The sequence below is a fragment of the Diabrotica virgifera genome, chromosome 1 (assembly GCF_917563875.1).
Source record: "Diabrotica virgifera virgifera chromosome 1, PGI_DIABVI_V3a".
NCBI classification, from domain to species: domain Eukaryota; kingdom Metazoa; phylum Arthropoda; class Insecta; order Coleoptera; family Chrysomelidae; genus Diabrotica; species Diabrotica virgifera.
The window spans coordinates 312,238,267-312,310,355 of record NC_065443.1 but is presented as its reverse complement, the minus strand read 5'-3'; positions in this window follow the sequence as shown (position 1 = coordinate 312,310,355).

The following is a 72,089-nucleotide window of genomic DNA, read 5'->3' as shown; positions in this document are numbered from 1 at the left end:
TTCTCTCGTGGGTTCAGTATCTCTGAGTTGATCCTAATCGGGATAAAATAGGGAAAAGAAATAAAGCAAAATATTAACATAAAAATACAGAATTGTCCTTTATTTATCAAAATCAATACTCTGAAATCTATCGAATCTAAAAACCTGTGGACACAGATGTCCGAATGAAATTTTTACCACTTAAATTTATTATACTTAAAAAAAACAATTTATCGGTTTGTTCCCGATGACTTTGGTAAAACAAACTAAACAAAAAAATTTATGTATTCGCAAGATTACCTATATTTACTATTTACTTTTTGAAATATTGGAATTTTAATTCATATGCTTTCTACTCAAAAATTTAGTTTCCGAACATAAAAATCTCTCACATAAATTGACTGACCTTTTGTGTCACTCACTCTGATGTCTTCTCGTGACCCAAAACAGCTCTCCTTCGTTGACTATGTTAAAGGCTACTCATCAAAACCCTCTCCGTTCTACAGCTTCAAAACTATCAGCATACCAGCACCAATTCTCCAACAAGCCGGACCTCTTTTGGCACGTACTCGATTCAAACAAAACTCCAAAAATTCTCTGCTTTCCTTTTCACAATAATACAGAATCAAAGAGGTATTTCGTCTCAATTTGATCTGTCTTTCGTTCCACTTTTCACCACTATTCTCCACTATCAAACATCACCGGTACTTGCTAACTATCTATTCACGAAAAACGTCGAACTGCTCCTCAACGATGCCAAAAACATAATGACTTCTCTTTCAAACTGTCTCAATCATCCAATCCATTTTTCCCCTTCCACATTGCCAAGAATCAAAGACATCGGCTTTTCCATCCGACAAACAAAACAGTCACCCTCAAAATTATTCCGATCATCCTAATTACTTTCTGAGAACTATACAATATTTACTCGTGTTGAAAACAAAGATACTAAAATTCCAAACTTTCTCCATAAAACCCCTTTTCTAGAAATTGATAATTACCTCTAAACTAAACAATCTTTTTCCATTTTAAATCTAAATACATCGTTATTTTCACTTAAATTATTCACAAATAGACAAGGCGGAAACGGCGGGTTCGTTGGGAAAAATATTCCCATGAAATATTTTTGCATAATCACATTCGTGAGACATCCCAGAATAAGGTTCAAGAAGTCGCCCACGTGAAAAGTGGGCCAATTTATTTTTAACAATTTTTTTTTTAATCAAATTGCAAAAAATCAATAGTTTTGGCCCGGTCTATTTTTTTTAGGTTTTTTGGACCATTCTGGACAAAAAAGCTTTCTTATAAATTTTCTCTAAAGTTGATCTTTTTCGAGTTATAAGCAATTTAAAATTTGAAAAACGCGAAAATGGCCATTTTTAAGACTTAATAACTCGGTTAAAAATTATTATTATGAAAGTCAGAAAGTGACTAAATCAAAGTTTAAAGTCGCCGCTACATGATCCTGAAGAAATCTGTGTCATTAATTTACTACTAACCTGTTATTTTTAATTAATAACAATGAGCTGTTAGATCGTATTGACTCCGCTGTAAATGTGAGTGCGAGTAAGATGCACAATTGGACTGCTGGAATGGCTTCTCTCTCGCACTCAGAATTTACAGCGGCCGCACACGTGCATGGTGCTTATTATTATTACTTAAAAATAACAGCTTAGTAATAAAATAATGACAAAAATTTCTTCAGTATCTTGTAGGGGGGGCTTTAAACTTTAATTTAGTCATATATTGACTTTCATAATAATAAATTTTAACCGAGTTATTAAGCCTTGAAAATCGCCATTTTTCGTTTTTTTCAAATTTAAATTGCTTATAAGTCGAAAACGATCAACTTTAGAGAAAAATTATAAGATACCTTTTTTGTCCAGAATGGTCCAAAAAATTAAAGAAAAAATTGTTCGGGCAAAAAATATTAATTCTTGCAATTTGATTAAAAAAAAATTGTTAAAAAAAATTGGCCCACTTTTCACGTGGGCGACTTCTTGAACCTTATTCTGGGATATCTCACGAATGTGATTATGCAAAAAAATCTCATGGGAATATTTTTCCCTTCGAACCCGCCGATTTCGCCTTGTCTAAAAAGTCTTTAATGGTTCATCGGAAAGCTTATTAAAAGAGAAATCCACTTACATCCAAACTACATTCTAAGAAATATTTACAACTCAATATATAGGGTGTATCAAATTTATGTGCCCGCGTTATTTAAAAAAAAATTTAATTTAATTTTTATTTTGCTTTTGATTGATAAAATGCAAACACAATAATATTTTCGTCTCGGTAGGGTACTTAGATTTGCTGGTTATCCTCGTCCTGGATTCCTCGTCTCTACAAGGCCCAAATATTGATTTAATTCCTAGTTGATAGTGATGTTGAAAAAATATCTATTCGTTACAAAGTACTGCTTACGAATACCAAAAGTAACGATTACTATACAGAGTGGTAAATCGTTACTTTGATTACTTTTGATTACTCTGATTACTTCGTACAAATCGTATCAGAGCGAGTAACTATTTTGAGTATTGTATCTATTCTTTTTCTCATGATCATCTTTCGGTGCGTCACAGTTTTTCGATTTCTTTCTAACGCATTAAATTGTATGTGACAAAAAAAAGCACGTCCGTGATTACAGACATTTACAACATTTATTCTAGTTATTCTAGTTGTCGATAAATGGCGCCATAATAAAAAAGTATTTTTTTTAATTAGATAATAATATTACAAATATAATCTGTATAATTTATAAGACTATACAAATCAAAGAAAAGACCATTTTATAAATGCAAGAAACACATTTGATTTGTTTTTATTCCAAATTGAAAATAAAATGTGACAACTGTCAGATTTAACTAAAATGTCATGTTAGAATAAATGTCATAAATGTGTATTATCACGGACTTACCCTTTTTCCTATCATTTGTTACGCACTGAAAAATGCTCATGAAAAGGACAATACAATCGCTTGATATCGGAGTCGGACCGGTATTCCACGAATGTTCGGTATCAGTACAGTTAACTAAAATTTTATCTATGAAGGGCGAAGGCTATGAAGAGTTTTACAGGATTACAGAGCGCTGAGAAATAGCTGAAACAGAGGGAGGTATATCATTTAACAAAGCATGCACCCAGAAACAGATGTCTATACGATTTGTCGAGGTAGATAATTCACAGAATTTTACAGATGTTAGTTCCTTTGAAAATAAAAATGCAACACATTTGATTTTAATAATAAATACACACTATTCTTATCAGGGCTAGGAAAAAAATAGCTTAGATTGACCGGAAACTATATAGAAATGATAATATTTCTAGCCTATGATCATCAACTTTAATTTTGCTTGTAGGTATGGCATTGTTTTTTTTTTAGACCAGTGCATTTAACACTAAAAACACGGAATAAATATATTTTTAAATATAGGTACAGAGAGACTTGTAACTTTTTAGAGACTTGTAACTTTTTGCATTGTATTTAGGATTAGGATGACGTCTGGAAAAAAGTCTACAATAGAAAAATAGGTGAAAATGCATTATTACATTTTAAAGTGTATAAAACGCATCGGAAAATGCATAAACATGTTAAAATCAGTATATTAAGGGCCAGATTTTTTTATTTTGGGGTATTTGGGGTCACTGAACACGAATATGCAATCAGAACCGACCTCCGAAGCGCCTGGGTGCCCAGGGTTACTGCTAAGGTACGTCATTTAGAGTTTCGCAGGATTACTGATATTGTAGAGCAGCAATGACAGAACAATTACATATCATTTAATTTTTATCTATTAAATAGATCGGTGAAGGTCGTTGTTATATCGGATCTTATGCTTATAAGTAATATTGAGAAATGCGATTTTCGATATGATTACCGGTACTCAAATACAAGAGTAATCATAGTAATCAAAGTATCCTACTAATACTAATACAAAATATGTACTGAGAAATGCGATTCTCGATATGATTACTGGTCCTCAAATACGAAAGTAACAAAAGTAATCAAAATAATCAAAGTAACAAATACTGTAAATGATTACTTTATACAAAATAACGATTTGGAACGAATACTCGAAAATAACTAATCAACATCACTACTAGCTGAACGCTTTTGGCATAAAAAGCCATATTTAGAGCTATGGTCAAAATCTATTAAGTACCCACCACTACTAAAAGGGGATCCCATTTTTATTGAAAATTTTTTTAAAACATTCTTTTTCCGAAGTTAAAATAACACACCTTAAAAAGTTGGATCATTGTACAGGTGCAAGCACGCAACCATCTAGATTCGAAGCAGTGGATATATTTCTGTATTGGAATGGATAGAGCTGACTAGCGAAATAGACTTAAGGAAGATCGAGGCTACACTATAAGGCTGTAGCAACAATGAAGATGACAGGCGGCAAATAACTTACCTAACTCTGAAGTGAAAAAGAAAAAGGCTAAAAGAAAAAAGGAAAGCGGTAAGAATGAAACTTCTAAATATTTAAAAAGAAAAATGCACTTAAGTAAAATAAAAACGAAGGGACAAAGAAAAAGAAAAAGAAAAATAAAAATAAAAGAAAAAGGAAAATAATCATAAGACTACTATACTAAGCCTAATCTACTAGACTATTAAATTTCTTAATTATATTTACTTTAAATGATTACGTACGCTCATGGTATGATTTCTCTATTTTCAAATCTGGTTTCCTTTATTTTCCAGAAGCCGTATTCAATTATAACTTATCAGCGTAAAATTAATTACGATTCAGCTTATCAGATATCCCGTAGCCGTGGGCTTAATGAAATTTCCCAAACAATGTTCATAACAAGAAATAACAAAAGCTTTTAAGAGATAAAATGTAACTAGTGGAAACTCACAACCGATTTTCCGACTTCGTTTTAAAGAGACATGTAGCACACTTGCTGGAGGAAAAACCTTGGGCGCGCGATATTAAAAAAAATATAGGAAATTTTATTAGGGAGCCAACATTGCTTCAATTTGCTTCGTTTATTCTTCTTACGGTGCTTTATCCTTAAGGACGTTGGCCATTACATTTGTCCATTTAGTCTTATTTGTACCCGCTGTAAATAGTTCTATGGAGGTCATATTCGTCCACTGTCATAGTTTTTTAAGCCAAGAGTTGCGTCTTCTTCCTGGTCCCCTTTTGCTATCGATTTTGCCTTCGATTATACGTTGGAGCAATTCATACTTTTAATTTCTTACAATGTGACCAAAATATTGTGTTTTCGGTTCTTTTATTTTAAGCCTATAAGCTATCTTTCCTTGTATATCCTCTGCAAGACTTCCGCATTGTTGTATGGCTCATGTAGCATTTTATGGTAACACCAGAACTCGAATGCTTGGATTCTTTTCTGTGTTGCTTCTGTCATTGCCGAGGCTTCAACACCATAGAGCAAGGTGGAGAAAACACAGCACATAAGCATTCTAGTTCTCAATGAGATATCCAGCTGACGGTTGCATAGAACTTTTGCATTTTGTAAAACACTGCAAGTGCCTTTTCCAGACATGTTCTTATCCCTAATGAGTGGTCCTAACTTTTATCCACTTAAGGTTACTTCCAAGGTACGTTTTCTTGTTACTCTTTCCAGTTCTACTCCGTCGACAGTAACCTTCACCCTTCTGTTTTGGTGCTTATTGATCGTTTTTGTCTTCTTCGTATTAAATTTAATTCTCTACAGGCTGTCGTTATTGGGTTCATTAGGCGTTGCAATACTTCGGAATTGTCATCAGCGTATCGCAGGTTATTTATGCATTGCCCGTTTATAATTACACCATCTAAGGTGCCTTTCAAAGCTTTCTTAAATATCTTCTCAGAGTAAACGTTGAACAGCAAAAGTGACAGGACACGTCCCTGTCTTAGTCCCTTCTCGATATTGATTTTTCCAGACTGTTCGCTTTTTATTCTGATTTTAGTCTTTTGTTCTTGGGAGAGGTTTGAAATAATGGTAGAGGTTTCGTTTATTAGTATAGTTTTGTACTTTTGTACAGTACCTGGGACATATTATATTATAATGAGAAATCGAGGCATATACGAGCTACTCCAATGCATTCTACAAGGTTAAATTGAAGGAATAAGGGCCCCAGGACGAAGAAGAATATCCTGGCTTATTAACCTGAGAGCATGATATAGAAAGACCTCAACACAACTATTCCGTATAGCACCCCACAAAGTCATCATAGACAGAATGAACGCCCTAAGAAGAAGAATTTATGTTCATTATAAGCCTGTTATTTTAACTGAAGTTTTCTTTTATTTAGCTTAATGCCTCGTCAACTAATGGCCACTGACATGGTAGAGTTAATTTTGTAATCAGAGACCTAGTGTAGCGTGTAGAGCGTGTTGAGTAAATGTCCTGTTACTTAGTAAAGTCGACTTCATCGGCTTTACAAAGAGACGCTAATAGTATCCCAACGTCTGCGGTCCCTCTGATGAGTATCGATACCACAAGGGTAGAAACTATTTTAATTTATTAATTTTTAATAAATAAAAATTTCCTATCTCCTATCAGATTCGAACTCACGACCCCTGAATCCAAAGGTAGGCTCTCGTACCACTGAGCCACAGAGGGGGTAACTGAAGTTTGAAACACGACAATTTCATAAATTATTCCGTAGAAAATATATACAGGGTGGGGCATTAGTATGACAAAGTCCAATTACTCGTTTGTCGTAAGAGGTACGAAAAAAAGTTATTTAGATAATAGTTGGGGAACTGATAGGACCATAATTTAAAAATATTTTCAAATATGCAGGGGCGTGCGTATTGACAGGGTGACACAAACTTTTGTTTTTTTTAAATGGAATATCCTGTATATTTTTACATTTTTGGATTCTCCTCAATGTTTCCATTCTTAAAATATATGGTTTTGTAATATAATACGAGGTAGTTTAAAAGATAATTACGTTTTTTGTTAATTTCGTAGCAAACTTTACACTCTGTAGAATTGTAGTGATTTAAGAACAAAGTTTTATTTTACGTTTAAACGATTTTTAATATAGTCTACTATTGTTAAACATTAACAGTGTAGCGAAATGTTAAATTTTAGTATACAGGGTTGGTCGAAACTCGGAATGAGTATTTTCTTAGTTTTCTTAAATGGAACACCCTGTATTTTAGTATTGTAATGCAATGGTATTTTATGGTACTTTTTTATTTCTTAAGCATTCCCTATACCTAATACGCCAGGGCAGATAAATAAAAATGAGCGATTTCAGGGTAAAAATCAATACAGGTATTTGAAGGTGCTAAATCGTAGGGGGGACATAGTTAATTAAAAATACATACAGAGGTACTCGCAAATCAACCTCAGTTTTTTATAAACAAAGGCTAAAGTCAGAAAATATTGTTTTTTGCCTGTAGCATTTTTTGTATCATGTTTACAGCAAAAGTTGTATTATGAAAGTTGTGTATCATAAAAAAACGATTAAGTTTAATTTTTATTAGTTAAAATTGATAAATAATTAACCGAGATAATTGCAAAAAACCACATTTTTTGCACTATTTTGTAAATGTTAACAACTTTTACTAAATATGCCCTAAGGAACATATTGCACCTTAATTATGAGGTTATTATGTGCCTTTATTAGAGTGCAAAGTATCAAGAAGATCGTTTTGTTAGTTTACGAGTTACGTTAATTGTTTATCCAAAACATTGAATGTTTAAACATCTATTGTTGCCCAAGGAGTATTTTCAGAGCTTTTTAGCAAAGTGAAATGAGTTTTTAAAGACTCAAACTACTAAGAAATTAAAAAAAACGATACATTTATTATTTAAATGTTCTTAAACAAGTCGTTTATTAAATAGTGAGTTTTTTCCTGATAAACAATTAGAATAACTTTGTTGTTTTTCACGACAAATAATTATAATTAGTTGTATCAGAAAAGTGGTAAAAAAACACACATTAAAAACTAAAAATAAACTTTCTATGACCAATAATACCCAAGGTAGACTTTTTTTTTGAAAAATCTTATCTGTATTGTTTATAAATATTAAGAGTTGAAATTTGCAAAAAATCATAATAAAATCACATTTTACATTGCAATTAATAACTACAGTATATCTTCTATTTAAAATGAGTAATAACCCTTTAAAATGAAGGTACTCGAGCTGACTTAACTGGGACCGTGTGATGGGGGAAGGATCTCTGAGTCCGGTTTCGCGCGTCGAGATTTTGGTATTGAAAGTTCAAATTGGAGCGCTTGAAAAATTTTACAATATCTCAGCTTCCAGAGAACGTAGAGCCTTTAATTTTTTTTTTTGGTAACTCGACGAAAGAATAACAACTAGCTAATTTTCATTGGCCGAAAAAATCGGAAAATTCTGGAAAATGGATTTTTTATTCAACATTCATTTACAACGTTAACACTAATATATTTTGATAAATATTTTCATGAAATGTTATAAATTTGTGAATAAATATTAAAATATAATTATAGTATGTATACAGGGTTGTTCATTTTATTCGCATCGGTGTCTGTACGGAAAACGAATTGATTTAAAAAAATTCTTCATAGAAATATACAGGGCCATTAACACTACAATTTAAAAATAATATGAATTACACAGGGTGCTTCAAAAAAGAGTGGTATATCAAAGATATATTTTTTATGGAACACCCTACACCTGATGAAATTTTTGAATTTGACCTTAAACAATAAGCTAGAATATACATAAGTACAGGGTGTTTTGATTTATTTCAATTTTAAAAAAAATGTAATGTTTTAGAAAAAAAAATAATAAACAGGTAGTTATCGTACAATTTCAGATTTAAAAATTAATTGAAAACAAAAACGTTCTCAAATTGAAAAAAAAAATGTATAGATTATAATTATTGCTCTTCGTTAATTCTACACAGTTTTTGTACAGGTTCATAAATTTCTTCCACATTATCCATAATTTCTTAAAATAAATCAATTGTACCGAGCTGTGCATAAATTGCAAAGATGATACTGACGAAAAAAGATGCTACAACCTTTTGACAGTTATTATAGATGACAAAAGTGAAGTTGAAGAAGATTTGTTTAAAAAAATTAGGGATAATGTTGAAGAAATTAATAAATCTGTACATAAACTGTGTAGAATTAACGAAGATCGAGAATGTTTTTGTTTCCAATTAGTTTTTAAATCTAAAAATGTACGATTAAGTAATTATAAATTTTGTTACAATAAACATCTGTTTAAATATGCTAAATAGTCTATTATGAAGATCCAAGGAAAAATTTGTCACCGATTCTTAGATTCGTAAACATTTATTTTTTTCTAAAATTTTCCATTTTTCTAAAAATTTAAATAAATTAAAACACCCTGTACTTAGGTATAGTCTAGTTAGCAGGTAGCATATTGTTTAAGAGCCATTCAAAAATTTCATCAGGTGTAGGGTGTTCCATAAAAATATATATCTTTGACATACCACTCTTTTTTGAAGCACCCTGTATAATTCATATTATTTTTAGATTGTAGTGTTAATGGCTTTGTATATTTCTATGAAGAATTTTTTTTTAATCAATTCGTTTTCCGTACAGACACTGAGGCGAATAAAATGAACAACCCTCTATATAAATAAATATATACATACTATAATTATATTTTAATATTTATTCACAAATTTATAATATTTTATGAAAATATTTATCAAAATATATTAGTGTTAACGTTGTAAATGAATGTTGAATAAAAAAATCCCTTTTCCAGAATTTTCCGATTTTTCCGGTCAATGAAAATTAGCTAGATGTTATTCTTTCGTCGAGTTAACCCAATTTAAAAAAAAATTGAAGGCTCTACGTTCTCTGGAAGCTGAGATATTATAAAATTTTTCAAGCGCTCCAAATTGAACTTTCTATAGCAAAATCTCGACTAGAGAAACTGAACTCAGACATTCTTCCATTTCACACGGTCCCAGCTCAGTCAGCGTGAGTAACTTGATTTTAAAGGGTTATTACTCGTTTTAAATAGAAGATATTACGTACTTATCAATTGTCATATAAAATATAGATATTTATTACCATGCTATAAAAATTTCAACTCTTAATATTTATAAACAATAAAGATGTGATTTTTCAAAAAAAAAAGTATAACTTGGCTATTATTGGTCCTAGAAAGCTTTTTTTTAATTTTAATGTGCATTTTTTTATCAGCTTTTTGACACAACCAATTATAATTATTTATCAGAAAAAATGGCAAAGATATTCTATTTGTTTATAAGGAAAAAATTTACCATTTTTTTATCGACTTGTTTAACAACATTTAAAAACAAATATATTATTTTTTTTTAACTTTATTAGTACTTTCAGTCTTTATGTAGTCACTGAACTTTGCCAAAAAGCTCTGAAAACACTCCTTGGGCAACAATGATTGTTTAAACATTCGATGTCTGGGATAAACATTTAACATAACTTGTAAACTAACAAACAGATCTTCTTGAGATTTTGTAAACTAATAAAGACACTTAATTTCCTCATGATCAAGGTGTAATAAGTTCCTTACAACCTATTTGATAAAAGTTATTAACATTTCCAAAATAGTGCAAAAAACGTGGCTTTTTGCAATTATCTCGGTTAATTCTTGATGGATTTTAACTTGTAAAAGTTCAAATTAATCGTTTTTTTGTGATACACAACTTTCATAAGACAACTTTTGCTGTAAATATGATACTAAAAATGCTATAGGCAAAAAACAATATTTTTTGACTTTGGCATTTTTTTATAAAAAAATGAGGTCGATTTACGAGTACCTCTGTATGTATTTTTAATTAACTATATCCTCCCTACGATTTAGCACCTTCAAATACCTGTATTGATTTTTTTCCCGTTTTTATTTTTCTACTCTGGTCTATAAGTGCTTTAATTTGTAAATTATTAGTGATTCTTTAAGCCAAACATTAATTGCAAGAAAAATTACGTGAAATTTTATTAGGTGGCCGTGAAAATATTCAACCAAAAATAATTTTTCGAAAAAAAAAAATACATCATAATCTGGCCAGATCATTAATTCATTAATATTGGATGAGATATCCAAATAAATTCGTAGTTAAGATTGTTGGTGCGCAAAATATTAATAAAAATATACAATATTCTACCTAGTCGGCTATGACACTAAATTTCCTTAAAAATTTGATATTATACTATTTTTATAGTTCTAGTTGCTTTGTTACTATTACTTATATGAATTTTTCTAACCAGGAACTGATTAATAAAATTTTTGTGCTAGTGGAGTATAACAAAAATGTGCTACTAGCAATAAGAATTTTTCATCAGAAATTCCATGATAGACGACAACTAAGAAAAGAAACGTTTAAAAATATACTAGAACGGTTTCAACGGACTGGACACTTAGATTATGATAAATCTGATCGAACAAAAACTATTGTAAGTGAAGAAAATAGGAATTAAATGTAATTCTTAGTGTCACTGAGGATCTGCATATTAGTACGTACAACCGTTCTTACAATCTAAGTATCTAGTCTGTTGAAACCGTTTTGGTATACTTTCAAAAGATTTTCTTTTTGGTTGTCGTCTATAATGGAATTGCTGATGATAAATTTTTATTTCAAGTAGCTCATTTTTGTTATACTCTCCTAGCACAAAGCCATTTTAATCAGTTGCTCATTAGAAAAATTATTATTAGTAATGGTAACAAATCAACGGGAAGTATAATGTCAAATGTTTAAGCAAATTTTGTGTCATAGCAAACTAGGGAGAATTTTGTATGTTTGATTAATATTTTAAGCACCAACAACCTTAACTACGAATGTATTTGGATATCTCATCCAACAGTAATAAATTAAGGTTCAGACTAGATTATTATGTATTTTTTTTCGAAAAATTATTTTTTATTGGATATTTTCACGGCCTACAAAGAAAATCTCACGTAATTTTTGTTTCAATTAATGTTTGGCTTAAAGAATCACGAATAACCTACAAATTAAAGCACTTAGGTATAGGGAATGATTAATAAATCAAAAAGTACCATAAAATATCATTGCATTACAATGCTAAAATACAGGGTGTTCCATTTAAGAAAACTCATAAAATACTCATTCCGAGTTTCGAGCCACCCTGTATACTAAAATTAAACATTTCGCTATACTGTTAATGATTAACAGTAGTAGACTATATTCAAAATCGTTTGAATGTAAATAGAAAATCTTATGTCAAATCACTACAATTCTACAGGGTGTAGATATTGCTACGAAATTAACAAATAAACGTAATTAACTTCTAAACCACCTCGTATAATTTTACAAAACTATACATTTTAAGAAAGGAAACATTGAGGAGAATCAAAAAATGTAAAAATATACAGGGTGTTCCATTAAAAAAAAAACAAAATTTTGTGTCACCCTGTCAACACGGACGCCCCTGTATATTTTAACATTTACCTAAATAACTTTTTTTCGTATCTCCTACGACAAACTAGTAATTGGACTTTGTCACACTAATGCCCCACCCTGTATATATCGTATATTTATTCGGTATTTTCTATTTTTTGTATAGTACAAAACCAAATGAAAATAGTTCGTGATAATGAAGGAACCAAAAAAAAACTAATTTAACACATAACAAATATTTATTATTATTATGCATTTATTTATTGTTTTATTTGTAAATTTATTCGGCGTAACTTGTGGGTGAAAATTTGCAATGTCTGTGGGAATATTGTTTTAAACTCAATTCACTTAGCCGAGATTCATTTTAACCTTTAACTACACGCGCTGGCGTATTTTGTACGCCAGATATAAGAATTCTACTGCAAATATATTTTAAAATTTAATTTCTGGCCTTGTTTATCTCTCTAACCTATCACTGGAATGTGCTTTACAATTTGGTTTTAGTTTCGTTATAATCGGCGTTCTGAGAAGATCGTAATTTACAGTTTATTATTTGTTGTTTCCGGTGGTGCACAATATGCGCCACGATTATATTAATATAAGTCGTAATATAAGTACACATTTCAATTGTTTTTTAGTCATTATGGCACAAAATATATTTTTCTTTATAAACAATACTTTTTCTCCCGTAAAAAATCACATTTCAAAAAATTTTTTATTAGCAATTTTATTTATCATGGAATCCAGTTATTCCGTAATTCCAGTTATAAATCCCAATTGGCTTACTGAGAAGGAACTCCAAGTATTCACTGATGCCCAATAACACTGTTATTGTGTATTTTCTTGTGGCGTATAAAGTACGCCACGCGTGTAGTTATGTCATAACTTGATGCACGGGTAGTTAAAGGTTAACAGATTCAGAGTAGGAAGCATGCAACCCAAAAATTCCTACCTCACACCATTAACTACTCAAATCAACTTAATCTTTCATTAAAAAAAGAAGAATTATTGGAAATAGTCGGAGTGTATAATAATAATTTGTTTCCTCAAAATATTTTTATTTTGTACAATAAATAATTTTCCAATTTGGAAATCGTTGTCAAAACAAAAAATATCAATGTTTTTAGATTGATATATTTATGTAGTCCATTGAAATGTTACATTTAGGGTTGCATTTCTTAGAGGAGCCAATTTTATTTTTTTAATGTGTAGGGAGTGCAGTAGAAACTTGAGTTCAAGTTTTTGGGGTCGTTGCCCTTGTCCCCCGGCTGCCCACTTGGAAAAAGGGTGCAAAGGGCTTTTCGCGCTGTATCTCCTAAACTAGCAACCATACAGAAAATTCAATTATACAAAAAATGTAGCCAATATAATTTTATACAATTTTGTATCTATTACTTTTTATCGTCAAGTGACCAACAAAAAAGTTATAAACAAAAATAAGAGAAAATTTTTTAAGAAGTTTCCTTTTGGAGGTTATTATTTACGTTAATTGTTTGAGTTGCCATTAAGTCATTGTAATGTAAACAACTCAATTTGCATCCGTCGTGTTGGGAAATTCAATACCTAACGTAAGGGCATTATTCTTGGTGCTATGTATCCATCCTAAGGCATTTTATTTAAGTATGCACCTTTCTTCTTCTTTAAGTACCGTGCCCAAATTTTTAGGCGTGGGTAGCTTCCATAACAATTTGCCGATATCGTTCTCGATCTTGTGCGGCATGTAACAATTGATTTGCTGATAAGCCAGTCCATTGACGAAGGTTTCGGAGCCATGAATATTTCTTTCGACCAATTCCTCTTTTCCGTCGATCTTTCCATTGAGTATTAACTGCAGCATCCTGTATCTGCTACCTCTCATTATATGCCCCAGATATTCAAGTTTTCTCTTTTTTATCATCTTCATTAAGTCACCTTCGCCTTGACCTACTCTGTTTAAGACTTCTCTGTTTGAAATGCGTTGAACCCAAGATATTCTGAGCATTCTACGATACGACCACATCTCAAAGGCTTCTAATTTGTTCATCATGTTAACCTTCATGATCCAGGTTTCACATCCATATAGTAATACAGGATACACATAACATTTTAGGAACTTGATTCTTAGTTGTAAGTTCAGCTGAGAGTTGCTCAGAATAGATCTAAGTTTCATAAATGCTCCTCTTGCAATTTCTATACGAGTTTTAATTTCTTCATCCGGATTTAGTGTCTCGTTTATCCAACATCCTAGGTATTTAAAATGGTTAACTTTTGTTATTGATTCATCATTGACAATTAGTTGCATAGGGCCGACGTCTTGTTTACTAACCACAAGTAACTTTGTCTTTGTTGCATTTATGTTAAGTCCGTTATTGGAGCATTCTCTAGTGACTCGATCTATAAGGAATTGAAGATCTTCGATATTTTCAGCCATGATCGCGGTGTCGTCTGCATATCTGATGTTGTTAATAGTTTCTCCCCCGATTCGAACTCCACATTGTCCTTCCAAGGCTTCATTAAAAATTATTTCTGAGTATACGTTAAACAAAGTTAAGGATAACACACAACCCTGTCTGACACCTCTTTGAATGCAAATTTTGTCTGTTTCTTTGCCGTCTACCAGAATAGAAGCTTCTTGATTCCAATATAGATGTTGTAAAAGTCTCAGATCTTTATCGTCTATTCCAATCATTTCTAGATATTCAAACAACTTATCATGTTGAACTCTATCAAACGCCTTCTCAAAATCAATAAAGCAGACGTAAATTGGTTTCTGTACTTACCCTGATCGTTGAAGTAATGTTATCATTGAGAACAAAGCTTCCCTTGTTCCCAATCCTTCTCTGAAACCGAATTGTTTGTTTCCCATTGTCTCTTCACATTTCTGCTTGATTCTATTAAGAATTATCCTAAGAAGTAGCTTGAGAGAGTGGCTCATGAGACTAATTAGTCTAAAGTCTTTACATGATGATGTATTAGGCTTTTTTGGGAGTGGAATAAATGTAGACTCTAACCATATTTGTGGCATCATGCCAGTCTCGTATATATGGTTATAAATGTTTGTTAGTTGTGAGACATTGTCGTCATCCAGAAGTTTGAGCCAGTCTGATGGTATTTGGTCAGGGCCTGGAGATTTCCCATTTTTGCTCTGTTTGATGGCTTTCTCTACTTCCGCTTTTAAAATACTAGGACCAGTATTCGTATACTTCGTGGTGTTAAGTGGTGGCCTCGTATCCAGGAAGAGCTCTTTTATATAGTTAGTCCATTCTTCCTTTTTTTCATCCAAGTCGAGAATTATTTTACCTTTGGAGTTTCTCATAAAGTGAGGAGTTCTTTTTCTCTGAGTGTAGGTAATTTCTTTAAGCTTTTTATGTATATTAAACTCGTCATGTTTTCTTTGTAGTTCTTCCATTTCACGACATCTTTGTTCTATCCAGTCCTCTTTTGCTCGCTTAACCTCGTATCTTATTTGTCGATATATCTCTCTATACCGAATCTCGTCTTTGTTTTTCCAATTTCTTCTTTGTTGAATAAGGTCTAGTATTTTATCGGTCATCCAAACCTTTTCCTTTATTGGGTCTTTTTCTGGTTTCAAAACTTCGTTTGCTATGGTGACCATGGCGGAATTCATGATATCTAGATTTTGACCGATATTTTCTTGTCCAGATCTTTCTAACTGTTTTTTAATCTCACGATTTATCTTATTTCCGAACTCATTTGATATTACGGCATTTCTTAGGAGTCGAGTATTCGGTTTCTTCTGCGTTGTGGGGGCTTTTATTCTTTTTAGTTTTAGTTTGAATCCAGCACAGAGCAGATTATGGTTAGTTGCTGCGTCTGCACTTGGGTATGTTTTTGCAGATGTAATACTGTTTCTAAACCTTCCATTAATGATAATATAGTCAATTTGATTTCTGACTATCTTTCCCTCTTGATCAGCTGGAGATTTCCAGGTATATAGTCGTCTTTTAGGTTGCTGAAACAAAGTATTTGCTATAATGCATTCCTCTTCTTGGCAGAACTGTATTAGTCTTTGCCCTCTTTCGTTCCTTTCTCCAAGGCCATACTTTCCAAGTCCATACTGCACCTTTAATGTATCCATATAATATTTAAAGGGATTTTACTCGAATATTTCTTTGGTGGCTCAGCTGGCATCCAATCTGTCTAACACTGATGATAATTTTTTATAAAATCGAAAACATTTTATTGTGATGTAGCCCTTAAAGGAATTTTTAATAGAAATTTCATACCTTTTACAAAGGATTATTTCCAATTTTATATTATTTAATATAATTTTTCTGTCTTTGGATTTGTCTTGCTCGGGGGTAAAATAATAAGTATCTATTATAACATCTTTATACTTCACTTGATCTAATTGTCACCGTGATTTTTAATTATGTCTGAGATGTCACGTAAATAGATCGACGATAGCTTCGCTGGTAGAGCATTCTACCACAGATCGAGAGGTCCCGGGTTCAAATCCGGACGATTCATATTTTTTTTTGGTATTGTTTAAATAAAAATTTTTTGAAAGTGGTAGGTAAGTATTAAAATTTGTTTAATATTTAAATAAATTACAAATAAACTGTTAAGTATATTTATTTCGTTAAAATGATCAAATAAAAGTATAACTTGTTAGGTGCGTACACAGTACACACACATTCTTTTTTTTAACCCATTTAGCGCCAAAGGTGCGAAAACGCACCATTATTTTGTAGAATTTTTTTTTGACAATTCGTTAATTTTTTTTAAATCTTTGTATTTTAAATCTTTGTATAGAACATTTCGATTACATCTAACATCAATAAAAATACAGTAAAAATAATTATACATATAGGTAGGTAATTTATGAACTATATATTTTGGTATATATTTATTTATTGATAGTGTCAAAAAGCATCTATTTTTATCAAATATGTATATTCTATATTAACTTATGCCTCAGTTCACCTCCATCACATTAAAGTAATTACTAATATCGTGTTTCGGTGTGGCGTTCAAAGGAAAATATCCTTCTACTTCAAACAATACACACACGAAACTTTATTATAACGAGACTGTATTTAAGGGAGGGTTTATTGACTTTTATATCGCTGATATATAAATGATTCCCCTGACAGTACACCCCTATTTACATTACGTAGCACTAGTAGCGGAAAATATCATCCATCGCTATCTTTGAAGATAAAGCTTCTACCGTAATTTTTGAAAGCGCCTGTAGAGGGGATGAGAGAAATATCTCTATATGTTTTTAATGGCGTAGGACAATTATTAGGCCACGAACCGAACCTTTTCACCTCGTAAGTTTTACAGAATAAATCGATTTGCTTGAAAATTTGAGAATAAATAGTGGATAGTCCAAGGATCAAAATCTATATGATGCCGAAAGGCGCTTGTACCATGGGGGTGGTAGCCATCCCATCTCGGGGGAAATTTAATAGTTTTCGCTTTATTCGCTATCGAAAGTGGTAATTTTATATCGAAAAAATCAGTTTTTTAATTAGTTTTCTGCTAATAACTCAAAAAGATTTTGGTTTATCAAAACAACTTTGTTTACTGGTTACTTTCCGGATCCTTGAAAATTAAGTTTTTTAACGCCAATACATAAAACTGGTAGTAGATCCGACATTACAAATTACAGACCAATTTCTATACTAAGTACTATTCCTAAGTTATTTGAAAGCTTAGTGTCGGACTGTCTCTCGGTATGTTTCAAATTGTTTCCAGTAGATGAGCAATATGGTTTTCAGAAACACAAATCATCGGAATTAAATCTTCTTTGCTATTTGGATGCGTTGTCAAGTGCTTTGGAGGGTAGGTATCAAATTGATTCTATTTATACAGACTTCTCCAAGGCATTTGACAGGGTAAATCATAACATCCTATTGTCTAAATTAGAAGCTGCTGGAGTAAATGGGAAACTGCTCGAATGGTTGGAAAGCTACCTAATAGGAAGGCGCCAAGCAGTAAGGATCCAGGATTGTCTATCTCAGGAGGTAGTTGTCAGTTCTGGTGTCCCTCAGGGTTCACATCTGGGTCCGCTATTATTTATTATATTTATAAATGATATTGCAGATATAAACTGTGATAAGCTTTTGTTTGCGGATGATTTAAAATTCTTTTCGAAAATATCTAGTCCTGACGATTCTGAAAATCTGCAACAGAAATTAAATAAAATACAGGATTGGTGTAAAGAAAATGAAATGGAGCTAAATGTCAAAAAGTGCCATGAAATTAGTTTTTATCAAGGTAGAACCTATATTCCGTTTGAATATAAACTTGATAACACACCACTAGATTGTGTTAATACAATAAGAGATCTTGGAATACTGTTTGACAAATCGCTAAAATTCGCAGATCATATCGATTTTATTATTTCAAAGGAATTACAGATGCTTGGCTTCATGAAACGAAACTGCTATGATTTTAAAAGCCCCAATACCCTAAAATTGTTATACTGTTGTCTTTTTAGACCTCACTTTGAATACTGTTGTAGTGTTTGGTCACCATACTATAATGTTTACCCAGAAAGAATTGAAAAAGTTCAAAATAAATTCCTTAGATTTTTGGGATTAAAAATTAGAGCTATTAATGGGAGTCACAGGTTTTACAGTTATGACGAAATTAGAGCATTTATAAATATCAACACCCTGGAAGAACATCGTTATCACCATGATTTGAAAATTCTGTATAGTTTGTTAAATGATATAGCAAATAGTCTTTATTTATTGTCTAAGGTTGGTTTTAAAGTTCCTTCATACAGTACTCGAAATGCAGTTGAAACCACTTTTCATGTACCATTTCATCGATGTAATTATGGCCTCAATGAACCTATAACTAGAATGTTACGTCTAGCAAATCAAAATACTGAGAGGCTTAATTTTAGTTCCACACCTAACCTATTTTACGCGACTTGCAACAAATTAATATTGCCTCTTAATTGTTTTGTCTTGTCTACCTTTACCAGTCTGTTTCTAATTTGTTCTGTATGTAATTTATTTCTTTTAACTATTATATTTTATGTGTTACATATAATATTACTTATATTTAGTATACTAAATTGTTCCACAATTTGTGGAAATAAAAAAAACAGAACAAAACTTTACTTAACAAAAATGTACCTTTTGAAAAAATAAACAAAACGGTTTTTTTTTTAATATTCTTTAAGCGTAAAGCGTAAAGCTCTTCTTTATTATATGTTAGCTCTTCTGCGTCAAATGCTAAATATTAATGTTAAAAATGGTTTTCTTCAGAATAGAAAGATTAGCATCAGATATAGGTACGAAAAAATGTTTACATATGAAATTGTTGGTTATTTAGTTACCAAGAAAATGGTTTGCAAAAATTTATTCTGTGGCAAAAATTGAGTGATCTATTGACAATTAAAACTTGCACTAACATGCAAAAACCACCTTTTTCAACCCTTCCAAACTCGCCTCTTTTTGCCACTGAGGGTTTTAAAAATATTATATATCAATAGCCTTATAGATCTTGTAAAAACCTACAAAATTCTTTTGTTACTAAACTTTCTAGGATAAAAAATATAACACACACGAATACGTATACATATTTGTGTATGCCTGTATCCGTAAATTCTAGGCGGGGCGAATATAAATGAATATAATTTTTACATAAATCATCCGAATCAAATCGTATCCTCCTTAACCATTTTTGAGCAATTTTGAGCAAATTTGAGCAATTAGGGGTAGTCAGTCACCCTTAAAAATGAACTTTTAAAGGGTCGAAACAGTCGATAAATATAGTTAGAGTATTAAACAATCATTATGTAATGGATCTGATTATAAATAATAATTTCGTTGTAAATCGAAACAAGACTCTTTTCTCTCTAGACTCTAGAAGAGACTCTAACTCTTGTAAGAGTCTCTTCTAGAGTTGAAACTAGTTAGAGTACTTTTGACACTGTCTGAACTAAATAAAATAAGACTGATCTTTTTTCGATTCACAACGAAATTATTATTTATTATTTTTATTAGTTCTACTCCTATTCTGAATATTGGAAACTAATCTTTGTTGGAATTTTATCGTGCTGGAGAGGCGGGTAGTGAGATGCAACTTTATAGATCTCCCTCGGCCTTCTTTGCTCCGGCGATTCGTTGGCTTGCAAATTTTTAGAAGCCACGAATGGTGTAACCGGAAGATTACTTCTGATAAAGTTTTATTTTTAATATTGTTAAAATTAAAAGTAAAATTTTTGTTAGTCTTTAGCAGATGCCGCTACGGCATTTATGTCATCATAATCTTTCGTTTGTTTGTCAAGGCTGACGGCAAGGAATTTTAGTGGTTCAGAGAGAATCAAATATGTGCTCTCTGAAGAGAGTCTAACAAGAGTTGAAACTAGTTAGAGCACTTTTAGCGCTCTCTGAACTAACTAAAATAAGACGGCTCTTGTTTCGATTCACAAAGAAATGATTATTTATTATGATTATTTACTATGTTTTTATTAATTTCTGTATATTAATGTTCAATATTGACCAATAACAGATTACATGTTGCATCTTCCAGAAAAAAGCGTCAGTATCTATAATATCACACTGGGTGTCGCAGATATCTTTATGTTTCCAAACTTTATCCGCGCACTGTATATTAAGTTGCATACAAAAAGGCGAAAAAAAATTATTTGCGATGGAAAAGTAATACCTCAAAAAAGTTGCCAGAATCAAAACAATCAACTGTTAAGTATTTTGGTAAAATTTTTTCGAAATAGGAGAATATCTTCCCCCAAAGACAATTAAAAATTTTGAAAAAATGTTAAGAGACGAAAAAATTTTTTATTTCGAAACGAATGTAATAGCTCACAAAAGTTGCCTAACACACTCTTTATTATTTAGGAAAATATTTTCTGGTTTCACAAGGCAATTAAAAATTTTACTTAAGAAAAGTATACTAAAACATTCTTTTTATAACAAAATAGCCCAACTTATTTGTCTCCCTGACGTCACCCAATTTTTTTAATACTAAAATAAATATAAAGTAAAGTACAAAATTAGGTATATAAATATTACAAAAAAATATGGTAAAAGCATTCTATTCGAAGATGTCTTTCGATTTAGCATTAAAGTGAGGCATAGTTTTTCTGGAAACAATTCGAGTTTTTATAAATCCATTCCTCGAATACGCTCCAAAAACTGCTACAGAAGCCTGTGTCGCAAGCTTGACACATAGTTCTACACATTGTTTGTGGCAGTGATATTTCTCAGTCTCAATGATAAAAGGGTCTAAGTTAAAAGGTCTCAATGTTAAAAGGGTCTCTTAATAAAATCTCGCAGATTGTCAATCGAAAATTTAGTAAGAGATTATAGGTGGTTCTGTAAGGTGATATTCTTGTTAGTTAATTAACTCAAAGTAGTCGTTTGAACCAAAATTTTTATAAAAGAAAGTTTGACGACTCTCACGTTTTTTTATTTGGTCACTGGAAAACTTCTCTGGATGTCCAAGGGGTAGATCGTTTGAATGTCGTAGACATACAAACCACTGAAGCGGTTTTTTATGATGTTCTAACAGCCGTATTATATCATGCTTAACGCCAGTATTTACGACTGTTTCGTCACATGTAATAGCTGCATTTGGTACTTTCTGATATACCAGACAGAGGATACTCATATTCGAAATATTTGCACCTTGGCTCAGCCACAAGTATTATGTGTTCTTCTACGATCGATTGACCATAAAACTTTGTACTCTTTTTTACTTGAGCTAAAGTTTTGTCTTTGCGTCGGTAACTTTCTTCTTCTACCGTTGTTCTCTCTGATTATATTTGTTTTTGTTTTCCCTATCAATCGAGCTTATCACCATTTTATGGGACCTTTTTGAGATTTGCTGCAAAGACAATTAATTAGAGTGTCACATTTGTATGCTGAAAAATCGGAACGTGTAGTTTTACTTTTGTTCTTAAAGCATTGAATTTTATTTTTGTAAAATTCAATGTTTTGCCTGTTCCTAAATGGTTTCATAAGTTTCATATATTTGTCATGATAAGCTATTAAAAGCTGAATAATTCTTGTATGTTAAATTATTGGAATAAAAGCGTTTTTCCATATTTCCTCCAATTTAATTGCAACCTGTTCGGCTATACCAGAGAATTATGGCTCCTTCTTGCTAAGTTTTTTACCCTCTTGCAACCACAAAACGTCATCGTTTGTTTGTATTTCGGTAAAACTTTTTCAATTATATTTGGTGGTTGCCCAAAAATGGGGCGGTCCACAGCAAATCTTGATTTTATTCCCCATTGTCCTGGTCTATCTATTTTAAAAATATTTAATTTACAACAATAATAAGAAAGTAAGGCATCACCTCAAACGTAAGTGAAAATTACACGCACTGACTCACGAAGCGTGACATTTCAAAGGGGTTGGGGAGACTGAAAAAAAAATAAAACTTTAAATATCGTTTAAAAATATAACACTAGCAACTTTTTCACGCTACTAGATATAACATTTCCAACTTTTAATTTTTCGATGCACCCTAATGTATATAAACCTCTCTACCAGGTTTATACTATATTTTTCCAGTCTCATTTTCTTGTGGTTTTTACTACAAGACTTATAATACACAGAATGTAAATGTAGTATAAACAAGACCATCGACAAGTATCTGACACTTGCCGTCTTTAAATAAACCAAATCGTTATCAAGTCATTAGCCACCGAGAAGTTCGCATAAGACAGACCAGACCGACTCGAATCTCTCCAGCGTACCCGAGTAGGGTGCAGGAACGTTTCTAATTATTTCTGACTTCTTGCCAGTAATTAAAGTCATTCGTCAGATGTCAATAGAAGACGTTAGAATTCAACGGTTAGATACACGTTACACCAGACTAAGTATGTGGAGTAATTTTCTGCAACAAATAGATACAACTAGGACTCGACTAGTGAAAGCCCTAGACAGGTTTTGGTTGGCTAAACGAGACGAATAGATTTGATTAGAATAAACTAAATTTAGTCTGCGTATTAATTTACTTGGTTTGTTTCTGAAAATTATCCAAAACATATCTTATGTCATGTAGGACCCATTAGTAAGTATATATTTTGTGACAATGCAAATATACAGTATAGGAAAGAATTTAACTTAGGTATACCCTTTCAATGCGAGTAACAGAGAGAAGCGTACTTAAAATGATGTAGAATATATAAGTAGGCAGGGCCACCAAACAAATTCATTAGTAGGTTTCTCTAATAACGGCATTAACACAGTAAAAAAAATAATATTGGAATTTTTCCATTGATTTTATTTAAAAAAAATAATATATTTAATTTTTAGTAGACGAATATAATAAACAAATATATTATTTGAAAAAAAAACTTAAATAAAACAAATATTCAATATACCAAGCGGTTCCGATACTTCTAATCTTTCACCAATTGAATTTAAATGGACAGACACTCACAGACTGTGACTTTGAATCGAATCAACACAGACACTCAAATGAAAAGACATTCAACTTGGTAAATAGTGGATTACCAGCAAAATGTTTTATATGACCCATTTTAAATAAGAAATCATACAGATTATCAGACTATATTGCAATATCTCTGTATAATGTAAGTTTCCTCCATTCGTCATCGATCTTTTGCATCGTTTGTAGGTCTTAAGGGTTAAAAATTCGAAGCAATTTTGACATTAGCAGTTAGCGATTTTGGCAACTGTTAATTTATACTAAAATCTATAATTTATATTTTTTTACAAATCATTTATAAGGGAAAACTAACACGATCACCGTTTGATTATAACTGAAGCTTGTCCCACCAAATTGTCGCTATTTATGGTCCGTATCTATTAAAAGGGTGAAAAGGTTTTTTAAATCTGCCTCGTCGAAGCCCTCTTTGTTCTAGAAAGGTATGTCTTTAAAGTCGTTTATTATCAGATGATTTATGGTTTTCATAACATTGCCTCCTCCTTAAGAGGTGGTTCCTCCTGAAACTTTGTCGGGACTAAGACTGGATGCTGGTATCGGCAACTGAACCCGCTTTTACAACTTCCAGTTGTATAAAAGTGCCAAGGGACGGTTTTCGCTCCACACCAGTAACTAGGCGGATTGCAACAGACTAATACCTGGACTCAAGTGTCAGTCTTAGCTTAGCCTTGGTCAGAGTTCAAGTTCCTGGTGGAGCCTCGAAGATCCGCTTCGGCGGTACCAGAGAAGTTGAATCTAAGTAGAGATTCAAGCAGCATGTAATTTTGAAAGTTCATTCCTCTTCGTGACTTGCTAGTCAAGTGCGCTGGTACTGGAGCAAAATAGAGCGAAAAATACCGCTAATCCAACAGGGATAAAACGACTAGTCTGCTAAAGTCAGTTAAACGTCGTACGAGAAACAATCGCGTTTGAAACCGGCATATGTGACGTTGGTCGCCGGGCGAATGAAACAGTGACGTTGGTATCACTTTTTAAACTTAGGTAAAATTTTCTGCAGATCATACATAGTTTCCTCTCTAAATTCCCTTAAATCACAATCTAATACAAATGCCCATACATGCCTTAATTGTGCAACGTTTAAAATAAATATTGTTATGCTCTACTTTATATTAGGTCTGGATCCCGCGTATGAAAAAAAAGTTGATTAATAGCAAGCTGAAAATTTATTAATAGCTTAAGGGTATCTAGTCGGACAAACTTTGATATATAGGAACACTGGAACAGGGGAAGTTTTAATTGTGGAACAGGTTAAAAACTTGGAACGCTCAGACCACGAAAACGGCACATGGATTTTGTCCGACAGAACAGACTTAAACTCTCCGAACAGAGATTAAATTCTCATGCAAAAATCAGACTGCTATTTATCACAAAATGGGTGTTTTAATGAGTGGAACATGTAGAATATGTCAAACGACAGGAATTATGACAGGTAGTAAATAGCAGTCTGATTTTTGCATGAGAGTTTAATCTCTGTTCCAAACTTTTAACCTGTTCCACAATTAAAACTGCCCCTGCTCCAGTGTTCCCATATATCAAAGTTTATCTATAATGGATATATATCCAACTAGACACCCTTAAGCTATTAACAAACTTTCAGCTTGCTATTAATCAACTTTTTTTTCATACACGGGATCCAGACCTATATCTTTTATTAGATTGATTGGCAAATTTTTAATTTAATTAATTACTCAATTAATTTAATTACTGCCTATGTAAAACAAAACCAAATTCAAATTAATTTTTTTTATAAACTTTATTCTCAGGGCTAATTTTGTATTTGATGCAATATGGTTCTTTTCATGAGCATTTTTCAGTGCGTCACAGTTTTTCGATTTCTCTCTAACTCATTAAATTGTATGTGACAGAAAAAACGCATGTCGCTGATTACATTTCGTCGGTGAAATTTATAACATTTAATCTAGTTGTCAATAGATGGCGCTAATAATATAATATTAAATAATATTATATTATTCTATATAAAGAAAATTTAATCTGTACAATTTATCAGACTATACAAATCAAAGAAAATAAATGCAATAAACGCAATTGATTTGTTTTTATACCAAATTGCAAATAAAACGTGACAACTGTCAGATTTAGCTAAAATGTCATGTTAGATTTAATGTCAAAAATGTGTATTTATTACGGACTAAATTTTTTTCTATCATTTGTGACGCACTGAAAAATGCTCATGAAAAGAACCATACCTTTAATTTGTGGCTTCTAGTATCTCTATAGTTGCTTACTCTTTCCAGGATAAAACAGGGAAATTAAACACATTCAATATCATATAAATGTAATCTATTATTTATTTATCCAATATGCCGTATAAAGGAGATTAAAAAAATACTAAAATCTAAATTTGTTGCAACAATTTCTTACTTAATAAATCAAGCTTTAATTCTGATGTCTCCTTGATTTAACAAAAAATTATTTAAATAAATAATTATTTATTCATACTAAATTTAATAAAATTTACTTTTCTCCTTTTAAATTGATTACTTAAAGTTGGAATGACTAAATGAGCTATAGAACTGTTCAATACAAAAAAATTAAGCATATATGGTGTGGATATAAACAAGCACTCTCCGTTTTGACAAATGATTTGACTAACCATTTTGTTTCTTCACTCCTTCTTTTCCCAGATTGCGTTGTCCTTGATTCTCCCACACGTACTCTTTGGATATTGCGAAAAGGTCCCTCTCGTCCAAACTGCTTCAAAAAACAAACAAAACCAGGAGTCGCTCGAATTCTCTACTCAGTTTTCTCCTTGCTCGATATCTTGTGCAAATAGATACCAATCAGCTACTCGTTCTCGACAGAACAAAGGAATCTTCCTCGGACACAGGAAAATTTACTTCTCAACCGGTCAACAATTTCGTTTCAACTTGATTCTGCTCGCAAAGGCCGATTTCACCACTTTACACTGACTTCTCACTTTTCAAAAACTGGACTGCTCTCTTCCGATATTCATCACACAGTGACCATCTTTTCTCTCTCAAATTCCGACTTCCACATTCTCATCCCTTCCATCGATATTTCTCTATCAATCAAAAACAAACTTTTTACCCAAAACATCCATATTTTCCTTTCCTAAGAAAACCAACTTAATTTGTATCCAACTTTCCATTTTGTTAAAATTCTAAGAGACATCAAGTTACTATCGTTTTTTCAAAAAACTAAACAAAAAGACTTACATTCTAAACTCAATAAAATTTGTTTACCGTTTAAACCTTCTACGAATTATTTACAAAAATCCTATTGATGTTCACAAAACGAAATAACATTACTTTCCAATATTTTCGAACCATTGTCTGTAAACCATTTCAAAAAAACTTATTAACGAAAACTACATTAACAATTTCACCTTCCCCGAAAAAGCATTGTTTATTAACTAAATTAGACTCCATACAATTTTTGGTCATATATAGGGTGAAGAAAATCCATGATCTCGTGGTCTCTGATATAAATTTATTTTCTGAATTTTTCCAAAAAACAATTCTACAATAATATATATCCAATAAATTAAAGACAAACGATTTGTGGATGAACAACCTAAACCAAAGAGAAGTATTTTTATTCAAACATATGACTTCGTCGGAAGATGTCAGCCATGTTCAGTAGAAAACAAATTCCCTAATTTTTCCATCGACTCTTCGCGCACCCAACAACAGACCATCCATCCCAGCAACCCCAACTGTCTTTTAAAAATTATTCAGTGTCAATGGAAAGTATAAGGAACGTCGAGGGTTTTATTTCCGCTTCAATTTCACACTCTCTGAATTCAATTTAAATTTTCTAACTTCGCCGAAAAACAAGTGCGACTTTTATAAAAATATCTCGCAGATAATACACAGTTTAGATGGTGTTTTGTAGAGTTTATATTAAAATTTCTGCTAAATTATGTTTAATGATGAGTAGAGAATGTCGAATTTCTTCGTAAAAATTTTTACTGAATTTTATTATTAGCAGATAATAAAAAAAAAAGAAGAAAAGGTATTTAAATTTTATAAACCCCAGCGGAGAAAAAGTGTAACCAGTCTTTCTAGTAAATTCACTGCGTGCCAAAATTAAACTTACAATTCTTTCTTTCTTTCTCCCCTTCCTTTTACCCTATTAGGGTGTCGGATTTGGGATCGCTATTTTAATTTACATTCACTCATCTCTTCCATTCTTTTCTGTTTTCCGCCATTATTTTTAATTCTTCGAGTGACTTTCCTTTAACTTTTCCCGCCCCTACTATTTGCTGTACCCATTTTTTTCTTGGTCTGCCTCTTTTTCTTTTTGCAATTTTCCTTGCTTCGTGGATTCTTCTCGTAAAACTTAAAATTTGAAAACTATAATTTTAGCAGATAAATATTTACTACACAGGTTGTCTCCATAAACCATAAACGCAATGGTCCCAAACTAACTGATAAAACTACAGCAGATGTACTATGTACTAGCAGCAGCAGCTATGTCGCAGATACAATACAGTAGATGGTACACAAATTATCGCTTTTAGACCAGGGCGCATCTGTAAAAATATTAGTACATTTGGATGTTGAGAGGTGACTCATACATTTTTGCAAAAAATTTCTTGAAAATAGCTCATATAATATTTGAGTTATCCTCCCCCTCAAGAAGGTCCGGAACATTGTTTAATTAATCAAAATGTCAAAAATGAAGGAAAAATTTGATTTTTTTCTTCGTTTTTTGATTATAACTTTAAAAGTGTTCATTTTCGAGAAAAGTTGTACTGACACAAAAGTTGCGTAATTAAATTTCCCACAATATAGAATTGGTTAATATTTTTAAAAATTGTCACCCTTGTTGCAAAATAGCAATTATTTCGAAAAAAAAACATAAAAAAACAAGTATTTGCATTTTACGTTTTTCAACCATTTATGCTACACTTAGGACCTTCATATTTGACCCAGAAATTTTTTTTGATATAATACAGTAATACTGTAAATTTCATTAAGATCGGTTCAGTAGATTTTTGCCAGCTTTCCCAAAAAAAAGCATTTTTTCAAAATGTTACAAGACTCAAATTAAAGCAAATAGAAAGTTGAAGTTTTTTTTCCATATAGAAGAATACGGTTCCTTTCATTTGCAATTTGCAAAGTAAAAATCGGTTAACTACCCCGGCGTCAGGAATTTTTTTAAATAAAATTAATTTTTGATGCTACGCGCAGGACAGCGGATACGTTTACTCTGATTGGGCATTGCAATGACCTTCGATAATGATGGATAAATTTTAATTTTGTTACATTTCGATATAACTAAATAAATTTGTTAATTGCAAAATAAAAACACATACTCTGTCCTTTGAAATAATACATTTTCTTGCAAAAACTTTCTTTGTTCATATTATATGTTAACTTTGAGAATACAAGTTTATTGTTTTTAAACATATACAATTGTTTAAACAATATTTTACAAACAATAATCAAATTAGTTTGATTTTTGTTGAATTAAAATATTAAAATAAAACAAAATGTAGAGTAAGAAAATAATATATTAGAAAAAGATTGGTAGAAATTTTTGACAGGTCATTGGAATGCCCAATCAGAGCAAACGTATCCGCTGTCCTGCGCATAGCACCAAAAATTAATGTTTATTTAAAAAAAATTCCTGAAGCGCCACGGTAGTTAACCGATTTTAATTTTGCAAATTGCAAATAAAAGGAACAGTATTCTTCTATATGTAAAAAAATTTAACTTGCTCTCTGCTTTATTTTCAGTCCTGCAATATTTTGAAAAAATGCATTTTTTTTGAAAGCTGGATATCCAAATTTATTTTGCAAAGTCTATTGAACCGATCTTAATGAAATTTACAGCATTGATTTACTGTTTCATAAGGTTTTTCTGGGTAAATTATGAAGGTCCTAAGAGTAGCATAAATGGTTGAAAAACGTAAAATGCGAACACTTGTTTTTGTATGGTTTTTTCGCAATTATTGCTATTTTGCAACAAGGGTAACAATTTTTAAAATTTCCAACCAATCCTATATTGTAGGAATTTTAATTACGCAACTTTTATTTCAGTACAAGCTTTTCTCGGAAATGAATACTTTTAAAGTTTTAAATAAAAAACCAAGAACAAAATCGAATTTTTCATTCATTTTTTGACATTTTGATTTTTAAACAATGTTCCGGATCTTTTTGAGTGGGAGGATAACTCAATTATTATTATATGAGTTAAATCAAAGCAATTTCTGAAAAAAATTATGAGTCACCTCTCAACGTCCATCTCAAAACAGATGCGCCCTGGACTATTTTGCGGATGACTTAACAGTTGTAGCAGAGAAAAGAGAAGACTTAATAAAATCCATAAACAAGCTGGATGTAGAACCAAAAAAGGTGGGATTAGTAATTAATGAAAACAAACCAAATACATGAAATTAAACGGGGAATTGGAAGGTGACTAAAAATAACGGGAAAATATAAATTTGAAGAAGTAATCAAGTTCAACTAACTAGGTTTATCAATAGGGAAAAGCAGGAAAGATAGAATTCTGGAGAGAATCCATAAGCATAATCAAGCTTTTGGAAGGAATAAGCAATTACTTAGATCTAAAAATATAAGCAGACAAATAAAAATGAAAAATATCACAAGGAAAAATTCCTCTATAACTGGCTGTATACCATAAATCACAAAAAATAAAAACCTTATTTTGTAAAAGGTATATGTATTTAAAATACCAAAAAGGGCTGTATCACAAAACGTTTTCGGAACCAATATTCCATCATCAGTGTTATCACCTAAATAAGTTTAACGCTATAAGTAAAACAAACGTGAGGTTAAATTTTGACAAAGGTAAAAATGTGAATAGATAGTTATACTTACAGGTTTACATGCTTTAAGCCACCAAAATATACGGGTAAAAACCCTTAAGTTGTTTTCGAACAGTTGAGGTTACATTATATTATTTGATTTTAAAGGATGTTAAAAATATTTCCAGATTAACCCCTGGCATCACATGATATCAACCATATTGGTTGGAAATTTGTAGGTAGGACCTTACATGGCCGAGTTTAGGTGACAACTGAACCGGAATGGCCATCTGAAGGGCGTCAGCACTAGATTGTCAGTGTACATTGACAGACTGTAATAATATTTGTGATTACTTCAGCCAAAGAATTTAAATTTAATGCTTAATGTTATTATTTAAAATAATAGCAGTAGTGAAAAAACATTTTTGTTGGGATTAAATTTTAATCCTAGTGCTGTGCTGTGTATGTATAAGTTCTTGAAATTTCTGTACCAGGAAAGTTTTGTGCGTTTCTCCTTTTTTGTATTCACTAACGAGAATAAGTAGGTTTTTGGTCCACGGAGGAATACTGGATGTAGTAATAGGAGATGTGCGTGTTAAGTCTGTATCTTTCATAAGCAAAGTTTTAAAAATTTCTGAGAAAGAATGTGCTCTATGGTGAATATTATCAGGAACATTGTGGAGAGTATTAATTAGTTTAATTACAAGATTTATCGGATTAGCAGATATTGTAGAGAACTAAGATAGTAGTAAACGTTGCCGTTCATAATATATTATGTAAAATATTCATTAAGGGATGATTAAATTTTATTTTAATTTTTATTGTTTAGCAAAGAAAATAATTTACATACATCTATTTTCTGCTTAGTTCGAAAAGGATACGATTAAACATCTGCAAAAGAAAACCACCTATTAACATCTTAAAATAAGAAGGAAACGGATAAAAGAGTAACGGACTACTTTCTTTAGGTTTTATATTTTTATAAATAATATGTAAATAAACCTCTAGAACGGTTATCTTTGATACCACCTCTAAAACGGTTAAATATATTATAACGACTTTCTGGACTGCGTTTGCTTATCTGTGAATATTGCAATATTTGAGAATTTCCAAAATTTATATTTTGTTCATTTCCAATACAATACGACTATTTCCAATACTATTAGAAGCAATATAGATTTTCATTATTTGAAAATCACGATTTGGGAATATAATCGAGCACACAAGTCTATTTATTTAACTTTTATACAACTAGCTTCAGCTGCACCAAAGCAGCTTATACGATAGAAGCTCACGGCGAGTAGTAAACACTGATATTAATTGAACCGGTGTACCTAAAGTCGTGTGTTTAGACAAACAATATCCACCTTTTGTTTTCTTTGTGCGAATACTGCTCGATTAGAACTTGTATTGTTAGAGGTAGTTTTATTCGATCCGAATACCGATCCGGAATTAATACAGAGATTACGAAAATAAGTATTGTACCATCACTTCATTACCTGTTTTTTAGCATTTTTCTGTGTCACTGTTATCGAACGTATATTTTTAAACTTTTGTTATTCCATATATGTATCTTTACAGTATCATAATATGTCGTACTAGCACGATTTGTCAATGTTTGTGATGCTGTGAATTCACTGTGACTTCGTTTTGGTCTCCTCAGGTAACGAGTAGCTCAATACGAACCAAGCCAAAGAACGTCATCAGAAAGTTTCTCATCTCAGTGGTATGATATTATCGAATTAAAACACAAAACTTAGTAAAAGATAAAGATACATATGTTTTTAACACTTGCCAGTAAATGGAAATCCACGTATATCATCGTGAAACAAGAAACCTCTATCAGAAAGCGAAGCTGCTTGGTCAGGAATTTAATCTCGAAAACTTTGGTATACAAGATAAAGCAGATAATATGATAAGCAATGTGGACGCCGTTGTAGATTTGGAAGGAATACTGTACAGAATTTTATAAAGGGGCATTGTGTAACAATAATCATAGCACTAGATATTACACTATCCATTCTTGAACCAAATGTACAAAGGAATGAAGTTGCTGAAACATTAAAACAGCTTCAAAGAAATAAATCACTTGGTCGCAATGATATCACATCTAAGCTTTTATAGAACATAGATAAACCTGGTGTCCAGTTAATGTAGAAACTGGGCAATCAAATATGGATAATCAGCAAATGGCCCATTGATTGGTGTACTGCACTATCTACTAGAAGGTATTTGGCTGCATTAACAACTGGAAAGTTTTGTGGAAAATTCGACACGGTGTAGGGAGTTCCTAATTATCTGTCAGCTCTGGTTAAGAATATATAAAAGAATAATGAAACCAAAATAAGAATTGAAAAGTTCAAAAAGTTCAAGAATATTTCCAATCTCGGTCTCTTCAACTTCTACGGGGAATAAGTAATTGAAAAAAGAACTTGACAAATGGAATGACGTATTATCTATCGTAGGCAAAAGATCTCAAATCTTAGATATGCAGGCAATACAACTCTAATATTTGAATTCGAAAACAAATGTTAAACCTACTGCAGCTAGTTGGAATTTAAAGCAATGTATTTGGTAGCTAGATCAATAAAAAAAAATAGATAAACGAATATTTAAACTCACTGCAATCTCCAGAACCTTAGTACAGCTAAAAATTCTTAATGATTTTAATTATCTAGAATCTTTATGAGAAATCAGCACCGTTACTCCCTGCAGTCCATATTGCAAGGTAAAGTCAAAGGTAAGCGAGGACCTAGTAGAAGGAGAATATCATGGCTACGGAATTTGATAACATAGTTTAAGAAAACGACGGAACTGTTTAGAGACGCAGCGAGCAAGGCTAGGATTGCCAATATGATTTCCCACATCCGAAATGGATAGAAACCAGAAGAAGAAGAAAAAGAAGCTTTTATTAGGGTCTAGGTTCGACAACTCCATAATATCTGTATGATGGAATAAAATAAAGTAAAAACATGGGAAAATATATATCGCATGAATTCTCAGTGAATAAAGATTTAAGACAAGGATGATTTATATCGCCGAAACTGTTAAAAATCTGCGTGACAGAAGCTTTAAAACAGTGGAAACGAAAAGTCAAGGGATGAAACTGTAATTATAAACACAACGCTATATAAGCTACAGTAGGAAAAATGAAAAAATACCCATGAACCAACATATAAAACACGCTGTATTTTCCTGTCACCGTGTCACACAAAAAATTGGCCAGCGCAAGTACATGTAATAATTATTGTTACATGTACTTGCACTGGACAATTTTCTTTGTGACACGGTGACAGGAAAATATGACAAGGTGTTTTATATGTTCGTTCATATAATGGGTATTCTTTCATGGGTATTCTTTCATTTTTCCGACTGTAGATAAGATATGGAAAACGTGATCCAGAAACTGATTGAAGAGTACGACGAAATAAGAGTCAACATCCAAAGGACCAAATATCTCTCTGTCGGCGAAATCTCTAGTGATCTAGTATAAAACACTGGTAAACAAAATCGCAGTGTCAAAATTGCAACTACCTGAGAGTGAATTTTGATATAAGCGGAATGAACAAAATAGAGCAATTGAAAGCAGAATAACAACAGTAAACCTATATACTGCCTTAACAGTATTCTATTGAATTTAGTAAAAAGTAGTGTGTTATACTGGGCCGAGAATTGGAAAATAAAAGAGAAATATAAAAAATCTTAAAAGCTATTGACATATAGGCATTATTCAGATTACGATTTTAATGGTAGGGGAGCCCAAGCGGGGATTTTGCAGTTAGTCGAGCGCGTCAGATTATTACATGGGAAGAAAAATTGTACCCTGAAAATGTACCTCTACCATATATTGGCTCTTAATGCAGAGGAGTTCGTTAAGGGGGGTCCGAAAAAAAAATCTATCCTTAGAAAAATTCGAAATCGTCAGATTAAGATAAGGTAAGTTAAGTACATGCAAAACAGTGTATATTTAAAAAATCTGACGATTTGAGCGGTGCGTAAGGAAATGGGTGATTCCCAAAATTTCACAAGAAAAAAGCGAATATTTCGCAAAATGAATGACAGATCGAAAAACTAAAAAATACGTACTCAATACTCAATACTTTTTAAAAATCTATCGAATGATACCAAACACGACTTCCTACGGAGAGAGGTGGGGGGTAAATTTAATATTTTAAATACGAATACCGCGATATTTCGCGAAATGAACATCAGATCAAAAACTGAGAAATACACTTATTTAATATTTTTGAAAAACATATCGAATGGCACTAAACACGATCACCCACGGAGGTGGAGTGGGGGTTACTTTAAAATCTTAAATGAAAGCCCCCATTTTTTATTGCAAATTTGAATTCCCTACATAAAAATAAGTAACCTTTATTCGAGATATTTTTAGAATTATGAGTAGATGGCGCTATAATCTAAAAAAACCATTGTAGGAAATGGAAAATTAAATTAATAATGGACAAGTCCCCATTAAAATGGAAAACTTTACTTAACTTTTTTTGGTATTAGGACCTACTATTCACAACCCAATAGGTCCCTAAAGCGCTCGAGTGACTGCACATTTAGCATACTTTGCTCCCCTACCATAAAAAGCAACAGAGCCAGAAATGACACCCTTACAGAAATAATATTTATTGGAGAAACCATCAATAATGATATCGACAAAAAAATAGTTAAAACGATAATGGACACATAAACAGTGATAGACAAAAGACTACCTAAACAAGTAATGAACTACAAATCGACAGGAGGTTAAATGTAAGAAACTTTCAATAAATACTACTGGAGTATCTCACAATAAAACGCTGAAAAACCTTTGTTTTCTATACTTCCAAAAAAATTTATTACAACTATGTTATTACTACAGCTGTTTCGGCAAAGTGCCTACACAACACAAATTAGCAGCCTACCATAGCATGATACATAGACTGACAGAAATTCCTATGACAAAAAATAACTTCGAGACAGAACTAAATATCATTAGACAAATAGCAGTAAACAATGGCTATAACGAACAAACAGTTAACAACATTTTAAACCAAAAACTCCATAAGAAAGCCTTGAAATTAGTGTATCCACCACCACAGAAAGAACCCAGTACCTTCTGCTCTCTCACATATACTGGCAAAATAACAACAAAAATAGCCAGATACATAAACAAGAAAGGAATAACACCAGCTTTCAGAACTAACAACAACTTAAGCAAACATATTAAAAACAATAAAAGCCGAAAGAGAAAGCAACTAGAGAGTGGTGTGTACAAACTAACTTGTGGTGACTGTCCGAAAACTTACATCGGTCAAACTGGCAGAACTTTTGACAAACGGATAGCAGAGCACAAAAGGGCTTTCAACAATAGAAAAACAGACAATTCTACATACGCACTTCACCTTCTAGATCATAATCATTCTTTCAATGAAGAGTTTCAAATTCTACATATTCAAAATAAAGGCCTTAAGCTATCACTTTTAGAATCAATGGAAATTAATAAATTGAAAAATACAGATATAATTCTGAATGACCAACTCGAGACAAACAGCTCCCCACTCCTCAACCTCTTCAGTTAAAGACTTAAAAAGGCAAACACATTGTTCGAGTGGAGAAAATAGTTGCGGCTATTTTCTTGGGACGAACAGGTATAATGGTATAATTGCCCAACTTCATTGCACAATTATACCTGTTCGTCCCAAGAAAATAGCCGCAACTATTTTCTCCACTCGAACGCTCACTGTCCACGCTGCGCTCAAAGCCACCTCCTGACCGCCGACGAGGGACGCAGGTTCGCCTGTCGTTGTACAATGGTTTCTAGGGAGATTGGTCGAGAGCAAAGCACGGACAGTACACGTAAATGTCTATGGAACCAACAACAATCCATCAAACTTTCTTCTCTGTTGACTTCTTAGCCTTCTGGACACCACCGTCCGGCATAACCAAGGATCCAAGAACACCAGGACACGGCGCTTGCCCCAGTGTGTTTTTCGGACTGTTTGCTTTTGCTGCCAACACTAAACATTCACCACAAACCCTGAAGAGGACAAAATCCTAAACGGGGAAGCACATTGTACGCATTTCTTCTTAACATTATCAAGACAAACAAATCAAACAATGTAGTAGTAGTAGTAAAATATATCACTTGAGAAAGGCACTTTGCCGAAACAGCTGTAGTAATAATATAGTTGTAATAAATTTTGTGGAAGTATAGAAAACAAACGTTTTTCAGTGTTTTATTGTGAGATAAAATGAACTTCCATCAAGTAACGGTCGAATCTATCAATTACTACTGGAGTAGATAGGAAAAAATGACGCAAGGCATCTAACAAGGTGGAGAGACGTTTAAAACAGGCATACAAGGTATATAAGGCTTGCAAGCCTGCACGGCGTCTTTCCGAGTTCTGACATTCTACAAATTGTATAAGTCCACTGCAACTTCGTTCTCTCATCTTAGTCGCCCCATTTTAGTCACCTTTTTTGCGTGTTACTATCTAGGTCTCTTCCTGATCATCTCTTATTACGTCACTAGCTCATTGCAATACCTGTCTATCCAGCTAATTTTGAGCTAGAAATTCCTTTGCACAAAGATCTGGACGTTGTGTTAACGTAGGTCGGTTCCAAACTTTTTTCTTTCAAGAAATTTCACGCTCCTTATGCTGCCATATCGTACCATATCCATATAATATACCGTTGGTATAATGATGAATTTATAAACCTTAATCTTCGATTTCCGTTGTACCTACTCATTTGTATAAAAATACATAGCTTTTTTGCTATATTTTGTGCTGTTCCAAATTGTTGATCTGTTTGAAACAGTCGCCCACCTCTAATAGCGCTAATCTGTGTACCGATGTCTCGATACTTCAAAGTGCAATCTCAAAATCTCGCGAAGTTCTATTTTACATACGAATCTAGCTGATTACTAAACGTTAAGCTCATCCTTAAGTATTAAAGGTACCTGACATAATATTTCCAGGTGCTTAGGCGATTATAGCGAGCAGCTTATATGTTCGTAGCTAAAATTTATAGCTAATGGTAACGTTTGCTTCCAAAAGTATCATTTAAAACATTGCATGCATAAGAAATCGAACAGAATTACTGGCGTTGAAACAGAGATATAGTGATATCGACACCTGTTTAAAAAGTGTAAAATATGAGAAACGATCTATAATCTAGATTTACACTCACCCCCACAAAATTCCGCCACCGAGAATTTTTGATTAAGTTTGACAATTTATAACTCTATTATTTGTACTCCGTATCTTCATGTATCTTCAAGATTCTTGCATGAGTTTGTAGGTACATTTATTGATGTCGTTTGTTATTATTCCCGTAACAAAGAATTTTTATTTTGATGGCATGTCACCTAATTTTCAAAAAATCTGTGGAAAAATTGGAGTGCTGATTTTGTTATATACCTACTCCTTTTGTATTATTCTGGAGGTATTCCTAAGATTTTGTTTTTTGAATTATCCGAATATCTCTTTTTTTTGTAAAAGCTGTAAACAAAAACACTGCTTTAAGTGTATTTAATTAAAAATCAAATTTAAAAAAAAATAAAAAAAAATATGGCTTCGTAAAAGGTACATTAGTTTAAAAAGCCACTATAGGGCTACAAACATAGAAACAAAACGTTTTCGCTCTGTAACAAGAGCATCATCAGTGTTACCTAAAATAAGTATAACCATATTAATTAAAGCAAATTGTTAAAGTAAAAATGATGACCAAGTAAAAGCAAAGTTTGGTTATACTTACAAGAACATGGTGAGCCAACCAAAGAATACAAAGGTCAAAGCCTTTCAAAAACAGACTAAAAGTCTTATATAGATGCCAACATGGCAAAATTCAAAGGATGGATAAAATTCCTATGCCTACGGCCCTAGGGCACCATATGACTCCCACACGTGGTAAGTGTGTCAATAGGTAACAATTAGGTCATTATGTTACAAGAGGTGACAGGCAACTAAGAGATGAGACTTCAAAAGCGAATCTGTCTGATGTCAGGACAACAATTGTTAATGAAACTTGAAGGTTTATGAAATGTTGGTTACGCAGACACTTAATTTAAAGTTGTTTATGGTACAAGCAATGATAACAGCTAACATCAGTGTGTTGGAATTATAAAAATACAAGAGTTAATTTATTTTCACTAACTCTTGTATTTTTATAATTCCAACACACTTATGTTAGCTGTTATCATTGCTTGTACCATAAACAACTTTAAATTTAGTGGCTGCGTAACCAACATTTTATAAAACATCAAGTTTCATTGACAATTGTTGTCCTAACATCAGACATATTCGCTTTTGAAGTCTCATCTCTAAGTTGCCTGTCACCTCTTTTAACATAATGACCTAATTGTTACCTATTAACCCACTTACCAGCAACAAGCAGAGTCGCCAACCCATAAAAAACAACAGTCGTAAACCATGGATCAGTGACCAAACATGGAAAATTATAGAACAAAGAAGGCAACTTAAAGTTGGCAGTTTTGATTTAAACGACTATCGAAGCTTATCAAGAGAAATCCAAAGAAATTGCCGGAAAGATAAAGACAAATATGTGTCTAATATTTGCCAGGAAGTAGAAATCCACTTACATCGAAATGAAACAAGAGATCTCTATCAGAAATTAAAGTTACTAGCTCGGGAATTCAAAGCCAGAAATTACGCTATAGAAGATGAGACAGGTAATATGGTAAGCGATATGGATGCGGTTCTGGAGACTTGGAAGAAATACTGCACAGAACTCTATAAAGCTGCAACCTCTAATATTAAACATATAACAGCACTGCAATGTCTCAACAACAACCCTAGAACCAGATATTCTAAAGTCTGAAGTCGATGAAGCCATAAAACACCTTAAAAGAAATAAATCATCTGGTTGCGATGACATCACGGCAGAACTTTTACAGAATATGGGTGGACATAGTCTCCAATTAATGTGCAATCATGTATGGAGAATCGGCAAATGGCCCAGTGATTGGTGTACCGCACTATTTACTCCCATTCATAAGAAAGGCGTAACCACAAAATGTAGTAACTACCGAACCATTTCACTAATTTCACACCCAAGTAAAATTCTGTTGAGAATCGTCAAGTGTCGCATGCAGACATACCAGGATAGACAAATACCACAAGAACAGGCAGGCTTCGTGAAGGGTAAAGGAACAAAGGAGCAAATTCTTAATATGCGACAACTCATTGAGAAAGCACGAGAATTCAAAATTACGATGATCATCTGCTTTCTGGATTATCAGAAAGCATTTGACTGTGTAAACTGGACAGTTTTGTGGAAAGTTCTATATGAGGTGGGGGTTCCTGATCATCTGTCAGCTCTGGTGAAAAGCTTATATGAGAACAGTGAAACCAGAATAAGAATTATTGTAAAATTGTCAATGGGCAACGTTATGAGCATTTGCTTAAGAGGAAACAGTAGCGATCAACAGGTAGCGAAAACGCGTTCCAAGATTGCGGCTGTAATTTTGAATATTTTTTCGAGATATTTGGCACACGTATTCGTAATATAATAAAGAATGGCGGTACAGAGCCCAATTTGAAAAATATATTAGTATGTGGAAATTACTCTGTAATTAATTACAATATTAAAAAAACGAGCCTGTACCGCCATTAAGAAGTACAAAAAATACACTTTCTTCAAATAAACTTTTTTATCCGATGCCTAGATTTTGTGTCATTTTGGAACTACTAATGAAATAAAAAATTTTAGTAGTTCCAAAATGACACAAAATCTAGGCATCGGGAAAAAAAAGTTTATTTGAAGAAAGTGTATTTTTTTGTTCTTCTTAATGGCGGTACAGGCTCGTTTTTTTAATATTGTATTTAATTACAGAGTAATTTCCACATATTAATATATTTTTCAAATTGGGCTCTATACCGCCATTCTTTATTATATTACGAATACGTGTGCCAAATATCTCGAAAAAATATTCAAAATTACAGCCGCAATCTTGAAACGCGTTTTTGCTACCTGTTGATCGCTACTGTATCACCTTAATTGAAATAATTAAATTCAATTATTATTTAATTACTTTTTTTTCATAACTTTTTTATTTTTTATTATCTTGTTTATGGTAGGTAATAAAAATTTGAAATTTTGCAGTTGTGTATAACTGTACACACCCTATCAAAATAGCTATCAAAATGATAGTGTTGCCATTTAATTAAATCAACGATGACGTTATATTTCTAAATTGGGGCACCCTGTATACATTATTATTGTATGTCAAAAAGGACAATTTGAAATACTAATCGACTGGTCTGAGCATTTTTCAAAAAAATAATTATTATTTGAGATATTGAATTTATTCCAAATTACAGACCCTCTCTGTAGTATAATACATGCAATAAACTAATATTTAGATATTATTTACTAGTTTATTTCAAATTTATCTTATTGTGTTCATGTTTTAATGAAATTAGAGTGATTATTTCATTCATAAGAGATTCTGACCAATAGAAAGCTACAGAAATCTGAATTAAATTGATAATTTTTGATAATTTCCCGTCGTCAAGTATATTACGTCAGATTCCCTTCGTTGCTACGAAAAAATACGTTCAGTGACATTAATGACAATTAATGTCTTAAAAATTATAAAAGTGATGACTTTCAACCGTGAAATATTTATAACAACTGTGTGTTTTTTTCTATTTAAATTTATGTGTCTCGGCAACAATGGCCATTGATACAAACAATATTGGTTATACAATAATGAATTACAATAAGGACTTAAAACTAATTATTATAACAGTTAATTTCTAAATCTTAAATAACATTAGGTAAAAATTATGAAGAAAAAAATTAGATATAAAATCATTGGATAATATAGAGGCGTACAACTAATTATAAAATTGCTTCGGTCTTCTTGGGATACTTCGGACGTTGTTTAGTCATAGTAGCAGTTGCAAATAAACTAGTAAGATTACTGGAAGAATTGGGTCCAGACATGGTGTTGCTAACAGTGGGGGAACATTGATTTAAATTGTTACTCATGTAGTCAAAAGTAACTTGAATTTGTTTATATTAACGCTTTGGATGTCTGGAAATAAGTGATAACCTTGGATACATCACTGCAATACTGGTTGCCTAACCGTTGGCGTCCGTTGGGGCGGGATAGCAACAGTGAAAAACTATTGAGAGTTTGACATTGAATGGGTTTAAATTGGAAGATTATTAAGTAAAACATATCTTACTGACTGAAGTTACAGCTTGTTCTTGATGATTAACACGTAACACAATTGTTATTAGTCACTATTTGAGCGAAAACTAATTTTAATAACTAGTATTTACAGTAATAATTACAAATTTCGGCACCAATTTACAGATCGATACATACACGTTCTGACATTAGTTTGACAGTCAACTGTGTGTTTAATTGTACTAATTTTGTACTTACATAAATAAATTACAATAAAATTTTGGTTTTGAACAGTTTTATTCATAAAATAATCGCAACAAATTGCACTCGATCTCTAAAATTAATATAGAATTTTAGAGCTCTTCTGAAATTACAACTGATTATTTAATTCATAGGAGATTCTGACCAATAGAAAACTACAGAAATCTAAATTAAATCGATAATTTTTGATAATTTCCCGTCGTCAAGTATATTACGTCAGATTCCCTTCGTTGCTACGAAAAAATACATTCAGTGACATTAATGACAATTAATGTTTTAAAAATTATAAAAGTGATGGCTTTCAACCGTCAAATTAATACTTATAACAACTGTTTGCTTAATTGTACTAATTTGTACTTACATAAATAAATTACAATAAATTTTTGGTTTTGAACAGTTTTATTCATGAAATAATCGCAACAAATTGCACTCGATCTCTAAAATTAATATATAATTTTTGCCCTCGTGACACTTTAGACATAATTTCACTCGTCTTCGGCTCTTGAAATTAAAACTGTCAAAGTGTCACTCGGGAAAAATTCAATAATTTTAGAGCTCTTGTGCAATTACTACTGATAATTCGATGAAATAAAATTATTTTGACATAATATTTAAAAGTCAGATCAGTAGACAATTACAATGGTTTTGAATCGTCGTCATGGAAACCAATATCGTCGTCGTGGTAACCCATTATATTGAAAGCTTGGTTTTGGCAACCTTGTCAAAGAATTAATTTGTGTATTTTCACTTCTAAAAAAAAATTGATGTAACTCTTTTTTGTGGCTTTTTCCAAATGTACGGCCTTACAAAAAATAGTGTTCCTAACTCACGCGGAAAGTGTCTTCCCCGCACTCGACTGTTTGCCCGAACTCCGCTATCGCGTCGTTCGGGTCAACGGAAGTCTCGTGCGTGAAAGTATCACTTTCCGCACTAGTTTGGAAAATAACTATTTCAACATTTTGAATTTTACATCGAGGCTAACATTAATAAACTTCTCTATTTATGCAACTCTTCTATTTATGCAAAAGATAAACATAATCTTTTCCCCGCTATATATTTTCCAAATTCTCTACGTTCTATTGAGTTTCAATCAATTTTTTAGAAGGATTCACCATAAAGAGATATGGCAATGATTAAAATGCCAATATACGATTTATTAAATTTTTTTAAGCGGTATTTGCCTTGTTGTTTATTATTTCATTTATGAATAGTACAAACCGGATTGAAAAAGCATAAAATGGCAAGAATTTCGAAATGAAACGGATATTACTAACGAAGATTACAAGAATATTAAACAATATTGGTTGCCTCTTCCAACAAAAAAAAAAAAAGCAGTAGATAAACGTACAAATACTAAGCGAGCATGCCACGCAGATATTACACACTTTTATTTCTGCAGTGAGTATACAGCGCGTCTACATAAGTTGGAAACATATGGGAAACTTTTTTGTTATTAATTTTACGAAAAAAAGTTATTCTTTATAAAAAGTTCTGCATGCCCCAAACCCTAAGATTCAATCATCAGATATCAAATTTTCTCAATATTATACGAGGTATGTAAAAATATATGAATTTCGGTCAATGGTAAAGTACCTTTATTTCTCTCAATATCGAAAATTCTTATGATAAAAAGTTGTTTGGAATTAAAAACTTAGATCAAATATGCAATTACATGCTTCTAATTGAAAGAAAAAATTTTTTCTCAAATTTATGGATATTCAACATCGTTTTTAATTATTACAATTATGATAACTCGTTTATTATTCATTTTACGAAAAAAAGTTATTCTTCATAAAAAGCTTTGCATGGTCTAAAATCTAAGACACAACCATGATATATCAACTTTTATTAATTTTATACGAGGTGTGTCAAAAATATGAAATTCGCTCAAGATTATAGTATCTTTATATTTCACAATGTTTCAATTAGAAGGATGTAATTACATATCGAAACATAGTTTTTAATTCTAAACAACTTTTTAAATAACCGTTTTCAATATTGTGAAAAATAAGGGTACTTTACTCTTGAGTGAAATTCATATTTTTTGACATAACTCGTATAAATTTAATAAAATGTCATATCTGTTGGTTGAATCTTCGGTCTTAGGACATACAGAGATTTTTATAAAGAATACCTTTTTTTCGTAAAAGTAATAATAAAAGAGTTATCGTATGTGTAATAAATAAAAACGAAGTATCAATTAATTTGAGAAAAATTTGGAAAATATTTTTTTTTCAATTAGAAGCATGTAATTGCATATTTGATCTTAGTTTTTATTTTCAGACAACTTTTCATAATAAAAATTTTCGATATTAAGAAAAATAAAGGTACTTTACTCTTGAACGAAGTTCATATTTTTTTAGATACCTCGTATAATATTGACGAAATTTGATATCTGATGATTGAATCTTAGGTTTTAGAGCATGCAGAACTTTTTATAAAGAATATCTTTTTTTCGTAAAATGAATAACAAAAAAGTTTCCCATATGTTTCCAACTTAAGTAGACACGCTGTATATTGCACAAATATCTTCGATTAATTGTAAATAAAAAACCGTGTCTATTTAATCACAATAGATTCTTTCAAGCTTTTAATGCAAAAGTGAATTATTTCATAAACATGGAACCAGACCTATTTTATAATGAGGTGGCCCTGAAAATAACAAACTTTCTGTCAATAGAATTAGACAATCGTCTAACAGCAGCAGAAATTTCAATAAATAGAGGAGTTCGGCGATGTACTTTCTCCACTATTATTTTAATATAATGTTTTGAAAAGATCTTCCAAAATGTCCTCGAAAATATTGAAGAAGAAATAAGAATCAACGGAGGATACGTAAACAACTTAAGATACGCAGACGACACCGTTCTTATTGCGGACAGTACTGAGTGTTTCCAATGACTTTTGAATGTCATAAGAGTCATAAACAGAGAAGGAGGTAGCTTGGGGCTGAATATAAAAACAAATAAAACTCTCACTTATCGTTGAATATCCGATACCAATTTTTAAAAACATTCATTTATTTCATATTTCTGTGGGAATAAATTTCATAACTCTCGGAATTACAAGTAAAAGGAGTCTGATGTGGGTTATTCGGCTGCTGAAGATCTCTTCGACAGATCACGTGACCAACAAGGAGGTGCTGAGAATAAAAGATACAACTTTTTACAGCTCATAATGGAAGGGAGAGTGGAAGGAAGAAGATGTCCAGTAAGAATAAAATGCTCCTGGCTCGAGCACGACACAGATTCAATAATAAGAACAGCTCAAGATAGAAAGCAATTTGCTGTATTTATAGCTAACCTTCAGTAATGGAGAAGGCAGATTAAGAAGAAGCTTTGTATACTCAGAGCCGCCTACAAGATGCACTGACGACTTAAGAAAGGTAGGTACATAAAAACTGGATGAGAGCGACGCAGGATATATGGGGTTGGAAAGGAGGGGAGGAGGCCAATGTTCGACAGTGGACTTTTGAGGCTAGATGATGATTTGTATACTTTTCGCATGCCACATGCCATCTTCAGAGCTTCGTCTTGTATGTATTAAAATCATCATAGAAGAGTAATCGTTGATATACAACATATTAAAATTAACTACACGTCTAAAGCCTCTTAAAAGTTTTAAAACCTCTTTAAGACACTAAAATTCATATTTTAACGTAATTATTAACTAATGGCTACCTAATGTGATTAGGATTGGGAATATGGGAAGAAGCAGACATGTTGATCGTATTATATATAATGTAACTTGTGTTTTTTCACAAAAAACTTATCTATCAAGTCTTTAACATAGGTACATAACCAAAATCCTTTGTGTTTTTTCCTAATAGTAATAACTAACAGTATTAAAACATCAAAAGAAGAAGAAGAATATGTATTCATCTAAGGTTTGGTAGTGACTTTCCAAACACCAGTATAAATCTCCATAAAAAAATTTAAATTTCTGCGATTTTTTATTCAGAATTTATAGCATAAATTAATCTATCCCGCCAAGGAAAATAAAAAATCAGTGAGAATCTGGAAAGAAGAATAAGCCCTGTTTAGCTCAAATGTAACAAGGTACGTCCTTAAATAAAAAAGAACTTAGTTATCAAGTATTTGACACTCAATGACTAAAATATTTCGGGTTTTTACGTAAAAATAAATACTAATCAACAGTATAAAAACATCAAAAAAAAAGGAGAAGAAGAAGATTTGTTCATCTCAGATTTAGTAGTGCCTCTCCTTACATCAACATGAATCTATAGGTTTGTTCGTAGAATGATCAGCAACCGTTGCCAACCGTCAGACGCAAGCGCGTTCGTAGTCTACGAACTCGAACTGTTAACTGCGCAGCGCTAACTGTTAACTGCGCATGCGTCTGATGGTTGGCAACGGTTGCTGATCGATTGGATCGTACTACGAACAAACCTTATATTAGTCGAGGAAATGAAGCATTTTGGCTCGCAATTTTTTCGTCCAGCATGGATTTACTTGAAATTTTTACAGAAGGTCGGGAATAGTCCAAGGATCATTTTCTATATTATGCCGCTGTACGCTAAAACCTTGGGGGTGGTTGCCACCCCATCTCGGGGGCCGGAATTTTTTATTACATTTTAACCATGTAAATCGATGTAAAAAGTAATTCTAAGAAAAAAAAAATGATTTTTACATATTTTTCGTAAAACTAATATTGTTCGAAATATTCGCGCTTGAAAGTAACAGTTTTTCGATGAAAAAATCGACTATTTTAGAGGTTTTTTTGAAAATACCTCAAAAAATATGCATTTAATCAAAAAAACTATAGATATCAAAATTGCATCTTTTAGTAACACAAACCAAATTATTTTTCTGTAATATCTTTATGACCAATACAAACCGAAATACGGCATGTTAAAAGTTAGCTTTTTTCGTCAAATGCATGATTTGAAATATTTAAAGGAAAATAACGGAAAAACTTTGCATTTTTCGAGGAAAACTTAAATAATCTTTTTTCAAGTATACAGTTAGGCCATCGAAAAAAAAAAATAATAAAAAGTTGCTAGCCTGAAAATTAAGCGACTTATGATAAAAAAAACGGTCGGTACCTGTTTTTCTCTATGAAAAAATCAGTGAAAACAACCCCCTAACTACCCTCCTAATTAAAAATTGGTCTTTACCTTTCTGTAGTTCCTTATATATTTGTATTATCAATACGCCCAAGAAGTTTGATCTATTTAAAAGACCTAATTTTAGAAAAATTAAAGTCTAAAGAAAAATTAATTTTTTGGAATTTCCCATTTTTACCTTTTACTTCAAAATATCTCCGAAAATACTGGAGATACGAAAAAAATGATGGACTACTAAATTGTAGCCTTTTTAATAACTAAAATTTTCTTGTGCATATATTTTCATTAGAGTGAACAGTTAGCGAAATATAGCTGTTTAAAATCTCTATTTACGAGCAAACACCTCCTTATTCGAGCCCTTTAAACTCATCCTAATTAAAAACTAAGGGATCTTACGGTCTTACGGAATTTAGTTTACACTGTCTTATAACTAAAGACCGGATTACTTATATGTTCCTGTTTTGACTGAAATATGTGCATATATATGTCTAAAATATAAGTAAAATATGTTGAAAATATTCCCTAAAAGTTTAAAATATGTTCCAAATAGGTGGAATATGTGAAAAATATTTTAAAGTAACAAGAAAATATGCATTAAAAATGTATAAAAGTTTTATTAAATAACGGTAAGTACATACTATATTGACAAAATTAACCTAAATATACGAATGTATACCTATCTAGTACCTATTAGTATTACTTACGTTTCTACCTTTTATTCCTTCTTATAAAAACAATTCACAATCAAATGTTTTTAAATATTTTCAATAGTAAAATTATGTCGCCTATCCGTTAGTAGTAATTTGTATGTTGAAAATCTTTTTTTTTTTATTTAAACACAAAACCACATCAACCGCGCAGGGTTGTTAGTGGATATAACAATACAAAGTATTACATTAAATATAGTTATACAATTTGATGTCTTTTAATATGTTAACACTGATGAAACTTTTTTGGTGAGGATTGTCTTGAGGTCATCGTCTGTGATTCTATGGGATCTTCTTTGGCTTAGCTTCTGGGTCTGTTCTTACAAAGATGGCTACTCCGCCAATTGCCTGTTGTGCTATTCTGTTTTTTGGAAAACATTGGTAGTTTTGAAGATTAATATTGGATTGATTAAAATGAGTTTCTTGAAGACATAAGATCTTAGGGCATGTTTCATTTATTAGAAGTTTTAATTGTTCTAAGTGGGTATAGAACCCATTGATATTCCACTGTAATATATAGGGGTTAGATATTTTCGATTTTAACTATTTAGAATGGGAAATAAGCCACAATATTATTAAAAAATGATTTTTATTAACGTTTCGACGCCCAAATCGGGTGCCGTTGTCAAAATACAAAATACTATTAATATAAACAAAAATGTTGTTGTTAGTAAAAAAATTCTTCTAATAATTTATTTAATTTGACTCATTTATATATAAGCAACAACATTTCTGTTTATATTAATAGTATTTTGTATTTTGACAACGGCACCCGATTTGGGCGTCGAAACGTTAATAAAAATCATTTTTTAATAATATTGTGGCTTATTTCCCATTCTAAATAGTTAAAATTGTAAAAATGCCACAAGAAAATAGCTTCAGAACAACATTAAGATATTTTCGAGTTCTGACTGAGAATGTGTTTCATCGGTCTCTTCTGTGGAAGAGAAATTATTGGGGCTTAGTTTCTTTCTTAATCGAGTTATATTATTTTTTAATTTTGAATTGTGGGTATAGGCGTGAACAAAATTAAGGATCTGAATTATTTCGGCTGTTTCGTTCGAATAGTTTTTTGAGGTTATTTCGGGATGTTTTGCGTTTAATGTGTTTTCGAGAAAGTCACATATTTCGTCGAAGTTAAGGACAAATGGTGGTGATCTGTTTGCGATTTTGTCTTTAATTGTCTCTAGGGAAAGTAAAAGTTCATCTCGAGAATTTCTTTTAGACGTTTTTGTTTTTTTCTTTGATTTCCTTGTTACTGGAGAAGTGAAGATATGAGAATCGGACTGTGTGGTATTTTCGTTGATTTCTGGAGACGATGAGATGAGCCTTTATAGATGTTTTGTGACGTTTGAAATAATTTTAGGTTGTGTTATTTCTAACACAACTGATTTAAGATTCAAGATGGGCACGAAAGCTGATGGAGTGGAGACCAAGAGAAGATAAACGAAGTAGAGGAAGGCCGCCTACACGATGGGCGGATGATATCAGGCGGATTAGTAAAAACTGGCAAAAATCAGCACAAAACCGTGAAGTGTGGAAACAATTGAGGGAGACCTATGTCCAGCAGTGGACGTGAATTGGTTGGATGATGATGATGATGTGTTATTTCTAATGGAGTAAGATTGCTGATCTTGTTGGAAGTTGATGATGTTGGGATTTTTAAAGTGTTTGTTTCATTTGTATTGTTTGTAGGTCTTGACATGTCGTCAGTTTCTATGGTAGATTCTAATTGGTGATTAGAGACCTGTACGTCTGGGATCTGATCTGTTATGTTTTGGGAAGATGCTGGGTGATCGTTAGAGGTGGATATTAAGACTTTGCCAGAAAGTTTTTGTTCTGTTTGGTTATAAGGTAGATTTGTTATATATTGTGTGTTTTGGGAGGTTTCTGGAAGAGCTTTAGAAGAGGTTGGATTAGAATTGGTTGGGTCAGGATTTCTTGTATTAGAAGTGGGTGGATTAGAATTGGTTGAGTCAAGATTGGTTGTATTAGAAGTGGTAGCATTAGAAGTGATTGTATTGGCGTTGTCAGGACATTCTGTTTCCTGGTGACCAATAGTCTTGCATTTTGAACAGTTGAAGCCTTCTAGAGAAAGGTATAGTCTGTAAGTGGTATTATCATGAGAGATCATGAAAGAATCGAGAATGGACATATTTTCTAAAGGTGTGATAAATGTTTGTCTTCTAAAACTCAAGACATGGCTATATTCGCTTTCAGGCATTCCTACCCTAAGAAAAGTCATTTTAGAGACGGTGTTTATACCCATTTTACGTAGTTCTTGTTCAATTAACGTGGTTGGAACAGAAGGACCAGCGTTTGATATTATCAGTTTTTGAGCTGGAGTAATAAGTCTTCTTATTTCTACTTGAGTTTCTTTTATATTGACGTATTTGTGGGAATGTAGCAATGAATCAACCATATTTTTAGAGGAAACATATATACATATTCTATTGTTGGCTATTCTGGAAGCGAAAGATACGTTACGTGGACCAACTATTGAACCGACGGCTATGATGTACTCTTGAACTTTGGTTCCTTCAATGCTAGAAAGAACTATGGCTTCGTCTTTTGTTGGTTGTTTAAACGTGTTAACAACACTGGAATATGAGATGTGAGATGAAGTTTGGGTTGTGTTCATGGTGTTATTCGAAGTCATGTTTGATTAAATTTGGAGACGTTGCAAGGCCGGCCCTGCCGCCGGTTCAAAAACCGGTGTTGATCTTGGCCCAAAACTGGTCCTATTTATATTTCTTGGATATTTTATAGGTTATATTATTATTAATATAAATATAATATGATGTGGTTTTTGGTACTCACGTCAGGTTTGCGAGGTTTACATGGTGTGTCCACTATAACAATGTGGAGGAACTAACAAAATAATTTTAAATTGTGTTTTTATCATTTAAAAACTGATAAATTTCGCAGCGGTTTACAACGTGATGTATATTATTACTGTCAGGACCGTACTCCTTGAAAATCTTTGTTCAACATCAACTGATGTGATTGGTGCAAATTTTATAACATTAACAATCTCCGCATTTAAATTTTTATTGACATCAAAATCACCACAAATAATTTGGTTTGCTTCCTGTAATAATAATTTTAAATCACTATTTTTCTGTAAAGTGTCAATCCATTTTTTATTTATTGATTGTCCAATTTTTCCAGAAACTTCTTCAGCGTTTTCCTTAAATTTCTAAATTAAATTAAGGGACTCTTGTAGTGGAAACGATTCAGTTTCAAGATTGAGGATGGTTTTATAAACAAATTCATAATTCGATTTAATAAAACAAAGCTCATTGTGCAGTGATCTGTTTTCTAAAATTGATTTGCATTTTGAAATCGCACCAATATTTGTTTCTTCAAAACATAAAATTAGTTCTTTTATAGGGAGAAAATGTTCCGCATAAAAACAGGCAGCTTTTAAATATGTTCCCCAACTTGTGATTATAGGCTCCGGTGGCAAAGGAGTATTTGGTAATTTTTCTTTATAGAGGGTGTTTCAGAAAAGGTAACCCCGTCTCTAGGGTAGGTAAAAAACTGAAAAATAATTGGGGTTTGCTTAGTAAAAAATTTTTGTAACGCCATCCGTTTTCATACAGGGCGTTGAAGAAAAAAAATTTTACGCATTTTTGAAAATTGAAAAATTGAAACAAGGTTTAAAAACTCTAAATATTGTTGATTTATGGTCATAATAATCAATAAATGTCAGATTTCCATGGCACACTTGGAGAAAATAGAGGTATACCTATTAGAACTTTATCATTACTACCAGCATTACTTCATAATTTTCAAATCAAAATATTCCGAAAACGGTACACAGTATCGAGTTTTACCAAGAGTATCTTTTTCGTGTAAAATTGAATTATGTTTAAGTTTACTTGAAATTTTGATTAATAATTATACTCTTAAAAAAGTTATATTGACTAATACTTAGTACGATCCGTGTAACTAGCGCCCTCTATGAGAATCAGATATAAAAACAAATTCATGGGATGTATCAGCTTCCAAAACATCTTCGTTTAAAATTTCATTACAATGTTGCCAGTAGTTTCGGCAAAATTGTAAAAAATGCGTAAAATTTTTTTTCTTCAAAGCCCTGTATCTTGAAAACGGCTGGCGTTACAAAAATTTTTTACTAAGCAAACCCCAATTATTTTTCAGTTTTTTACCTACCCTAGAGACGGTGTTACCTTTTTTTGAAACACCCTGTATATCTGAATCCTTAAAGGCGATTTTAAAAATATTTTCTTCACGTTGCTAATTAAACTATTAAATGTAGGAAATGAATTTCGAATTTCTTCCGCCACTCTGTCTAAACCATGCGTCTAAACACGTCACATGAATTAAATTGGGATATAAAACTTTTAGTTGTTGGCCAGATTTGACCATGTATGACGCAGCATCGGAAACCATAAGCAAGATTTTGTTAGCTGGAACAATGTCGGGAAGGAAAAAGTTCATGAATGCATCATTTATAAACCTAACTATTGTTACATGGTTAACTGTGTCAAGCTGTTTACAGCCAAAAATATATCAAAATATGCCAAAATATGTTAAAAATATGCCAAAATATGTTAAAAGTATGCCAAAATATGTCAAACGGTCGAAAATATGTTCAAACCATCAAAATATGTTAAAAAACCGAAAATATTCTAAATATGTAAAATTAAATTAGTGACAAACGCCTTTAATTATCATAATTCGTCCACATCCTGAAGCGTTTGATTGTATCTTTTTTTAAGGCGCTATGTTTATAAAACATTTTTTTTTGAAAAATTCGGATAATCCGCTTATGGATAATTTTCAATGTATGTATAATAGCACAGAACCGGTTTGTATACTGGAAGGTGACTAAAAAACTATTTGTGTTTATATTTGTACATATTTGTAAATTCGTATTTTTGTGTAAATAAATGGTTTTGTAATTCTTTAATTCTACTTTTTTTCTGTATAGATCTATTAAAATATCTACTTATAAAAGCTGTAATGTTATTAAGGGTGATTTTTAAGGGTTGAAATATTATGATATGATATCCTAAAGTATAAAACAATCATTACTTAACAAATCAAATCCAAATTTTACCCATATTATAGTTTACAATGTTTTCATATACTTTTTGACAATAAGGGGTAGTTTACAACCCTAAAAATAATCAACGCCTTTAAGCATGATATAGAATATGAAGTACAGAGTGAGATGATCCTAATCCCAAATTTTTATTTAAATTGATGCAAGCCGAAATTATTCCTTTAGGATAAGTAAATTTTTTATATATAGCTCTAACAAGGGTGGTCGTTTTAAGGGTTGAAATATTATGATAGTATATCTTAAAGCATAAAAAAATCATTATGTAACTAATAAGAACCAAATGTTGACAATATTAAAGTTTAAAATGTTATTTTATAATTTTTTAAAATTAGGGGTAGTTTTCACCCTTAAAAACAAAAAGCGTACAACGGCTCAATATAGAAAATGAACTAGAAGGTGAAATGAGCCTAATCCCAAATTTTTGTACAAATCGATCCTGGACGAAAAAATTGCGAGGTTTTGCCATTTTTTCAGCTTCATTTCCTCGACTACATACCAATTTAAAATCTCTACGATTTTTCCTTCAAAAGTAATTGCATAAATTAATGTATCCCGTCAAAGAAAATGAAAAAAGTAATAATATGAAAAGAAGAAGAAGACCTGTTGATTTCAAATTTAACACGGTACGTTCTTACCCAAAAAAAAAACGTATTTGACACTCATAAATAATGTAGTCTTGTGTGTGTGTTTTTTTAATAATAAATGAAATTACAGAAAGAAGGAGAAGAAGAGGAATTATTGATCTCAGATTTAATAGTGACTTTCCTTACACCAACATAAATCTATATACCAAATTTCAAATATCGACGACTTTTCCTTCAAAAGTTTAACATAAAATGATCAATCCCTTCAAGAAAAATAAAAAGAATGAGTATACGGAAAGAAAAAGAAGACCTCTTGATTTCAAATGTTACAAGATACGTTTTTATACAAAAAAGAACTTATTTTTTCAAGTATTTGATACTCAAATAAAGTCTTGTGGGTTGTTAAATAATAATAAACAGCATGAAATCACAAAAAGAAGAAGAAAAAAAGATTTATTGATCTCAGATTTAACAGTATCTTCCGTTACAATAAAAGAAATCTATATACCAAATTTTAAATCTCTACGATTTTGCCTTCAAAAGTTATAGCATAAATATTAATCTATCTCTTCATGGAAAATTAAAAGGAGTGAGAATATAAGAAGAAGATCTGTTGACCTCATATATTACAAGATTACGCTACAAAAAGAACTTATTTATCAAGTATTTGGTACTAATACCCAAAATCTTTTGGGGGTTTTCTTAAAAATAGTAACAAACAGAATAAAACCATGAAGAGAAGAAGAAGAAAAAGATGTATTCCTCTAAGATGTAATAGTGTCTTTCCTTGTACTAACAGAAATCTATATACCAAATTTCAAATCTCTACGATTTTGCCTTCAAAAGTTATAGCATAAATATTAATCTATCTCTTCATGGAAAATTAAAAGGAGTGAGAATATAAGAAGAAGAAGATCTGTTGATCTCAAATGTTAAAAGATTACGTTGTTAAACAAAAAGAACTTATTTATCAAGTATTTGGTACTAATACCCAAAATTTTTTTTGGGGGTTGTCTTAAAAATAATAACAAACAGAATAAAACCTTGAACAGAAGAAGAAGAAAAAGACATATTCCTCTAAGATTTAATAGTGTCTTTCCTTGTACTAACAGAAATCTCTATACCAAATTTCAAATCTCTACGATTTTGCCTTCAAAAGTTATAGCATAAATATTAATCTATCTCTTAATGGAAAATTAAAAGGAGTGAGAATATAAGAAGAAGAAGATCTGTTGATCTCAAATGTGACAATATTACGTTGTTAAACAAAAAGAACTTATTTATCAAATATTTGGTACTAATACCCAAAATCTTTTGGGGGTTTTCTTAAAAATAATAACAACCAGAATAAAACCATGGACAGAAGAAGAAGAAAAAGATGTATTCCTCTAAGATTTAATAGTGTCTTTCCTTGTACTAACAGAAATCTATATAATACCAAATTTCATATCTCTACGATTTTTTCTTCAAAAGTTATAGCATAAATTAATCTATCCAGTCACTCTACGTATTATGTATAATATTTTAGCTGAGTAAATTTTTAACTTAAATCGTTTAATTGTCGTGCATTTACCAATTCCAGGAAAGACGTTTTTACGCAAAAAATTCTCTTTCGATAGAAGTCGTTCTCGCTTCGGGGGCTTCGGGTGCATTTTGACACTCTCGATAAAGACAATAGGCCATTTCGCGGATAGATCATGCATATTTTGATCAGTATTGAAAAATATAAGTGCGTGTAGGTAAGCCATAGATTCATTCGTATTAAAATATCCAATAAAAATGTTTTGACGATGAATTAAATATAAAATACCACTGTATTAGAGGTATATTAACCTGTTTTTCATGTTAGAATTAATAGTTTTTGAGAATTTTATCGGCAAATATGAAAATTATCTGTTTTTTGGTCTTAGAATGTACATAGGATTGTAAGCGTTTATTGCTTTAATTTGATTATTTATTAAAGACATTGTGGGCGATTTTAATTTCTATGACATGTGTTCATTGACTCTGTTTTCGGTAATTTATTCGTCTTCTTCTCTTCTCATGTTTTTCTTTCCGATTATATTTATTTAATAGGTTTCGTTTTGTTTTAGTGCGGGGTCCTTGCCGTGAGGAAGAAGCAAATACGCAGGCGCAGAGTTAGACATGCTGTGTCTTGATTAGAAAACAGTTTAAAAACGTCTGAAAATTTTGGTATTAATGGATAAATGGCAGAGAAACTGTTCCATGGTAAGTTTTACAAATATTTTGACATAATTTATTGTACTATTATTGTTTGTCATATCATGAAATATAGGTATTTATTTTTGATGCCCATTCGATATGATATTTATAGGTCTGGATCCCGCGTATGAAAAAAAAGTTATAGCAAGCTGAAAATTTGTTAATAGCTTAAGGGTGTCTAGTCGGAGAAACTTTGATATATGGGAATACTGGAACAGGGGAAGTTTTAATTGTGGAACAGGTTAAAAATTTGGAACGGTCAGACCACGTAAACGGCACATGTATTTTGTCCGACAGAACAGACTTAAACTCTCTGAACAGAGATTAAACTCTCATGCAAAAATCAGACTACTATTTATTACCAAATGGGCGTTTTAATGAGTGGAACATGTAGAATATGTCAAATGACAGGAATTATGACATGTGATAAATAGCAGTCTGATTTTTGCATGAGAGTTTAATCTCTGTTCGGAGAGTTTAAGTCTGTTCTGTCGGACAAAATAAATGTGCCGTTTTCGTGCTCTGACCGTTCCAAATTTTCAACCTGTCCCACGATTAAAACTGACCCGGTTCCAGTGTTCCCATATATCAAAGTTTATCCGACCAGACACAATTAAGCTATTCACAAATTTTCAACTTGCTATTAATCGACTTTTTTTTCATACGCGGGATCCAGACCTATTAGAGCATACTTGAAGGTTTCTTATTTTACAGAAAGTGTAGTATAAAAATATCATATTTTACAGAGCGTTTTATATAGATGGTACATTAGCCTTATCTGTGTATGACTATTTATATTTTGCATGTCAAAATTTCTACCTCTTCATAATAATAGTTAAATGGGCATATTTAACATGTTATTTGCTAGAAATTCTAATGCCAATTTTATTATTTTTAACAAATATTTTATATAATATTTTTTGTTCTGACATAATTTCTCTAAAATAATAGGTAGCAAAAATTTATATTTTTTGGGTTTTATCAATACTTTTGTAGTTAGAGACAAAATTTCGGTTAAACATTTAATCTTATTGATTTACCAACAGAATCTCTTGAAAATTTATACATATAGAAAGTGAGTTATAAAACATTTCCTTCCCTATCTTCTAATTTACTATCTTGGGTCATATCAATATTAATATTCTTAACCGATTATGGTCTTACTCTCCTACTCCTCCCAGGAACTATCAGATCGTTTCTAAATCCTAGTAGTTAAGAGGATAAGTTTCTTTTCAACTTCTTGTAGCCCATTTTGATTTTGGTCTTCCTCCTTTTCTTCTTTGGCCTGGATTTCATAATTCCATTCTATCGTCGCGTCACAGCTTCATTTCGTGCTCGCTAGATGTGACGTAATAATCTAGTTCTACATTGGTTTATTTTGGTCAACATATTTTTTTTCAGTACTTTATGCATTTGTTCTGCATCTTCATTCGTTTAGATATGCTTTTACTCATCCTAGTATGGTTCTCATGACCTTTCTGTCCACTATTCTTTAGTTTTATTCATATTTTTAGTCGTTGACATTGTTTCTTCAGCGTGTAATCCTATTGGTCTACTTCTTCTTCTTCTTCTACTTCGTCTACTTCTTCTACTTCTTCTACTTCTTCTACTTCTTCTACTTCTTCTACTTCTTCTACTTCTTCTACTTCTTCTACTTCTTCTACTTCTTCTACTTCTTCTACTTCTTCTACTTCTTCTACTTCTTCTACTTCTTTTACTTCTTCTACTTCGTCTACTTCTTCTACTTCTTCTACTTCTTCTACTTCTTCTACTTCTTCTACTTCTTCTACTCCTTCTACTTCTTCTTCTTCTTCTACTTAGTCTACTTCTTCTACTTCTTCTACTTCTTCTACTTCTTCTACTTCTTCTACTTCTTCTACTTCTTCTACTTCTTCTACTTCTTCTACTTCTTCTACTTCTTCTACTTCTTCTACTTTTTCTACTTCTTCTACTTCTTTTATTTCTTCTACGTCTTTCTAGTTCCTTCTGCTCCTTCTACTTCCTTCTACTTCTTCTACTTCTTTTACTTTTTCTACTTCTTTTACTTCTTTTACTTCTTCTAGTTCTTCTACTTCTTCTACTTCTTCTACTTCTTCTACTATTTTTACTTCTTCTACGTCGTTCTATTTCCTTCTACTCCTTCTACTTCCTTCTACTTTTTCTACTTCCTTCTACTTTTTCTACTGCTTTTACTTTTTCTACTTCTCATACTTTTTCTATTTCTTCTACTTCTTCTACTTCTTGTACTTCTTCTACTTCTTCTACTTCTTCTACTTCTTCTACTTCTTCTACTTCTTCTACTTCTTCTACTTCTTCTACTTCTTCTACTTCTTCTACTTCTTCTACTTCTTCTACTTCTTCTACTTCTTCTACTTCTTCTACTTCTTCTACTTCTTCTACTTCTTCTACTTCTTCTACTTCTTCTACTTCTTCTACTTCTTCTACTTCTTCTACTTCTTCTACTTCTTCTATTTCTTTTACTTCTTCTACTTCTTGTACTTTTTCTACTTCTTCTATTTCTTCTACTTCTTCTACTTCTTCTATTTCTTCTACTTCTTGTACTTCTTCTGCGTCTTCTACGTCTTCTACTTTTCTACTTCTTCTACTTCCTCTCCTTCCTCTACTTCTTCTACTTCTTCTACTTCTTCTACTTCTTCTACTTCTTCTACTTCTTCTACTTCTTCTACTTATTCTACTTCTTCTATTTCTTCTACTTCTTCTACTTCTTCTACTTCTTCTACTTCTTCTACTTCTTCTACTTCTTCTACTTCTTCTACTTCTTCTACTTCTTCATCTTCTACTTTTTATGCTTCTTCCACTTCTTCTACCTTCTCTACTTCTTCTACTTTTTCTACTTCTTCTACTTTTTCTACTTCTTCTACTTCTTCTTCTTCTTCTACTTCTTCTACTTCTTCTACTTCTTCTACTTCTTCTCCTTGTAAGTTGTTTTTCTCCCATTTGGTATCCCTCTTCAATTCTAATTTTTTTATTATTTCATCCATGAATCAGGTTGAATAATGGACGACTCAAGGAATCCCCTACTCTTATCCAATTGTCAGTTTTAGTTGGGCCAGTTGGGTCTTCTACTTTAACTTTTGGTTTAATTGTTGTGTTAAATAATGCTTATCTTAGTTTTCCTAGTCAGCCCTTTTAACCTTTTATTTGCAAAATAGTCTTTATTCGCTGCGAATATTTTTCCTTTTATTTCTGGCATTCTTTCTTCTTATTTGTCTTCTTTTGCTTTCTTATTCTTCTTCTTCTTCTCCTACGTTTTCTTATTCATCCTATTTCTTTAATTTCTGACCTCTCTATTTTCATTTTGTGTTGGTTTTTTCCTAACTGTAACATTTTGGTCTTTTCTTTATGAAGTCTGAATCCCATTGTCTCTCATCTTTTATTTCTTTTAGTATTCCATTCTGTTGTATATTTTTGCATTTTTTCATCAACCCATCTTTTTTCTTTAGTAGGTATTGTAATTTTTTTAGCATTCTTACTTAATTGTTCATAGTCTTGTCTCCTTCCTCTTTATCCATTGTCAACTATTTAATTCTTGCTTGCATGTTTTTTGGTGTTACTACTTCTATACATTCCTACTTATACCATTCGTTTTTGTTTTGTCCAGGTATTTCTCTTTCTTATTTTGTAGCCAAGGATTTATAGCTAAGGATCAGCTATTCTATTAATTTTTTGATCGACTACCATTCTGATTTTATGTCTCCTGCTTTATATTTCTCTCTTATTTGCACTATGAGTTCTGCTTTATATTCTTTTTCTAATATCTGGATTGTGGAATTTATTAATATTCCATTTTATCTGTTAGTTTCTCGGTGTTGTTTTTATTTTACGATTCCGGCTTATAGTGACTGTGACCATTGACCATATAGTGATCTGCACATGTACCTATACCTGTTTTCACATGCTTCATTAATAGGCGTAAAGCGTTTTTGACGAGCTTCTTCTTCTTCTTCTTATGCAATCCATTAATAGATGTTCGCGATCACGTTTGACCATTTTTCTCTATCCCTTGCAGTATGTGTTAGGTCTCTTATGTTTCTTAGTCCTGTCCACTGGTTGACATTACGGAGCTATGATATTTTCTTCCTGCCTACTCCCCTTTTTCCTTCGATCTTTCCTTCAATTAAGGTTTGCAGAAACTGGTATCTTTCGTTTCTAATTAGGTGCCCCAGATATGCCGTTTTTCTATGCTTAATTGTGCATAGCAGTTGTCGTTCTGTACCAATTCTTCTCAGGATTTCTTCATTTGTTATTCGTACGGTCCAGGGAACTTTAAGGTTTCGTCGATAAATCCATATCTCAAATGCTACGGATTCGTCCATAAATCCTTATCTCAAATGCTACCTTATTCATTGTATTTTTGACGAGCAGTTTAGTTATAATATCGATCTAGTGAATGAGCTACCAGTCTCCGAAGACGTCTTCTTCTTCTTCGCATTCTTCTCTACTCTCGAGGAAACCTTTTTTTATATTAAGTCAAGCTTTTTCTTATTGGCAGTTTTGATAATCCATAATAATGACCGGAAAGATGTTGAGTGGTTAATTTTTTATAATTTTTTTTATTGTTGTTTTTTTTTTTAACTTTATATGTATGACGATTGCGTAGGTATTTTCAGCTTTTCTGTTTCTTCTTCTTCTTCTTTAGCCCATTTTTATTCATCATTGGACGAAGACTTTTCCCAAATCTTTCCATATCTCTCTGTCCTTGGCTGCACTGTTCCAGTGAGTTCCTGCAGCTTTTAAAACATCGTCCTTTCATCGCATCTGAGGTCTTCCCCTTCCTCTTTTTCCTGTCCACCGTCTCCAGTTTTGTATTTCAACATTTCATGCTTTACCCTCCTGTCTCGCATTGCGGCACACAAACCTCCTATTTAACCCTGTTACAGGTTCTGTTACTTTTTTTAATTTTGTATTATCTCTTTTCCATTTGTTTGATTTTCTCTCTTGCAGTTTTATTTACAACATGGATCTCTCCATTTTTCTTTGAGTTATTTTTATTTTGTTTATGTTGGCCTTTGTTAATATTAATGTTTTTGAGCTATACGTCAGAACAGGAAGGATGCACTGATTAAATACAGGAAGTTTTAGGTACTTTTGTATCTTTGTGCTTTTTAGTAACCATCTTAACTTTACAAATGCTGCCCACGCGAATCTGATTCTTCTTTTTTACTTCAATTGTGCGGTTCTCTTTATTAGCTTTGATTATTTGATACAGGTGTATGTATTAGTCAACAACCTTAATATTTACGGTATTCATTTTTATATTTATTCTGTCATTTCTATTTGTCACGATTATTGTTTTGCTGATGCTTGTGCTAGTTGAGTCAGCATTGTGGCTAGTTCTTCTTAGTTGGTTGTAATAAGAGTAATAAGAACAATATCATCGCAATATCTGAAGTGATTGAGTTTCTTTTCGTTTATGTTGATACCCATGTCTTTCCATTCCAGTTTTTTAAAGACGTCTTCCAGAGCCAAGGTAAAGAGCTTTGGGGATATTACATCTCCTTGTCTTACGCCTCTACGTATTTCTATGTGATTAATTTTGTTTGTTGTATTTTTCCATTCGACTGTCATAGTTGCTATTTTATAGATGTTATGTAAGAGTTGCCTGTACCTGGAGTATATTCTGCTGTTATTTAGAGCTTTTTCTATCGCCCATAACTCGACAATATCGAACGCTTTTTCATAGTCTCTAAAAAGGCTAAACATAAATCTAGGTTGTATTCGTTTGCCTTCTCTATCAATATTTTATATTGAGGAGATGATCTATGCCTATGGTACTAAACCCTTTTCTAAAACCTGGTTGTTCAACTGGCTGATAACTGTCCATTTATTTTTTAGCCTGTTGGTTATAATTCTAATAAAGAATTTGTACATTTGTGAGTGTAATGAGATAGGTATGGAGTTTTTTAGTTTTTTGTCTCCTTTTTTGAATAACAGTATTGCAATACTCTTGTCTAAATCGTGAGGAATTTCTGCCTGGTGAAGACCTGGATTAAATAGGAGTTTTAACTCCTCTATAATGGACCGGTAGCTTTGTACTTTGGGCTAATTAGCAAAATTCATGGAAAACCTATTTACCAGCAATTTTATTGCTGGAATCGAATTATAAGATCCTATATATTAATAATATAGGTATGCAAAGTCCGCAGATAGTGTGCTACTTTTTTTATAAACAAAATGGCGCCGACAAATCGTATTTTTTTCAATTATTGCTCTATACCTCCGAAGATTTTAACTTTACAACAAAGACACTCAAATAAAAATTCACCCGAATTAAATTCTGCATAGAGATTTGTTTTTTACAATTTGCTCCGACGAAAATTTTCCTCGGAAAATGCGGGTTTTCCTAACAAAAACTCTAACTTTCAAATAAACTTTTAGGTAAGTAATTATTAATCAATAATTAAGTAACTTAGTGACATCAAAGCTTTCTTGTTATAGAGTGTAATTCTAGAAGCCGGTGAAAATCAAACGAATATTTTAGCAACAATTCAATTGTTAATTAACAATTTACGATCGCAATAATAACCAAAATAATCATGATACACTGATCAAACATATAAAGATTATAAAGATGAGATGCTTATTTAATATTTTATTGACAAAATATAAATTTTGTTTGGATAATCTTTAAATTTTGAAAAAAAAAATAGTTATAATACGCTGATCTAATTAGTAAAGTACAAAGAAAGGTTATTTACCAGCAATTTTATTGCTGGAATCGAATTATAAGATCCTATATATTATTAATATAGGTATGCAAAGTCCGCAGATAGTGTGCTACTTTTTTTATAAACAAAATGGCGCCGAAAAATCGTATTTTTTTCAATTATTGCTCTATAACTCCGAAGATTTTAATTTTACACCAAAAACACTCAAATAAATTTCACCCCAATTTAATTCTACATAGAGACATGTTTTTCCCGATTTGCTCCGATGAAAATTTTCCTTAGAAAATGTGGATTTTCCCAACAAAATCACGAATTTTCAAATAAATTTTTTGGGCCAGTAATTATTTATCAATAATTATATAGCTTGGTGAAATAAAAGCTTTCCTGGTATAGATTAGAAAGTTAGAAGCCGGTGAAAATGAAATGAATATTTTAGTAACAATTCAATTGTAAATTAACAATTTTCAGTCGCAATAACAACCAAAATAATCATGAGACATGGATCAAACTTAGAAAGATTATAAAGGTGTGATGCCTGTTTAATATTTTGTCGACAATCTATCAATTTTTCATTTTTTTGCATAATCCTTAAATGTTTAAAAAAATTGTTATGAACAAATTAACATTTCTCAGAAATTGTTTATTATATTCTAATTTAAAAAAATACTTAACATGTGTATTTCATAGGTCTTGAAAATGAATGCTTTAGAAAAATTTTCCAACCATTTGCAAAAAAGTTATGAAACAGAAAATAAATATATGATTTCGCCGTTGTTTATAATTTGTTTTAATTGTTTCAAAGCTTAAAAGTGAGTCTATGGTACAATCTAATTACTCACAAAGAATGTCAAAAATTAGTGCAATGGTTATATTTTAATCAAAGATTAAAAATACTTTTTTTTCGTAATTTTTAGCGCAAAAGTAGGCCTGATACAGAGTCGGAGCTAAAATTTTCACTCGAAGCGACTGACACGCAGCATAAATTATAATTTATTAAAAGTGTACGTCGCGCGGCCGGTCGTCGCTCCGAGTGAAAATTTTAGCTACAGTACTCTATTAGTCTACTTTCGCGCGTGTAAGTTACAAAAAAATATATTTATAATCTATAATTAAAATATAACCATTAAACTTATAATCGATATTTTTTGTAAATAATTAGCTTGTACTTTAAACTCACTTCTACGCTTTAAAAGAATTAAAAAAAATTATAAACACCGTAGTAATCATATGTTTATTTTCTGTTTCATAACTTTTTTGCAAATGGTTGCAAAAAAGTTTAAAGCATTAATTTTCAAGATATTTGAAATGCGCATTTTGGCTATTTTTTTAAATTATAATATAATAAAAACTTTCTGAGAAACGTTAATTTGTTTATAACTATTTTTTTTAAACATTTAAAGATTATGCAAAAAAATAAAAAATTTATATTTTGTTGACAAAATGTTAAATAGGCATCTCATCTTTATAAGATTTCAAAGTTTGATCAGTGTATCATAATTATTTTGGTTATTATTGTGACCGTAAATTATGAATTTACAATTGAATTGTTGCTAAAATATTCGTTTAATTTTCACCAGCTTCTGGAACTATAATCTAAACCAAGAAGGCTTTTAAGTCACCAAATTATTTAATTATTGGTAGATAATTACTTATCTAAAACTTTATTTGAAAATTAAAGATTTTGTTGGGAAAACCCGCATTTTCTGAGGAAAATTTTCGTCGAAGCAGATCAGAAGAAACACGTCTCTATGCAGAATTTAATCACGGTGAATTTTTATTTGGGTGTTTTTGTTGTAAAGTTAAAATCTTCGGAGTTATAGAGCAATAATTGAAAAAACACGATTTTCGGGCGCCATTTTGTTTATAAAAAAGTAGCACACTATCTGAGGACTTTGCATACCTATATTATTAATATATAGGATCTTATAATTCGATTGCAGCAATAAAATTGCTGGTAAATAACTTCCCAAAAATGGCCTATTCTCCGATAATCAGCCCAGACTATTGTTATTTTTCATGAGATAGGGCGGTTTCCATTTCATGGACGTGTATATCTTGTAGGATTTCAGAGCTTTTATTTTTAGATTTTTTTTGTATTATTATCAGGCTCTTGTTTTGTGTCATATAATTCGTCATAGAAGGATTCTACTATATTTAATATTTTTCTTGAGTTGTTTTGCTCCTCTCCATTTTTGTTTTTAAATGATAATATGACGTTTCTTCCTAGTGATGAAACTACTTTTTTCTTTATTAATGAATATTATTTTCTTCCTTCCAGCATCCAGTGCCGTGTCACTTATGTCGGTTCGTTATTATCGGTAAAGGTAAGAGTATAGCAATATCTGGTGGAGATATGAGATACATAAAAGTTGAAATAATATAAAATGGAATACAAAATTAATGATATAATAATTCAAGATCAAAAACTGAAATATTTATTAAAGATAGGGACTCCACAGAGTAAGCGTTAGAGCGAGATTTTGATAACTGTGAGATATAAGAGTGGATCATTGACAGTTTCTAAGTGGTCAATAAACGTAACTAATCTGTGTGTCTTTCGAGACCGGGGTAAGTTGTTCAAGGCTGATCCGGGTGCTGCCAAAAAGTTGTCTAAAAGAGGAATTTTGATATGTAGAAGCACGTGGGATAAAACAAGATCAATGAAGAGGAGCAAGATGGAACTGCTAAAGTGTAAGAAAATTACATAATAAGAGCAGCACAAGTTGATTAGGCATCATCAAAATTTCTTCCTTAGACACTTGATGGCTAACTAGTAGAAACTGTTTGGTGATGGTATGCCTTTATGTCAGAATGAGTTGGACGCCGCCGGGATCAGAAGATGTCCGGAGCGATTCACGCGAACGAGGTTGGAAAAGATGCAGGGAAGAGCCAGTTTACGAGAAATCGATGGTGTTATGAACCAGTAGAATGAGGGATCCAGCTCGACTTAGATTTTGCTTTAAAGGTAAGTTATAACCCTCTAGCTTACTGCTGTGAAATTAAATGTTTTCATTATACCATTAAGAAATATTCTGTAGTTCCTTCTTTTTCTTCTGGAATAATAACCCTGGATAGGTTTTGGCCTGTCTTGTTTTGTCCTTTTATTCAGATCTCTCTTGTGCCATTCTCTTCCATTGTCTTTTCTTCATGGTTTTAAGTGTGTTCAACGTCATCCAATCTATCGGCTGAACTTTTTTCGCCTTCCTATCGGCTTTCATTATAATATTTCCTTTTTTGTTTTTTCATCTTGAAAAATCGACAAGGAAATTGAATTCCTGTAGCTGGCTGTATACCATGAATCACAAAAACTGTAAAATTTGTTTGAAAAAGGTATGTATATTTTACCTTACGTATTATATTTAAATACTTATACTGCGTAACTTGGAACCATATGGGAAACTTTTTTAATATCAATTTTAGGAAAAAAAGTCATTCTTTATAAAGTACTCTGCATAGTCTAAAACCTAAGATGCAATCATCAGATATCAAATTTTGTCAACAGTATACGAGGTATGTCAAAAAATATGAATTTCGCTCAAGAACAAACTACCTTTATAGTTCAAAATATCAAAAAATTTTATTATGAAAAGTTATTTGTAATTAAAAACGATATTCAAATATGCAATAACAGCATTCTACTTGAATAAAAAATTCTGAAATTTTCCTAAATTACCGATTCCGAACATCATTTTTATTTATTAGACATGTAATAACTCTTTTATTAATAATTTTAGGAAAAAAAGTTATTCTTCATAAAAATCTATGCATGGTCTAAACCTCAAGATGCAACTATCAGTTATCCAAGGTTATTAATTTTATACGAGGTGTTTCAAATAATATGAATTTAGAAAGAATTGACAATTATTTGACACACCTCGTAAAAAATTAACAAACTTGGATAACTGATGGTTGCATCTTGAGGTTTAGACCATGCACAGATTTTTATAAAGAATAACTTTTTTTCATAAGATTACTAATAAAAGAGTTATTACATTTGGGAGAATTTCAGAAATTTTTTTTTCAAGTAGAAGGCTGTTGCATATTTAAATATGGTTTTTAATTACAAATAACTTTTCATAATAAAATTTTTTGATATTTTGAAATATAAAGGTAGTTTGCTCTTGAGCGAAATTCATATTTTTTGACATACCTCGTATACTGTTGACAAAAATTGATATCTGATGATTGCATCTTAGGGTTTAAACTATGCAGAGCACTTTATAAAGAATGCCTTTTTTTCGTAAAATTGATATTAAAAAAGATTCCCATATGGTTCCAAGTTACGCAGACACCCTGTATACAGGGTGTAACAAAAACACAGGTCATAAATTTAATCGCATATTCTGCGACCAAAAATAGTTCGATTGAACCTAACTTACCTTAGTACAAATGTGCACATAAAAAAAGTTACAGCCCTTTGAAGTTGCAAAATGAAAATAGATTTTTTCCAATATATCGAAAACTAATAGAGATCTTTTATTGAAAATAGACATGTGGCATTCTTATGGTAGTAGTATGTTAAGAAAAAATTATAGTGAAATTTGGACACCCATAACAATTTTATGGGGGTTTTATTCTTTTAAACCCCCCAAACTTTTGTGTACGTCCCAATTTAATTATGATTGTAGTACCAGTAGTTAAACACAATATTTTAAAAACTTTTTTGCCTCTTAGTACTTTTTCGAAAAGTCAGTTTTTATCGAGATATTTTGAATATTGGTCAAATCCACCACATATTTGTATATGGCTAAGTACGATTATGGAGACTTGGTAATAGTAATATGAAAATTTATTTATGATTTACATTTTTACATATATTTTGAACCATATTAAAAAAGAAGTAATATCTCGATAAAAAGTGCCTTCTCGAAAAAATACAAAGAGGCAAAAAAGTTTTAAAAACACTGTGTTTAACTAATGGTACGACAGTAAAAGTTTAATTGGAACATACACAAACATTTGGGGGTGGGGGGTTTAAAGGAACAAAATCCCCATAAAATTTGTATGTAAACATATTAAAAAAGAAGCCGCAACTCGATAAAAACTGCCTTATCGAAAAAATACTAGGAGGCAAAAAAGGTTTAGAAATATTGAATTTAACTAATGGTACCACAATAATAATTTAATTGGAACGTACACAAAAGTTTGGGGGGGTTTAAGGGAACAAAATCCCCATAAAATTTTTATGGGGTGCATAATTTCACTATAATTCTTTTTTAAGATGTTCCTGCCATAAGAATGCCACATGTCCATTTTCAATAAAAAATCTCTAATAGTTTTCGATATATTCGAAAAAATCGATTTTCATTTTGTAACTTCAAAGGGCTGTAACTTTTTTTATGTGCATATTTGTACTAAGGTAAATTAGGTTCATTCGAACTATTTTTGGTCTCAGAATATGTGATTTAATTTATGACCTGTATTTTCGTTACACCCTGTATTTTTCAAACAAATTTTACATTTTTTATTTTTTTATCTTCTTTTCTCTGGACATGTCCCAGCCATGAGAGTTTTTAATTTTTCACAAATTTTATAAGATCATATCATTCCTTCAAATCGTTAACCTTGTCGTTTCTCCTGATTCTCGATATGCCGTCTTCCTCTTGCACAGGGCCATATAGGTACTTTTCTCACTATCTTTCTCACGAATGTTTTGAGTTGGGCTTCAACTTTTCCCGTCATTTTCCAGGTTTCATAACCATAGGTTACTACGGGTTTAATCAATGTTCTGTAGATGGTTATTTTGGTTCTTTTTTCCAGTAATTTAGATGTCATCAATATTTTATCATAGTATGTACGATTTCCACAATTTTTCGAGGGTACTAGACTAATTATTTCATTCATAGGAGACTCTGACCAATAGAAAGCTACAGAAATCTAAATTATATCGATAATTTTTGATAATCTCCCGTCGTTAGGTATATTACGTCAGATGCCCTTCATTGCTACGAAAAAATACATTCAGTGACATTATTGACAATTAATGTTTTAAAAATTATAAAAGTGATGACTTTCAATCGTCAAATATTTATAAAAACTGTGTGTTTAATGGTACTTACATAAATAAATTACAATAAAATTTTGGTTTTGAACAGTTTTATTCATGAAATAATCGCAACAAATTGCACTCGACCTCTGAAATTAATATAGAATTTTTGCTCTCGTGACACTTTGACATAATTTAACTGTCAAAGTGTCACTCGGGAAAAATTCAATAATTTCAGAGCTCTTGTGCAATTACTACTGAAAATGTATCAGATATCTTGTCATTAACAATCATTTTAATGTTTAATAGATTTTATCTCCTAAACTATTATGGTTTGTTTTTTAACCAAGAGGAGTGATTCAAATTTACCGCGCTGTATTGCTTGTTTGTAATTGGTCCAATCGCAGCCAAGTTTACTCAACTGTTATAAAATTTTGACACTAATGACATTTATCAAATTTTGACACTAGTGACATTTCATAGGTTAATTAAGTTATATCGGCATTTTTTGTGTTTTCTGTGTTATTCCTTTAATTTTTAGATTGTTAGTCTACTTTTATATAAAAAGCAGTTGTTTTTGGAACTCTTTAGCGACGTATTAATTTAATATAATATTTATGGATTACCGTTGAGGGTCGACTAGATCAACCAAAAAAAAGAAGATGTATTTGGTTATTATTCTAGTGACTTTCTTGGGTGTGAATCTGTCTTTTTGGTTTACTCCTCCTGGTTAAAAAATAAACATAGAGACCTTTAATTTTACCAAAATGAAAATTGTTCCTCTTGAAAAAATTAACACAACGGCGTTTGGTAAGTCTTGAACAAATTGATAGAACCGGAGCTAAATAAATTTCGTGAAAAACAAAATAGGCATACGATGGGGATTTTCTAAGTATAATTCCTGTCCTACGTTGATTAACTGTATGATAATAATAATATTATACCACAAAAAAATTCACTAAAAGGTTGCAAATTAATTTGTTTATGAGTCTCATAAGATTGAACACTCCATTTAACGGTCTCCTTTTTTACTAAACTGTTATGTACAATCTAGTTGATACATTCTAAGTATAAAATAAATTTTTTGTTGACCATTGACCTTTTACTCTTCTAATTCTTGCTAGAGGGCATTGATGAATGAAGCTTTTTCTTCTTCTTCTTTCCTGTACGTAGGCTTTAAAGCTTGTTTCTTCTGCAGTATTATCTTCCTAAATTGTTTAAATTATCGCACGATTTTTTCTTGGGCTGCCCATACTCCTTCGTATATTTAGTAACATGTCTCGTACTATTCGTACTATCCTATTATCTGTCATTCTACTAATATGTGCATTCCTCTCCTGTTTTAATTTAGTTACCCATCCATTTATGTCTTCTATATGGTATGTTCATTTTATGTTTTCGCTTCTCTCCCCATCCAACAGACTTTTCCCTGATATTCGTCGAAGTATTTTCATCTCTGCTGTTTCTAGTAGTCGTCTCGTTTTAGATGTGTCGGGTCTTGTCTCGGCCGTGTATGTCAATATAAGTCTAATTGCTGCTTGTCATTAAGAGATCTCACCGTTTTATTTGCTGTTACGCTTTGTTGTCGTACTTTTTCTTTAACATCCCCGTAACTAGTTATATTCATTCCCAGATATCTAAATCTTGCTTCCTGCTTTATTATTTTTTCATCAATTGCGATTTTACATCGTAGTGGGTATTTAGATCTTGTCATACATTTGGTGTTTTCTGCTAATATTATCATATTGTATTTGTTGGCTGTTGTATTGAAGATGTGTGTTAATCTTTGGAGATAGTCATCGGCGATTACTGTGGCAACGTCTGCATAACATAATATTTCGATTTCTTTGTTCTTCCTTCTATAATCATGACTCATGACTTTTTACGTACTGCTTGTATTATTTCATCCATTATTATATTAAGGATTAATGAGCTTAATGAGTCACTTTGTCTGACTCCGCTTTTAGTCCAGAAAGCCACTGCGCATCCGCTAGGAAAAATATTCTAATTCGGATTTTTTGCACAATCTTACTTAAAAAGGACTCCTTTTAACAAATTTGCATGTTGCCAGGACCAAAAGGTAATCAAAAATTTTTTAAACGTTTTTTTTTTGTTTTTTTTTTTCTAAAATTATTTTTTTTGCATGGAAAAAAGTTTTTTTAGGTTTTTTGGATCATTCCAAACAGAAAAGGTCTTTAGTGACTTTTCTCTAAAAATGATAGTTTTTGACATATAAGCGTTTAAAAATTGAAAAATTGCGAAATCGGCCATTTTTAACCCTCAAAAACTATGTGAAAAACTGAAAATTTGAATGTTGCCAAGGTAGGTAGATATTTTTAAACATCGATTGATGAAATCCCGAAGAGTTTTTTGCAAAACAATATTCAAAACTCCTTTGTTTTTTATTTACTAATCAAGCGTGCGCGACACTATTTTCCACCGACAGTATGGTGCAAATGAAAGGAATAAATTCGTTATTTCGTAAACCGGCGAGATTAAGGAAAAATCCCGAAACAGGTCGATTTTTATTGTTAAGGTATGATATTGTGGCATATATGGTATACTAGTGACGTCATCCGTCTGGGCGTGATGACGTAATCGATGATTTTTTAAATGAGAATAGGGGTCGTGTGGTAGCTCATTTGAAAGGCTCTTCAATTCTCTATTCAGTAATGTAAACATTTACATAATTATTTATACAGTGTGTCCTTCTACTTATGTTTTTTTCAAATAATTTAATTTAATAAAAATTTTTTGGACACCCTGTATAAATAATTATGTAAATGTTTATATTACTGAATAGAGAATTGAAGAACCTTTCAAATGAGCTAGCACACGACCCCTATTCTCATTTAAAAAAATCATCGATTACGTCATCACGTCCAGATAGATGACGTCACTAGTATACCATATATGCCACAATATCATAACTTAAAAATAAAAATCGACCTGTTTCGGGATTTTTCCTTAAAGTCGCCAGTTTATGAAATAACGAATTTATTCCTTTCATTTGCAGCATACTGTCGGTGGAAAATAGTGCCGCGCACGCTTGATTAGCAATTAAAAAACAAAGGAGTTTTGAATATTGTATTGCAAAAAACTCTTCGGGATTTCATCAATCGATGTTTAAAGAATATGTACCTACCTTGGCAATATTAAAATTTTCAGTTTTTCACATAGTTTTTGAGGGTTAAAAATGCCCGATTTCGCAATTTTTCAATTTTTAATCGCTTATATGTCAAAAACTATCATTTTTAGAGAAAAGTCACTAAAGACCTTTTCTGTTTGGAATGATTCAAAAAACCTAAAAAATATTTTTCCGTGGAAAAAAAATAATTTTAGAAAAAAAAACAAAAAAAAAAAAACGTTTAAAAAATTTTTGACCACCTTTTGGTCCTGGCAACATGCAAATTTGTTAAAAGGAGTCCTTTTTGAGTAAGATTGTGCAAAAAATCCGAATTAGAATATTTTTCCCAGCGGATGCGCAGTGGCTTTCTGGACTATTTGTACTGCTATAAACTGTGTTAATTCTCCATTTATTTTTGCCTGCTTTCAATTATGAAAGTAGACGTTTTCGATGGTTTGTATAATATTGATTGGTATGTTCCTTCTATACAGTAGGTGTAAGACGTCTTCGTCTTCCTGCGTCTACGCAGGATCTTCCGGATCTGAATCCTGTCTTTGTTTTGTTGATGAAACAAAGGCATTTAAGTAGTTTAAGAAAATATAATTGCCAATAAATTTATTTTTATTAGAACATCAGAAGAAATAAAACTCAATTTAAAATATTAAATCACAATATTGTTGGACTGCAATTACATATTT